The sequence below is a fragment of the Benincasa hispida genome, chromosome 5, assembly GCF_027475165.1.
Source record: "Benincasa hispida cultivar pf3 chromosome 5, pf3_genome.v1.1, whole genome shotgun sequence".
NCBI lineage: Eukaryota > Viridiplantae > Streptophyta > Magnoliopsida > Cucurbitales > Cucurbitaceae > Benincasa > Benincasa hispida.
In genome coordinates this window covers 14,129,463-14,201,551 of record NC_143482.1, presented here as the reverse complement: position 1 = coordinate 14,201,551, position 72,089 = coordinate 14,129,463, and the positions used below count along the sequence as shown (strand labels likewise).

The 72,089-nt window shown below is 33.2% G+C and overlaps 2 protein-coding genes, 1 long non-coding RNA gene and 1 pseudogene across 3 annotated transcripts in view; all 4 read left to right on the top strand.

The window, feature by feature from the left end:
• Nucleotides 1-2,867, top strand: part of LOC120077672 (phragmoplastin DRP1E-like) — an 8,017-nt gene extending 5,150 nt beyond the window's left edge. Inside the window, exons 8-15 of the mRNA XM_039031626.2 lie at nucleotides 1-59; nucleotides 306-500; nucleotides 603-722; nucleotides 800-870; nucleotides 1,206-1,431; nucleotides 1,768-1,818; nucleotides 1,903-2,274; nucleotides 2,391-2,867. The exon at nucleotides 1-59 is cut by the window's left edge and continues 6 nt beyond it. Of these exons, the coding sequence (XP_038887554.2) occupies nucleotides 1-59; nucleotides 306-500; nucleotides 603-722; nucleotides 800-870; nucleotides 1,206-1,431; nucleotides 1,768-1,818; nucleotides 1,903-2,274; nucleotides 2,391-2,516 (1,220 nt within the window). The 3' untranslated portion in view covers nucleotides 2,517-2,867. The remainder of the gene's footprint in view (nucleotides 60-305; nucleotides 501-602; nucleotides 723-799; nucleotides 871-1,205; nucleotides 1,432-1,767; nucleotides 1,819-1,902; nucleotides 2,275-2,390) is intronic.
• A 4,530-nt stretch (nucleotides 2,868-7,397) lies between these two features.
• LOC120077614 (expansin-like B1) lies at nucleotides 7,398-12,797 on the top strand. The gene is made up of 5 exons (XM_039031552.2): nucleotides 7,398-7,676; nucleotides 8,680-8,786; nucleotides 8,909-9,087; nucleotides 11,023-11,155; nucleotides 12,302-12,797. The coding sequence occupies exons 1-5, from the start codon at nucleotides 7,529-7,531 to the stop codon at nucleotides 12,500-12,502; spliced, it is 768 nt and encodes a 255-aa protein (XP_038887480.2). The 5' UTR covers nucleotides 7,398-7,528; the 3' UTR covers nucleotides 12,503-12,797.
• Nucleotides 12,798-36,927: 24,130 nt separating this feature from the next.
• Nucleotides 36,928-38,678, top strand: LOC150035922 (uncharacterized). The gene is made up of 2 exons (XR_016529796.1): nucleotides 36,928-37,399; nucleotides 38,167-38,678. It is a non-coding gene; the product is annotated as an uncharacterized LOC150035922 (long non-coding RNA).
• Nucleotides 38,679-40,717: 2,039 nt separating this feature from the next.
• LOC120078661 (exopolygalacturonase-like) lies at nucleotides 40,718-42,264 on the top strand (annotated as a pseudogene).
• The last annotated feature ends 29,825 nt before the right edge of the window (nucleotides 42,265-72,089 follow it).

The following is a 72,089-nucleotide window of genomic DNA, read 5'->3' as shown; positions in this document are numbered from 1 at the left end:
GGACATTTGGAGTGTTGACAAAGCTTGATTTGATGGATAAAGGAACAAACGCTTTGGAAGTAAGGATCTAGTTCTTTTTATTTGTTCAGCTCTATAATGTAGTGATCACTTGCCCATTAAATGATGCCACTTTATTCATTGGGTTCCTAACTGACGTGATTCATTGACATTGCTCTCTTGATGTTGTTTCAAAACAATTTAAAATAATATCAAGCACCACATGTGTTGATGGATAACTGTGATCGATTCCTCTATTCTTGCATCTCTTTTCTTTCCTCACACTGCCTCAAAATTGCTCTTTGAAGGTTCTTGATGGAAGTTCCTATCGGCTTCAACACCCTTGGGTTGGAGTTGTCAACCGTTCTCAAGCTGATATCAATAAGAATATTGATATGATTACTGCTCGGCGAAGGGAACGTGAATTCTTTGCTTCTAGTGTTGACTACAAACTCCTGGCTGGTACAATGGGGTCAGAGTATCTGGCAAAACTCCTCTCAAAGGTGGAGCTGAGATGCATTTACATGCTTACTCAGTCATTAATTCAGTATTCACTTAATTCCTATTGACATCGTACATAACAATCTCAATTGATATGGTTTCAGCACCTAGAGTCTCTGATAAAAACACGTATGCCTAGCATTGCATCATTAATTAACAAAAGCATTGATGAAATTGAAGCGGAGCTTAATCAGCTTGGGAAGCCTGTTACAATTGATTCTGGGGTAATCATATATTTCTTGTTCAATAACTTGGTTCTAATTTGCTTATCTATTAACTTTGTTTGGTTGACATATTACAGGCTCAGTTGTATACTATCCTAGAGCTTTGCCGTGCATTTGACCTGGTGTTCAAGGAGCATCTACATGGGGGGTATATAATCTATGCTTTTTCTATAGAATTTTCATCAGCAAAAGCTTTTTTATCAAGTGTTGTTTGATATTCAATATGCATTATTTACCAAGAATTTCATTTTTCATCGAAGCGCAGGTTTCTGAATGCAATTATGTGTGGTATTGAGCATGTTTCTCTTATCATTTGCATGAAGTGCTAAATTTTTATAGCTTTCAAGCTTTTGCTTTTCTAGTCAAGTTAATATTACTCATAAAAGGCTCACTTTATATTTGATGTTATTTTCTTCAACTACACAGCTGGACTAGGATCATGTAGTTGTGTTTTTCTCATAACTATTTTTCTTTAAATCTCAGGCGGCCTGGTGGTGATCGGATATTTAGTGTTTTTGATAATCAGCTCCCTCATGCTTTGAGAAGGCTTCCCTTTGACCGCTATCTCTCACTGCAAAATGTGAGGAAAGTGATATCAGAGGCCGATGGATACCAACCTCATCTGATCGCACCTGAGCATGGGTATCGACGCCTTATTGAAGGTGCAATTAATTATTTTAGAGGTCCAGCTGAAGCTTCAGTTGATGCCGTAAGTGCCACCTGTTTTTCTCATGCCATATTTTCCTATTGATAGATTCAATTGATACATTTTGTTGGTTGATAGTGGGAGAATTTTGTTTTATGTGAAATACGGCATGAGAAAATACGTGCTTTTAATGTAATGGTAAACTACATAACGGACTATCAAATAGTACAAGAAAAATGTCCTTTAATTAATGCTGTATAGCGTATTTGTTGTATTCTATCTAATTATACCTTGTGATTGTGTGTACGTATAAAAAGCAGTGGATTATTTTAGTTAATCTAATCAAACATGCATTGGCTTTTAGTCCTATTCTGAAACTTGTCCATCTGGTACCATCAGGTTCATTCCATTTTGAAAGAACTCGTTAGAAGATCAATGGCAGAAACTCAGGTCCGATGCAAGAAATAATACATTCTGATAATGCTAACTTAATAACTGTACGAGCATCTGAGCTAATGTTCTGAAATGGAACAGGAGCTGAAGCGCTTTCCCACTCTACAAGCTGAAGTTGCACGAGCTGCAAACGAAGCGTTAGAGAGATTTCGAGAAGATAGCAAAAAGACAACCTTGCGATTGGTTGACATGGAATCCTCCTATCTAACAGTAGACTTCTTCCGAAAGCTCCCACAGGAAGATGAAAAGGCAGGAACCGCACCAGCTGCAGCTTCCACAGATAGGTATACCGAGGTGCATTTTCACCAGATAGCATCAAATATTTCCTCCTATATCAGGATGGTGTCTGAGACGCTGAGGAACACTATTCCAAAGTCTGTTGTTCATTGTCAAGTTAGAGAAGCAAAGCGATCTATATTAGATTACTTTTATGTGCAGTTGGGACAAATGGAGGTATTGAACTTATAGCTGGCAGTCTAATTTTGTTCACTTGAAAGGACGTTTTTTCAATGTTTCACTTTCACTCGCAATTCACTGAATTTTATGCTACTACCTTGATTCTTTTGTAGGGTAATAAACTTGCAGCTCTTCTGGATGAAGATCCTGAATTGATTGAAAGGAGACAACAATGTGCTAAAAGACTTGAACTACATAAATCCGCAAGGGATGAGATCGACTCGGTCTCATGGTTCTGATAAGTCAGTGGTAAGGATTATATGGTCAACTTTTGCTCCCTTAGTTTGGTGTATATGAGTATAAAGCTGATCTTAACCTGATTTCCCCTCCCATTGATCTTGTTTTTCTTAGATTAGGTCCCTTCCTTTTCCTGGCAAGGCTCTGATTTTTGCTTGATTTGTGCTTGATTTGTGCTTTGCTCTTCCCTTCTTCCCAAGTCTTTTTTGTTTCCCTAAATTTTTTTTTATCAATTCAAGTAATTCGTCGAGTTTTTTTTCATCCGAGTATTGGCGTAGAACGATGTGTGCTATGAAAGAAAGGAAAATCATGGTATCTTTTCTTACCGCTCCCTGAGATTATTCATACTGGAACTTATATTGCCTTTCCTTTTTAGTTGTTTGTGGGTGGCTTTGCTTTTCCATAAGTTTTGATGGGGAAATGTCCAAATGTCATACAACTTTTTAGCCTGGCTGCTGTCAGTGTTTTCCCATCACCACTTGATATAAGGTTTCCTGGTGAAGTTCCTATTCCTAATTAGTTTTTTTTTTTGGGGATGCTGTACTTTGGGACCTATTTTATTTCATTTTGTAAACTACCTTTTTAGTCCCCACATTTGAAGAATAAGTGTGTTTGGTCATTGAGTTGTCCCAAGATTTTTATGAATGGGTTTAAAAGGTCTTTTTTAAGTATTTCTTTTATTATTTTATATAATTATATGGAGGATTTTCAAAAATATTTTATATAATTATATGGAGGATTTTCAAAAATAGAAAAATAAAGGAAATTATTTACACAAATTTAATTTATAGACTTCTATTTGCTATTTCTAGTTTGACTTTTATTTATATGTGAAAATTTCCCTAATTATAATGTATTTTGAAATAAGTTTAAAAAATAAATTTAGATAAGAGGTAGTTTTTATTATTTCTAATTTAAAATAATAAAAGAATGGTTGCAAGGCCCTTTTGAACCTATTTTTAAAAACTTAGGAATTAAAAAGGTAAAACTTAAAAACTTAGGGACCAAAATGCATCTATCTAAAAATGTATTGTTTGAAAACCCAAGGACTGCACACTTATTCTTTAAAATTTAATTTTTTTCTTTTTTATATTATCAAATGTCTAATCTTTTTTTTTTCTTCCCTTTTTTGTTCTTTCAATAAATTTTTTAAGTAGTCCCCACCACTAGTTTAGGGTTAACTTCCACAAGGAACAGAAATTGGTTTCCAAACAAGGCTTCAATAGGAATTTGATTTATACTGTGGCCTTTAAGGTTATATTATTATATTTTGGCCAAGTTTGGTGGAAATTTTCCGACTATTAGTGAGGATTATTTTAAGATTTACTAAAAGTCAAGAATATATGGACGTTAAAGTAACAATATTATTGTATGATATTTAAACCTAATATATGCTTTAATCAGCTGGATTATGTTCATGGTTTTATTAATTGAATTATGTTTAAGTTGAAATTGAACATCAAAGATTTGAACTCCCTTCCCTTTGAACTCCCTTCTCGATAAGGGAAGGGAGTTTTCATTTTGGATATCAGTTTCAACTAAAAAAGATTGACCATAGCAAGTATAGGGTAGAATCGAATAAAATATTTGAGAATGGATTCCATGTCATGAGTAATGATTTTTTTTTTTCCCAATCTTAGCCTTTCTTCTATTGCAAATCCATGTCGGCGCAAAAGTTACTAGCCGTCCTCTCAATTGTCAACCAGCATAATTCCATATGACTTCAAAATAAAAGGGTCAATCTTGGACTTCAGCGTAGTAGGCTGCTAATTTCTACTTCTATTGAAACCTAGAGCTGATCAAAATTCAATGAGTACAATTTTTGCATATATGCAGATAAGTTTCTTGGAAAGTATCTTCCTTTCTTTTACATTTTGTGCACATTGGGATAGTTGAAGGTGAACTCCCTAAATTAAGTCAGAGGTAGGGGATTTGAAGTATATGTTAATTATTGTTCATTTTGGCCATTTTATAGGAGATAATTGTACCAATGACCCAAAATTTAAATGGAATCTTCATCACCTTTTAAAATTGATTTTTTTTATGGACGGTTTCAAATATAGACGTTAGACTCAAAATATTAACAAATATAATATAATGTAAACATAATTACAAATATGGCCAAATTTAAATAGTCTATCAATGATAGACTATATTCTTAGTGGAAGTCTATCAGTGATAGATCATAGGGAAGAGTCTATGAGAGTCTATCATATAAATTTATTGTTGATAGACTTGACTATATCTGTAATTTTTTTAAATGATATTATACACTTGGTTATTATTCATAAAAATGTTACCAATTGCAATTATTTTTTTTAACTTTTTTATGCTAACGCCATATTAGTGTGAAATTACAAAAATGTACCATTATGCACAAGGGTTAGGATCTTGCTATCGCTTCTTACTTCTTGCCTCTCACTCTCGTTTATTTTTTTATGTGTTCCTCTTTCATGATGATTAAATGTCAGTGTTCTTTTCTCATCGGAATTGAGAGTGAGAACTGACAAATGGAAGGAAAAAACAAGGAAAAAAGAAGAGTGAGAGCGAGAAATAAGAACGAGAGAAGCGTGAGCAAGAGCTTAAAACATCAACGAATTAATATGGTAATTCACTCTAATGATGAAAACAGCAAAAGATTTATAACATTAGTTTTTAGGGGTGGGTCAAATCTCATGTAGGTTAATTTTTTTAGGCAATCTGTACGAAAATCCCATTTTATTGGCTTAATTGAACCTCGTACCAAAGTTCGTTTAATGCCTAACTATAATAGCGTTTGTCCAAGTTTAAAATGTATGATTTCTTGTTGTCGAGCACGATGGCATTAGAAACTCGGGAACTTTGCAACATGAGTAGGGTGTAAAGATCATTGCATTCATAGTAACAATATCAAACTCAAATAGGGTAATAATACATTAGCTTGGAATATGATCTAGTGGAAACCAAACTGAATCTCAATACACGATGTGAAAAGGCAAAGAGATGCTCCTATATGAAATTTGACAATATCTTTTCAGTGCAAAACCACCTAACATTTTTCTGTTTTGAGGCAAACCAATTCAATTGGGTATTTTCTTACCAAGAGAAACCATTGAATATATTTATGAATGGTCGAGTTAGGTGAGTCAATGACTCAGTGTTTCGGTTCAATTCTGTCTGTCCTGATCAAATAATTACAAGCATAGGCTAACTTATCCTAAACTCTTCATTTTGCACGCTCTTGATATCAACAGCTTCGGAGATGGTTCCAAAAATGATCTCTTTTCTTTTCCTTTTTTTTTTAATAAAATAAAATAAAATAAAATAAAATGAGTGAAACTGAAAAGCAGCTGAAAGAGAGAGATCTTAATCTTCATTAAGTTCTATTATATTTAATCAGGTAAACTAGAATGGAAATTGGTAATCGTAATGAAATTCTTTTGATGAATTCACATTTACTATTACATTTATCGTTTGATTCTAACGTTAACGATAACGGTTATAGTAAAGGTAAAGGTAATAATAAATATGACAGATTCATAATTCTTATACTATTACAGTAACAATATCTGTAACGATAACAATTAAGGTCGTGGGTTCTATCTAATTTTCAAGTACAATTAGATTAAGCACTTTCTGTTTCTCAATTAGATTGCATGATTTGATTACAAATTTAGAGATGAGCCACACATTTCATTACGATTACGCATTATCGATTGAGCTCACTTTTTACTTTACTATTGATGAATTATGTTTCAATTATGGTAAATGTGGTCTTAAATTATGCCTAATACACGTTTAATCTTTTCAATACTTAATATCTTTTTTTAAGACAATGTTTTTCATGGTTATTCGTAATCTTCACCATTCTTTAGCATTTAGATTGTCAATATTATTGGAGAGAAAACGACGAGCTTTTTTTCCCGTTACAAATAGGTTGAGGGGACTTGATATTATTAAGACAAAATTATAAGAATGTAAAATAATGCTTTATTCTTTCAAAAGTTGCAATATTTTCTTTTACAATTCATAAGCTTTTCAAAACTACCATTAAAAGAGAAATCGGTTAGAATATTGGATAAAAAAAATCGATCTTATGAAATCAGCAAATCAAAGAAAGCGTGTGAAGTAAGCAATTGAGAAATTGACAATGGTCCTCTAATAGTGTGTTAACTACCTTCAGAGAAATATTGAGAGTAGTATATTATTAGAGAGAAAATATCATATTACAAATCGTGGAAGTACCAATAAGAGTAGAGAGTTTGTATATGAGACTTTCTAAACCTTAAGCCTAAAAACATAAATAATGCATAAAAAGAATATAAACTACCCTTGTGCTTAGTCATTCTAACCGTTGATGTGGCAATGACTTAAATGACGTAGAGGTAATTGGAACACTTTCCCTAGAATAAATCCGAAATATCGATTTTTCAAAAATTGTAATAAACTTTTACAAGCTTTAAGGCTAGGTTTGAAACGTTTAGGAAACGTTATCGGTGATATTAGAATTTTTGAAAGAATAAAAGTAATTTTGCAATAAAATTAAGGGCAAAGTTCATATATATAATCTAGCCTAAGAAATATACTTTATTATAGCACTCTTAAAATTAAAGTACAACAAACGTTTTGCATAATGTCAATATAGCAGGGTAATATTATATGCCAACTTTTCTCTTTTGATGATTATAATCACTAACAGCAGAAATAAAAAGGGTGAAAAAAACTAATAATTTAAGATGATAAAGTGGTCTTTGTTTCTTGTCCAACAACACAAAAATGAATTCAAATGGACCATAGTAAAGGGTATATATGGAAAAAGGTAATAGACTAACAGAATTCCACTAAACATTTTAAAAAATACATTCAAATCCTTTTATATAAAAGAATTATACACAAGGAAAGCCAAAGGAAATTGGATAGGAATAGCCCAAATTTCACTATAAATACTTCAAAAACACTGCCCATTTCAATTCATCTTCACATCTTCAATTTAAATTCCTTCTTCAAATAATATTCTTAAAGCTTGTGCTATATTATGGCTCTCTCTTCTTTCTCTCCTCTTTTTGTTTTTGTAATAACTTTGCTTCTCATGCAAAGGCTCTCACAGAGTGCCACGTGTAACGATTGTTTCACCCGCTCTCGAGCTGCCCATTACCCTAATTCGGAGGAACAAGGAACAGACCGTAAGTGCTCGCTCTTAATATCATATTAGCTAAATTCTAAGTTTAGTACCTGAAATTTCATGTTCGTGTTGATTTGATCTTTAAATTTTAAACACCTCTCATAGGTTTATGAACTTTCAATTTTGTGTTTAGTTGATTCGTAAAATTTTTTAAAAGTATTGAGTAGGTCGAGGACCTATTAGACAAGAAATTGAACATTGTGGACTCGAAAGTGAAAGTTTAAGAGGTTAAGATCTATTCGACAAAAAATTGAAAATTCAAAAACCTATTATACATTTTCATTTCATAGTTTAGAAACCAAAAGACACAAAACTTGAGAGTTTAGATCTTATTTAGTAACCTTTTTATTTCTTTAAGTCCCGTTTGGTAACTATTTCGTTTTTTGTTTTTGATTTTTGAAAATTAAGCATATAAATATCTCTTCCGCCTCTAAATCTCTTGTTTTGATTTCTACTTTTTATTCATGTTTTCAAAAACCAAGTCAAAATTTGAAAACTAGAAAAGGTAGTTTTTTTAAAATTAGTGTTTGGAATTTGAAATTTGGCTCAGAATGCAATTTTTGTACTTAAAATTGATACAAACCACGATAAGAAAATGAAAGTAAATAAGTTTAATTTTCAAAAATCAAAAATAACAAACAAATGGTTACTAAACGGGACCAAATTTTATACTTTGAAAATTTGTACCGTCTCTTCCAACTCCCACCATAATTTTCAATTTTCTTACAAAACATCATAGTTTCTAAAAGCAAAAGCATGTTAAAAACTTTTTTAATAACACGCTTTTGCTGGAATTTTGAAACCTCAGTAGAAAAAGAACAACATAACAAAAAAAAATTTAATGGTGAAAGTAATGTTTACCAATTTAATTTTTAAAAAACAAAAAATTAAATAATTATTAACGAGAGCCTTAAAAACTAAACTTTAATGTAATCCATTATATTATTTCCCTCCATACGACACCGTTTGTGCTCTTGTTCAACTTTTTTTTTTTTTTTTCCCAGATGGAGCATGTGGGTATGGATCTTTTGGAGCAACGATCAACGGTGGAGATGTTGCAACTGCCTCTGATCTTTACAGAAATGGCCTTGGTTGTGGAGCTTGTTACCAGGTCAAATATCAAATAATAATTCAATATTATAATAATTTATTTTGGACATTAAACATTAGACAATATTAGATTTTTTATTTTTAATCTTATAAGTAATGTATTGTTTTGGGAATATTGAATAGATAAGGTGCATAGACAGTGAATTGTGCTCAGAGAAAGGAACAATGGTGGTGATAACAGATCAAGGCTCAGGTCCTGGCGATTTCATTATGAGCCAAAGAGCCTATGCTGGATTGGCTCAAACCTCTTACGCTGCTGTTTCTTTGATGGCACTTGGTGTCATTGACATTGAATACAGACGGTTAGTTTTCTCGAGTAATCTCTACATCTCCATCTTAATAATTCCTATTTTATCCTCCGTTGCAACTATTTAGGTTGTAGTAGCGAATTCTTTTGTTTATAGATGTAGATATGAAACATTACGATATAATAGTGAAAATATATTTGAATAGACAGTCGTGTCTTTTGTTTAGTTGCAACTATTCGAGTTAAAATGGTTACATTAGGGATGTTCAAAAAACCCGACGACTCTAAAAAATCGATCAACCCAACCCAATCCGTGCGGTTTGGGTTGGGTTATCAACTCATTTGGGTTGAGTTAGGTTCAAATAAATGAAAATTTTATGGGTTGGGTTGGTTCACTGGTTCATCTAATATAACCCAAACTAACCCGAACCAACCCGAATCTATTATTAACTTTAAAATATAATTTTTTTATTACTTATAATACAATTATTTATACATATATTGATTTTAATTTTATTTAATTTCAATATTTTTTGAATAATTTATTCTTCAACAACTCTAGTTTCTTTACACTTTAGAAAGAAAAATTTCACTATATAAATTGAAATTGAGTTGTTAATCTTAATTCAATATATGAAAATAATTAAATTAGATTTTTACATATTTACGTTTTGCTTTTTTTTAGAATAAAATTTTAAATAAATGACTCGATTAACCCGAACCAACCCAACCCAAATATTTCATGATTGGGTTGGGTTGGGTTGGGTTCATTTTTTAATAAAGATTATTTGGGTTGGAAAAATTTACAACCCGAACAATTGTGTTAGGTCTAAAAAGTTTTTCAACCCAATCCATGAACACTCCTAGGTTACATGATGAAGTGATATATCATTAGGTGTGATATAGATTGTATATATAAAACATCATGATCTAATAAATGGAGATATGTTTAACGAACAATCACGCTTTTTGGCATTTAAAATTTTGTAGATTCTTTTATTTTTTTTTGTTTCTAAAAAGTTTAAACGGTTCTTTTGACTGTATGCAGCAATAGAAAAATGAAAACTCTCACTTTCTACTAGAATAGAATAGAATAGAAAAGAGAGGAAAAGAAAAAAGCTCGTCACTTTCACAAAATGTTGCTCTTGTTTGTTACTTTTTTCTTTTTGGTTTTTGTTAGATGGTAACATCATCTTTTGTTATTCCCTTTTGAAGAAAATAATTTTGAATTTTGGCTTACAAAAAACATAAAAAGATGACTTTTCTCTACCTCTTTTAATTACTAAAGAAACTAGTCAATAAAAATGCCACAAGCTCGCAATTTTTTTTACTATTTGATGTATAAGAGAAACTACGAAGTAGTTAGTAGGAGACACTTAAATTTTTTAATCTACATTCCCAATAATTATTAAGAGACAACTATAGTCAATGAATAATTTTTCTTATAGTAATGATTTCTCTTTTTGTAGAAGAAATTAACACAATAACACAAAATAGAAAAGACAAACATTTGAAGAAATACATTTTTATTAGAAAAGTACAAAGATGAACACTTTTGAAGAAAAACCCTCTCCGAGTCTCCGTCACTCGATCTCCACTCACTTTTTCTTACTTTTTATTTTTTAAAAATTATCTTATTTACCTTATCGACCAAGCACAATTCATATTTACAGACATAAGATCCTTTAAACTCTTCTTGGATTTAAACTATCTTAGACATTTCTACGAAACTTATCCTTATTTGAAGGAATTTTCTGAAGTTCTTAAAGTCGAAGGAAATACTAGGATGCTTCTAGATCATTTCTTTTGAAACATCTCGTCACAAATATTCAACATCTATAAATCTAGAGAGATCTAATTATATTTACGTTACATGCAGATACTCCGAAGTGCTTTCCTAGAATAAGAATTGTTGTTTATTGTAACCCTATTTTTCTTGTTTGAGGGAATTGCTCTTGATTGTAACCCTATTTTCCTGTTTGTGGAACAGAGTGGCTTGCAGCTACCCAAACAAAAACATAACAATAAAGATTGATGAGAATAGCAATGCTCCTCATTACTTAGCCTTTGTCATAAGGTTTCAACAAGGCAAAAATGATATCACCGCAGTTCAACTTTGTGAGGTATATCTTTAATATACTATCATCATCATAGTCTTTATTGCCAAATCATTCTTGTGGCTCTTCAAAATATTAGTAAAAAATTTCAAGTTTGGTCAATTAATCGATTTAATTCTAATCTTTCAATTATTTACGCATTTGTTGTACTAAAAAATCTACTTAAATTAAAAAAAAAAAATTGATAGGACATCGAAATAAAAAATTTGAAACCTACTAAATAAAAAATTGTAAGTTATTATTATTATTTTTAAGTTTAAAGACCTATATTTAATACAATATAATAAATGTTTGACTCAAAGGTTATAATTGTACTTCAACCAAATATGTGTTTGACTCGATTGTTATAATAGCATAATCCATTTAGGACGATTTTTAAATATAGAAAAATAAATCAAAATATTTATAAGATATAGTAAAATTTTAGAACTATCAATGATAGACGCTGATAGACACTGATAGAGCTGATAGAAGTCTATCAGTGTCTATCATTGATAGTTCAAATTTTGCTATATTTTGTAAATATTTTCAATAGTTTTACCATTTGAAATAATTTCCCATCCATTTAATAACCATTTAATTTTATCATATTTTTTAAGGTAACAAACAAAATTGAATTCTTAACCAAATTTTAAATTCGAAAAATTAAGGCCCCGTTTAGTAATCATTTGGTTTTTTATTTTTGTTTTTGAAAATTAAGTCTATATCATCCACATTTCTTACAATGATTTGCATCTTTTAAGTACAATGATGGAATTCTTAGCCAAAGTCTAAAAACAAAAACACCATTTTGAAAATATAGCTTGGTTTTTTAAACTATTGGTGAAAAGTAGATAACAAATGAAGAAATTTAGAGGTAGAAGTAGTGTCCATAGACTTAATTTTCAAAAACAAAAACAAAAAACAAAATGATTACTGAAAATGGTCTAACTTTTTTAAAAACTTAAAAACTTTTAACTTTCAAATCAGTTAACATGCATTATAATAACATGGCTAAAAAGTAATAAATAACAACACAAAAAAGTTCACCGGTACAATGACGGTCTACAAGCTTAACTTTTGACAACATTAACAAACAACACCTAAACTATTTAATCTCAAGTTTCATAAGATCAAACTTATTAAAACCGTAAGCTACCATAAAATTTGCAGACGAAGAACTTTGTGTGCAAGCTATTAGATCGGAGCTATGGTACGGTGTGGACAACAGCATCGCCGCCGAGAGGACCGTTGTCGTTGAGAATGTTGTTGACAAACGACGACGGAGACGAGCAGTGGATTGTCCCCATCAATGATATTCCTCGTGACTGGAAGGCTGGAGATATCTACGACACTGGAGTTCAAGTTAATTAAATTCATCATTCTATTTATATTCTATATATATTTTTCTTCTTCATAGTTTTATTTTTAAATTTTCTTATTAGTTATCTTGATTGGAAATAAATCTCCCATTTGGGCAATTGTGTTTTCTTCCTAGATGAGAATACTCAAAAGGCAATTGTATTTCTTTTTTTTTTTTTTCTTTTGTTTGAAATTGAAATATTTGGCTAAGTTATTAAATCATGTATAATCATTCTATTATATTGGTTGGGGGTCTGTAATTTTTTTAAGCGTGTAATAAATTAAATACTCGAGTTCTTTGAGTGTAGTTTTGATTTGATATAAGAATCTTTGCATCACATTCAATTATTACACAACATACATTTGTAGAATTGGCAATATTGTTTTTTCTTTTAATGTTTTTACTCAATTATTCACAAAATTATAAAGAGAACGTAGAATACGATTGAAGGTCGGAGGAAATAGGGTAGAATGTGTGATAATAGAAGAAAAAGTAGGGTTTGCTTATTTACAAAAGTTAACTATGACATACGCTCTAATGAGGTTTATATAGGTACGACAAACAAAAAGAAAATAAGTAAAAACCTAATCTAACCTTAGGGATAAATAATGATAATAATATAATGCACCTATAAAAAGACGTGTTAGGAATTTTTACTGACGGTGTGTTTGTGGGATTTTGTTGAGAATCTCACGTTGAAAAAATGGGAAGATCTCTAAGATGTATGAGTTACTCCACTTTGTTAATAGAATTTGAGATGAATCCAAATATAGTATAAGAATCAGAATCTTTCAAATCTAAAGGTATTTCGTAAAAAAAAAAAAAAAAAAAAAATCAACCCAAGTTTGCTCCATAAACTATATATTAACATTGTCAATTTGATCCTTGAATTTTCAAAAGAATCTAATAGGTCTATGAATTTTCAATTATGTATCCAATAAATATAATTTTGGATACTATCTAATAGGGTTCTTAAAATCTGAATTTCTTTTCTATCAAGTCTATTCGTCTAATAAGTCTGTGATCTATTGATATTTTTTAAAAGTTTATGGACGTACTAGATATAAAATTGAAGATTTTCTATTCCATGAAACATAAAATTCAATTTAATATTTATTAGACCATTGCTTTTTAACTTTCTCTTAATATGTCAAGAATAGATTGAATACAAAATGTAAAGTTGAGAGATTATTAGATATTTTTAAAATTTGTTGAGCTGTTAGTCACAAAATTGAAAGTTGAGAGAAGGAATACAAGCAAAAGCTAATAAAACTACTAAAACTATATAAACCGATCGAGAAAGATGGAGAGTTGTTTCTGGAGATCAATGTTAGATTCGAACCATATGAAAACTAATTGGTATCGTTCGACTTTAGGTAGCCATGCATACACGCCAAAACTCGAGGGTTTATTGTCGTTTGCAGTGTTATCGTCTTAAATATTAAAACTAAAATTGTAACATTAAAATGACTAAACTACCCTCAACATTTAATCAAATTTAGTTGTTTAAACGTAGTATGATTGTGATTTAGCTTGTTTACCTACAGTTGTAATTGAATGGTTAAATTAAAATGACTAAGCTACTTTCAGTTTTTAATCAAATTTACTCCCAAATGACAAAACGACCCTCGCGCAACATTTCAAAAGATCTTTTGACTATTTGTGTTATCTTCTTCTCCTTCTTCTTGCTTCAGCGTTCGAGTTACACTTTTTAGGGTTTTATCTTTCGATCTCTTTATTATCTATCAATAAGTACACCATTTGCCATTATACTCCAATCATCATTCATTTCACAATTTAGTTCTCCTCCGATTTTCTGTTAATACCTCTTTGTTTAGGGCTACGAATTGTCATTCTATTCCTTACGATTTTCTACAATTTGTATTCTATTTTTTTCATGTCGTTAGGTCCTTACAATTCATAGATTAATAACATTATAAGATCTATGCATTTGTATGGCTAGTAAAACCAACATTATGTATTTACGACCTTCCTTATCATTCTTAAGTTGCTACTTTACCGTATGCTTTATCGATGTGAATTTATTGTTTGTTTTATTGATGAATGTTGTATGTTGATAACTTGTAAAAGTACAAGTTATTTTACCTGTTTTATTTAGAACAATTAAGAAAATTCATAGGAAAATGCATTGGCTTGATAAGAAAATCATGCAATTAATCATATCCTGCGATCATATGCCTTCAAAATTGATAATCCTTGAAAATTATAATTTGGACGTAGGATTCTGTCAACAATGGAGAAAACCGGCAAAAGAAGCAAGTCACATCCGTGAAAGTATAGAACCAAGCCTGACGCCTAATATGGCGTCGGAGTGTTCCACGCGATGAGATGAAACATGTTAAAAATACGACAAATGCATGGGCAGTGGAAGTCAAATAAAAAAGATCAAGTTGGTAGCTGATGTGAAAATTTTGTGGCAGAGCCACCACCTCTGAAGCTTTTCTTTGATGAATTTCGGGTGAAAGCTCAACTTTCTTCTCTCAGAAGGAAAAGAAGGACATCACCACAATTGCAACCGACGTGAAGTATCCACCGCTGGAGCCAAGAACGGAAGAAATTGCAGCCCACGATTTAACATTTTCCACCCTTGTCTTTTTATTCATTATTCTTATCATTAGTATTTTTATTATTCTGTAGAGATTGAAAAACTCTTATTATCAATATGAATGTCATTACATTCTTCTATCTAGCATGAACAACTAAATTCCTAATGGTTTGGGAAGGATAATACTAACATGTTACTAAGTAATACATAAGTAAGCATTCATCTTGTTTAGTGTATGCTTCATGAGCTATTTAAGATCAAATCGAGAGATTGTTCTAAATAGAATCAATCGTTGCTTGAGAAAGTAAGGGATTTTAGAACTCATTAAAGAAGAGAAGAAGTAGCTTTAGAAATAAAAGTTAATCTTCTACATGAAACACTCATCACATGCATCCTAGAGATAGGGTATTGTAACTCAAAGCATTGAGAGTGAAGTTTATAATTTATGAGTAATTTGCATGAATGCGTGGCTTATGCATTTCTTAGAAAATGTTAGTATAAATCTTTCTCAAAACCCTACTTTATTTATTGAAATCTCATCTTTTGATCCCTACAAGCTGCTTCATTTCACATTGTAATTGTCTTCACATATTTACCATTATCCATCATTATCCATCCCATCATCACTCACTCACCCACCATCATTCACGCACTATAGTTGTAATTAGTAAAGTAGATCAAACAAATCCAAATCATTGCATACTTGAGGAACAATTCGCGTTAAAATCGAAATAATTTTTTCATTGCAAGATTAAGTGTGGTCTTCGTGTTCGACCCTGGACTCTCCAAGACTCTGATTGATCTTGCACTTGGATTAAATTAGATAAAACAATGCATTTATAAGTTTAAAAGGCATGGCTTATGATTAATTTTCAACGCATCACACAAAATGTATCGGAAGTGCAATTGCCTTTGTGTCAATGAATTTGACTTTGGAATAACTTAAAGAAGAAAAGAACAAAACAGAGGATAAACAACAACTTAATCGAAGAATTCTTTCTAACATACAAAGAGGAAAGGAAAAAAGAGAACACTTACCCTTCAAGACAAAATGATCTTCACGTATTCATCTCCTAGAATGTCACAAACTCTTCTACGTTTCTCATGAACTCTTCTTCAACGAACACAACAATGCCACAAGAATACTTGGACGTCACCACTGAAATCTTCCTCACTATTCTCAAGGTGAGAATCAAGGCAGAATTGTGGACTTGCTTGTTAACTTTGGTGAGGGAGAAGGGAATTCTTTTGAGAATTTTACAGAGGAAGAAGAACAAATCTTACAAGAAAAAAAACTCAATATGTGTTTTTCTCGTATATCAAAATCATCTATCCCTCTATAATATGTATATGAGAGAGATGAGGAGAGTTATTTCCATAACTCCCTTCACCACGTAAAATAACGGGAGTTATTTTACTTTTAAATTTTAATTACATTAAAATTAATATAATTAGAATAAACCATATATTATATCATATATAATATAGCCTATAGTTTATATTATATCATATTTAATATAAACTAACTTTATATTCTCTCATATAACCTATAGTTTTAATATGAATCATATTCATATTAATTTTAACCTATAGTTTTTATATGAATCTCATTTATATAATTAATATTTGAATCATATTCAAATATTTATCTCTCTCAATAAACTTTATATTATAATGTATCCATATACATTATATTAATTGCACCTCATACAATTAATTCCCTTTAATTAATTTGAATGATTCAAATTAATCCAAAATTAATTGATTCTCATTAAACCCTTATTGAGCTAGTAAGGGGACCTTATAGACCTACAAACTTTGAGAACACAACCACCAATACATGTGAAACAAGAAGACGAACGCATATACTTGTCTATGAATGCTTCAACTTCAAATGCGTCAGCTGAGATGCAACCACCTCTGTATCCACACAGACTGAGGAAAAAGAATGATGAGAGTCAATTTTAGGGCTTCCTAGATGTATTGAAAGAGTTGTGCATCAACATCCCATTAGTCGAGGCGTTGGAGCAAATGCCATCATATGTGAAATTCTTGAAAGACATACTCTCAAAGAAAAGAAAGATAGGAGGATTTGAAATTGTGGCACTAATGCAAGAATGTAGTGCCATCGTTAAAAAAAAAAAAAATATCCCACCAAAGATGAAAGACCTAGAAAGTTTCACCATTCTTTGTTCGATTGGAGGCATTTACGTAGGGAACACCTATGTGGTTTGGGGGAAATATCAATTTAATGCCCCTATTAGTCTTTAAAAGATTGGGGATAGGAGAGCTTATGCCAACAACAGTAACCTTGCAATTGGCAGATTGCTCCTTGGCATATCTGGAATTAAAAATAGAAGATGTGTTAGTAAAAGTTGACAAATTCATCTTGCTTGTTGATTTCATAATATTAGATTATGAGGCTGATATAGATATGCCCATTATCTTGGGCGGACCCTTCTTATCTACAAGACAAACACAAAATGACGTATACAAAGGAGAAATCACAATGCAAATGAATGGGCAGGAAGTGAAATTCAACGTTCTCAAAGCGTTGGAATACCCAAATGAAGTCAACGCATGTCATGCGATTGATCTAGAAGAAGATTGGCCTTATGAACTAGAGTTTGAATTTGAGAATTTCATAGAAAATGCGGAAGATGAATTAAGTACAAAGTAGCCTACAAATCATGTTGTGCAATGAAGGAAATTCAGAGGAACTTCAAACTTCTGAGCTCAGACAACCAAGAAAGCAAGGTAAAACTCTCACTCGGACAACCACCTGTTTTGGAATTGAAGGCTCTTTCAACCCATTATGCATTTCTTAGTGAGAATGACACTCTACTTGCGATCATTTTAGCTATCTTCCTCTATAAAATGAGAATGCTTTTTTGAAAGTCCTGAAGAAGTACATCAAGGCGATTGGATGAACTCTGACTGACATAAGGGGAATCAACCCCTAATACTACATGCATAAGATTTGACTTGAAGAAGGAAAATAAGGATCCATCGAGCATTGACGCATGCTCAACCTTTCGATGAAAGAGGTTGTTAAGAAAGAAATCATTAAATGGATGGACGCATGTGTTATTTTTCCCATTTCGAATAGTAAATGGGAAAACCCTGTCCAATGTGTTCTAAAGAAGGGCATCATTGTAATCCCTAATTAAAACAACGAACTTATCCTCACATGCACTGTTACAGGGTGGAGAATCTGTATGAATCATAGAAAATTGAATGCAGCGACAAAGAAGAATCATTTCCCCTACCTTTTATTGACCAAATGTTGGATAGACTGGCGAGGAACGATTTCTTTTGCCTTTTGGACGGTTATTCAGGCTACAATCAGATCCTAAGCATGTCTGAAGATCAAAAGAAGACAACAATCATTTACCTATATGGGACCTTCGCCTTCCGGCGCACGTCCTTTCGGCTGTGTAACACCCCTAGTACCTTCTAGAGATGTATGATGACAATATTCTCTGACTATCTGGAAGACTTAGTGGAAATATTTGTGGATGACTTTTTAGTGTTTGGAAAGTTGTATGAGTCATATTTGACCAAGCTCGAGAAGGTATCGAGAAGATGCGAGGACACTAATTTGGTTTTAAACTAGGAAAAGTGCCATTTTATAGTTACTGAAGGAATAGTGCTTGGGTATAAGGTGTTTAAATATGACCTAGATATTGAAAAAGAAAAAGTCGAAGCTAAGGAGAAGCTATCACTCCTTACGAATGTGAAAACATTGAGAAGTTTCTTGGAACATGCTAGGTTCTATTGCCGATTTGTTAAAGACTTCTCAAAGATTGCATATCCGTTCAGTATGCTGTTAGAAGTAAACAGACCTTTTGAATTTAATCATAATTGCTTGAAGGCTTTGGAGACATTGAAGCTAACGCTAGTCATCGTGCCTATTCTCATCGAACCAGACTGGTCAATCCATTTTGAACTAATGTGCGATGCGAGCAACTACATGATAGGGGCTGATTTAGTACAACACAAGGACAAAATCCTTCACCCTATTGCATATGCGAGCAAGACTTTTAACAAAGCACAAGAGAATTACATAACAGTTGAAAAGGAGTTGTTTGCAATTGTGTTTTCCGTTGAGAAATTCAGAGCCTATCTGTTGTGATTAAAGGTCATCATTCACACATGTCATTCTACAATTAAATATATGATGACCAAGAAGGATGCACAACCTCACTTAATTAGATGGATTTTGTTGCTTCAAGAGTTTAACCTTAAAATTGTGGACAAAAAAGGATCATAGAACAAGGTGGCAGATCACTTGTCCTGCCTTGAAAACATCGAAGTTGACTGCATGACACCCGATGTCAACACATGCTTCTCTAACGAGGTGGTGTTAAAATGTGATAGCTGCCAACGTACTGGATGCATCTTTGGTAGGAATGAGATGCCAATGACTGCCATACTAGAAGTCGAATTGTTTGATGTCTGGGGTATCGACTTCATGGGCCTATTTCCACCATCTAATGGCTACAATCACATTTTAATAGATGTAGATTATGTTTCAAAATGGGTAGAACCAGTCTCATGTGCTTCCAATGATGCGTCGATCATTTTTAAATTCATCCAAAAGAATATCTTCACTCACTTCGGCATACCACAAGACGTTATAAGTGATGAAGGCACTCACTTCATAAACTGCATCATCAGTAGACTTCTGATCAAATACAACGTCCATCATAAGGTTGTGATGGCTACCACCCATAGACCAATCGGTAGGCTGAAGTATCCAATCGAGAGATCAAGTCGATTCTTGAAAAAGTTATCAATACAATGCATAAAGATTGGACACAAAAATTGGACGAAGCGTTATGGGCTTACCACATAGCATACAAAACGCCTATCGATATGTCTCTATATGTGCTAGTGTTCAACAAAGCTTTCCACCTACTGTTCGAGCTAAAACATGAGGCATATTAGGCCATTAAGAAGCTAAACTTCAATCTTGATGTAGCTGGAGAGGTAAGAAAATTTCGACTTAATGAACTGGATGAGTGAAGACTTACAGGCTTACGAGAACGCCAAAATTTACAAGGAGAGAACAAAGCGTTGGTACGATCAACGCATCAGTAGAAAAGCTTCCTCAGTAGGGCAAAAAGTTCTCTTATTTAATTCTTGTCTTCGTTTATTTCCAGGAAAGTTAAAATCGCGCCTGGGTCCTTTGTGATCAAGGAGATTTTCCTTCATGGATCTGTGGAGTTAACAAACGAAGATGACTCAAACGCATTCAAGGTCAATGGCAAACAATCAAACCCTACTATGGAGGCAATTTTGATCGAAAAAGGGTCTCCATAGACCGTGGAAAGCCTGAATAAAGCAGTTGGATAGTCCTTGTTGCAATAATGACAAACATCTTACTAGGGAAGCATCTTATCTTTTGTTTTTAGTTTATACTGTCACTTTGCTTTTGATTTTCTGCTTTGATATTTGCTTTGGTCGTAAATTTTTGTTTTTTTAATTTTCTTTGCTTAAGTTTTGTGGAAATAGTTGTTTTGCTTGGTTGTGATTGTATTATGGTTAACTTGTTTTAATTTAGGTGCTTGGGAAAGCGATGAGTGATGCGTTAAGTATTAGACACTTTGAGATAAAAAATTCATGCATCTAACATACTCAATGCAGGGAAGGGTACCTCAAGAGTCATTGTTTTCTGACCGTTAGTGGGTAATGAAAGGACGTCAATCATGTGAACCGCATGACACGGTGTCATGTCCTCTTTTTAATAAATGCACCATCATTAGTGTGACGTCAGGCCTTAATTAACACGCCCACTAATGCCTATATAAACCTCAATCCCTTCTGTCTTCTCACTTTTCCAAAACTTAAACCTCTCCCAATTCATCACCCATGTGTTGGGGTGTATGCCCTAAAGCCTCGTAGTTTTATGTTAGTTTAATCAATGGTTGATTAATTTTATATTACTTGTGCAATAATCCATTAACCTAAAATCCAAGGTTATCTGATGTAACTTAAACATGTATGTGGAGACATACAAGTGGATCATGTTTAAGTGATAACCTAAATGATCTGTAGTATATGGATAAAGTTGGGTGCCTTAGCCTGGTAACAGTACTGATATGACCCATATCGTAGTTGTTACAGTTGTTGTAAAGTACTACAAATGATCTGATCCTGATCATTCTTGTGGAGACACGTGAGCGGGGGTATCTTATACAAAAAAGTTTGTATAAAGACCGAACCACAAAATGTTAAGTCTCTCTTTATAACGTCGTTGCTAGAAGAGACTTACATCTTACTAGGATGACCATAGGTGACTTGGCCTTAATCTTGAGTGAGTTGTGAACTTCTGTCTATGAAGGCAATCCTTTGATTTGTATGGGTGAGAGTGGCCAGATTCGCCGACTCAATAAACCTACCATTTTGGGGATTCGTCTGATTAGGGAGTTGGGAACACAACTACACAAGAAGAAATTTACTCATTCCTTATAGTTAGGGTAAGAAGATAAATTGCTCCCTTAAGGACTGATTTTGGGGCTTGAACAATGAGGCGCCTCATCCTCTCTTGGCCTGAGAGGAGTTCAGTCATAGTTGAACTATGAAAAATTGTTCATTAGAGAGATCAGTGGTACTTAAGAAGTTAAATGTAACTACAGGGGTAAAATGGTAATTTGACCAAACTATACTTACAAGCAATATGTGAAGGGTCAACACACTGTTGATTGATTATATCCAACGGACATGTAAATATATCTATAGTGCAAAGAGTTCAACTGTCGGTCTTTAGTGGAGTGACCGACAATTAATGAATGTTGATTAATTTGATTAAAAGAGTTTGATCAATTACTCTCGTAACTGGAGCTTCAATTTATAGGTCTATAAGGTCCCCTCGTTAGCTCAATAAGGACTGATGGGAATCAAACTAATTTTGGTGTGATTTGAATTGTTTAAATTAATTAAAGGGAACTAATTGTATAAGATACAGTTAACTAATGTATATTGATATATTAGATAATATAATGTATGTTGATACATTTTTATGAGAGAAATAAATATTTGAATATGATTCAAATATTAATTATATGAATATGATTCATATAAATACTATATGTTAAAATCTAAAGTGAATATATTCATATTAAATTTATATAGTTTTATGAGAGAAATAAATGTTTGAATATGATTCAAATATTAATTATATGAATACAATTCACATAAAAATTATATGTTAAAATTTAATGTGCATATGATTTATATTAAATTTAATATGCATTGATTCATATTAAATTTATGAAATAAATATTTGAATATGATTCAAATATTTATATGAATACAATTTACGTAAAAACTATATGTTAAAATTTAATGTGAATATGATTTATATTAAATTTATGGGAGAAATAAATATTTGAATATGATTCAAATATTAATTATGTGAATACGATTCATATAGAAACTATAGGTTATAATTAATATGAATTTGATTCATATTAAATTTATATAGTTTCATGAGAGGAGTTGTTATTTGAATGTGATTCAAATATTAAATTTTAACTCTTCTTCTTCTTCTTGTACAATAGAAAGCATGTTTAATTAGTTTTGTCTATCCTATGTTTCCATCCTCTAATTATTGTTCTCTAAAATTGAAATTGGGAAACGGTTTCTTCCGCTGTAGGAAATTTCAATCCCTTCAATTGGTATCAGAGCACGATAGTTTGAGTCCAAAATTTTCATTTTCAAACTTTAATTCAGAGTTTTGGTGGGTGCATAATGCATTTTGAATGTATGGGTTTTGCATATTGGATGATTTCAAAATTGGCCTAGAATTTACTGCTTTAAGGGTGTTTAAAGTTGTAGTTGCCTAGTGTTTTGGTTGTTTAATTTCATGTAATTGTGTCTATAATTGTTCGCGTCATTCGTGATGGAGTTCTGGCTTCGAATCAATGAAATTCTAGAGCAAGAACGGAGCAAATTGAATGAACAAGCGAAGCAAAGTAGGCTTTCTGCCTTACAGTGTCGAAACGGTCTAGCTGCAGCATTGCAATGCTTGCTGCAACATAAGAGTTAGCATTGCAACACTAGCATCAAAGTGTTGGAACGCTCTGGATGGTCAATGCGTGCATTCGGAAGCCTCCAGTTCGCGGGTTTAAGTCTCCTTAGCGGTTTCTTTGTAGTTTTTCTGTTTTTTAATTATTAGTTTGTAATAATTAATTATTAATTATATCTTATATTAATTTAATTAATGTTTAGGATGCCAATTTCGGTCCAATATTGCTATTTTATTTAATTATATATATGATGTATGATTTTAATTATTTATATGTCATATTATATGCCATATAGTATAAATCCCTCCATAGGATAAACATAAAATCATGCATCATTTTAATATAAAAGTTATATTATGTAGTTGCATGATTAAGTTAAGTATGTTCTTGCATCATATTTAATATAAGAGTTGTATTAGATGATTGCATGCATAGTACCATGTCCATGCATCATACTTTATTATAAACGTTATATTAGTATGATGTATAATATAAGTGTTATATTATATGATGGGTAGCCTTCCTTCTTCTTCTTCTTGTATTTTTTTAGATTCTTAGTATGTTAGAATTCTCTCAATTTGGTTGTTGTATTTGTGTTCTTTTCAATCTTTCGTTAATTTTTATTTTTGATTTGTTTTTATGCATATATATAGTTTTTAGTGTGAATATGTATGGATGTGAACATTTTTTTACCTCTGATAGATAGTGATAGAGTTTGATCACTTTCTATAAATGATAGATAAGTATAGAGCTCTATCATTGTTTATTAGTGATATTCTATGATTGAGCTCTATCATTGTCTATCACACACAATGATAGAGCTTTGTTTTGATAGAGAGTAATAGAACTCTATCACTGTATATCACTTATATAAAGTTATTGAGCTATATACATACATCTTTCTTATACAATCTTTTTTTCCTTTTATTGCAGTAATCTATATCATCTTTTTTTTCATTTATGGATCTTTGAATATGTATGGATGTTAACATTTCTCTACCATTGATAGACAATGATAGATCTCTATCATTGTTTATCGGTCATATAAAGTGATAGAGCTCTATCATTGTCTATCAGTTATATAAAGTGATTGAGCTCTATCACTTATAGAAAGTGATAGAACTCTACCACTCTATCACTTTATTATTCTTTATTTTTGAATTGTTGTTGTGCAGATAGATATCTTTTGGTATGACTATGTATGGATGTGAACATTTCTCTACAACTAATAGACAATGATACATATCTATCACTGTCTATAAGTTATACAAAGTGATAGAGCTCTATCACTGATAAACAGTGATAGAGTTATATCACTTTCTATCAGTGATAGACAGTTATATAGTTCTATCACTGTCTATCACTGATAGAAAGTGATAGAACTCTACCACTCTCTACAACGGTGATTGAGCTCTATCAGTGTCTATCAACGATAGACAGTGATAGCACTATCTATCAGTGATACACGATGATAGAGCTTTGCACTTATAGACAGTGATACAAAGTGATAGAACTCTATCACTAATAGACAGTGATAGAGCTCTATCTTTAGTGATATACTGTGACTGAGCTCTATCATTGTCTATTATTGATAGACATTGATAACACTTTATCACTGTCTATCAGTGATAGAGTGAAGGAAATCAAACACGAGGATTTCTATGAGTAGCAGAAGAGATCATTCCAAATTCCATTCGAATGAATATAATCAATTACAGTCTAAATAGAAACTAACAGGTCATGCACAACAAGAAATTACAACATGCTAAACGATGATACAAGGGATAGATGACGCATATCTTTGAAGAACCATTCTTTAAGACACCCTTGATCAATCTCCAAGCATCCAAGAATAGCACACATGAACTAACGACCGGAACAATATGACCACCAGCATGAACTCAACGAACACAGCCTCCACGAACCTAATCGAGTCTTACTCGATCCACGAACTGAGTGAGGACACCACCACAATGGTTACCTTGGTATTCTCGGTGTGAGAATCCAAGAGTTTTGAGCTCTGTATGATCTTGGCTTGAGGAAGAGACTGAAGGTTTACGATCGAGTAGACGATCGAGTAAGTGGGGAGAAATGACACTGTCTATCTATAGATGATGTGCTCAATCGTGTAGCAAATGACAGCCTATCGTATAGACATAGCCACTCGATCGTTTAGCTATGAACAACTGAATGACTATCGTATAGTCAAAGGTAAGCGATCGTTTTGTCTCTTAACAGCTATTGCTTAGTGAAACTCTTTCACTTGATAGCTTGTCCGTGAGTACTTTCCGAATGAAGTAACTTATCAAATTAGGAAAACGATTTTCCTTTTTATCTCAAAGGTTACCATAAAACTACTAATAACCTCTCACTCAATAGGTTATAAGAGAAAAATATTTAATTATCACATTATTAATATATTATAAATAAATATGATAACCAACTTACCATATTATATTTATAACCTATAGTTTTAATATTTCATCTCATGAAAATACAAACCATAGTTCTTTTTCTATTTTATGGTACTTAATGTAAATCATATTTACATTAATTCCTCAACTTGATGTATCTCATACATCACACCAATTATATCATATATAATTGAATTTTCTCTTGTTAATTTGAACACTTCAAACTAACACAAAGAAACGATTCTCAACTTGAACCCATTGAGCTACCAAGGGGACTTTATGGACCTGTAGCTTGAAGCTCCAACGATACATGAATAACTAACTAAACTCTTTAGTCACGGGATCCACCATCCGTTAACTGTCAGGCACTTCACTAAAGACCGATAGCTGCACTCTTCTCACTATATATATATTTATGTGTCTATATCAACCAATCAACAGTGTGGTAACCCTTCACAGATCGCTCGTAAGTACAGTTGGGCCAATTTACCGTTTTGAACCTGTAGTTACATCTAACTCCTTAAGTACCACTGATTCCTCTAATGAACAATAAGTCATAGTCCTACTATGACTAGGTCCTTTGTTCCAAAAATCCGATTGGGACAAAAACTAATGTGACCCTATCCATTTCTAGAATTCACCTTGATATTGACCAACTGCATAAAACCCATCCGAAAGGGGACACTCCTAGGGCGCCACGAGGGAGTGCAAGAAGATCTCACGGTACGAACCAATGAAGAAGACCGCAGGATATATTGACACACACGCCCTTCACCCACTTACTATAAACACCCTCTCTGTCCACCTTGATATTGACTCATGCAAACACCATCTGAAAAGGGACCCAGGGCACCACAGGCCAAGCATGAATCTCATGACTTGAAAATTCAGGGAGAAATGTGAGTGGAATCATTCATATCATATATATCTCTTTCTTCCACTAAGTATTTTATAACCTAGGGTTTAGTTTACTTAGAGAAAACAGGGCTAAGAATTTTAACTAAGTGACTTTTTAGGTTTGCCAAAGAGTAACTCTTACCTTGGAAAGTTGAACAACTTTTGATCATCAGTCATTAAACTCTTTAACGAAGTCTTTGATCAACTGTCACATGCTTGCAGAAAATCTATCTAATTCACCTTTTTAGGTAGGTTCCCAAGTAGGGGTGTTCCATTTTCGTTAGCTTAAATACCCCAGCCTAGACAGAACACACCTTAGACAAAAGGTCCTGTATAGACAAATTTAATACAAATTTAATCTTTTATGCGAATTAATTTAATCCTATTAAACCGATTTAAAAAGATTCAAATTAGGTTGCTAATCCTATTAGAACCTTGAACTTAGGTCTATCTCAATCCAATTTTAAAACCCTTTTAAAACATGAGTTCGCCTAAGTTCACATGAAACTATTTCTTATCGATTTTAGTTTGAATTTCCACACACTTATAACAGAAATAACCAAAACCATCCACAACGTGAAGTAAACACATACAAGGCATTCATAACGCTTACAAATTAGCCTAAGTGTCATGCTCCATGCATTGTTCATTCATTGCTATTTTTATATAACACTTATACAACCAAGAATTGAATCAAGCAAACATGCTTCCATTCACCCTTATACTATAACGCTTATAATATAAAGATGATGCATGAATATGCTTAATGCATGCATGAATATAATTCTTATATTTTTTATGCATGCACATGCTTTCTTGTAATTTCATCATACCAGAAACTATATTATAACACTTATAATATATGATGCATGAATAATTGCATAACCTAAGGTGGGTTTTAAATCAACTGTCGGTCTTTAGTGGAGTACCTGGCAGTTAACAGATGGTGGATTACCTAACTAAAGAGTTTAGTAAGTTATTCACGTACAGTTGAATCTTCGGACTACAGGTCCATAAAGTCCCCTTGGTAGCTCAATGGGATTACGTCCCAATTCCAGAACTATATGATAGAACATGAGATTGCGTCCCAACTTTCGGCCCTAAGTACACCTCAGCAGAATGGTGTATCAGAAAAGAGAAACAGAACTTTGTTGGACATGGTTCGATTTATGATGAGTTATGTTCATCTTCAAGACTCGTTTCGGGGTTTTATAGTGGAGACTTCATGCTACATTCTGAACAACATTCCCTCGAAAAGTGTTTCTGAAACACCTTTTGAGTTATGGAGAGACCATAAAGGTAGTTTATGCATGCAAGTTAAGGACAATCCATTAAAGAGTTTAATGTGACTACTTGAACTTGTTATATTTCAAAGACGAAAGTTATTTTTAAGCAAACTTAATAAATGACTTAGATTATAATCAGTAGCCAGATTGTCTAGGTTAATAAACCCATAGGTAGAACATTTAGTGGGAAGTACTTGAGGCATATGATGCTTCATTTAAACTTTTCGTGTTTCTCCCTTATTGTCTACAACGTGAGATCTATGCTCGGCCTCGTGACACCCTGGGAGTGTCCCCCTAAAGGATGGTGTTTGGGTAGGTCAATATCAAGGTGGATGGAGAGAGTGTTCATAGTAAGTGGGAGCGGGAGGTGCGACAGCATATCCCATGGTCTCTCTTGTTGGATTAAATAAAGTTTCTGCACATCGCCTCGAGGCACCCTTGGAGTGTCCCCCCTATAGGATGGTTGTTTTACACATTTCTTTATTTGATCTCCTGTAAGAGGATAAGGTTACTTAGTCTCTTATCCTAATTTGGTTTTTTCCTATGGTGGGCGCATTAGGGTGGGACTCTGGGGCCGAAAACGAGGGGCTACACTTCCAAAGAATTGTTAAGGGTTAATAGTTCTGGACCGAACAAATGGTGGCTATTAGGTTCAGTTCCAAGAGTTAGTTCTGCCGAATGGTTGAGAATGTCTCTTCCCAGTGAAGGGACATCTGATCATCACATCTGTGACGTTTGTCCTACCTCACTGGGGCATCATTGCAAAATAGAATTCTTATCATTTAAGGGTACTTAGAAACATTTTTGCTATAACTAATTGGTTAAAATGTGGTTTTTCAAAGTCTTATAAAAGTTTATTCATTTTTCAGCAACAGTTTTAAATGGCTACAACCACTATCAGTATACTTAGCATCGAAAAATTGAATAGCCAAAACTATTCGAGTTGGAAACATATGCTCACAATGATACTCATCATCAAGGATCTGAAGTTTGTCCTTACGGAGCACTATCCTCCTATTCCACTTCAGGACGCTACTCGAAATGTTCGTGTGGCGTACGAGCATTAGACACGAGCAAACGAGAAGGCCCGAGCCTATATCTTGGTCAATCTTAGTGACGTGTTGGCCAAGAACCATGAGTCCATGGTCTCAGCACGTGAGATCATGGAGTCCCTTCGGGGAATGTTCGGACAACCGTCTGGACAGTTCAAGCACGAGGCTTTGAAACACATCTTCAGCACTAAAATGGAGGAAGGCACCTCTGTTCGTGAACACATGCTGAATATGATGGTCCACTTTAACGTGGCGGAGATGAATGGGTCTAAAATTGATGAGGGCAGTCAGGTTAGCATTATCCTGCATTCATTGCTGGAGAGCTTCCTCCACTTTGTTAGCAATTTGATTCTTAACAAAGTGGACTATATCTTTACTACTCCCCTCAACGAGTTGCAGACTTACAAATCCTTGCTGAAAAGTAAGAAGAAAAAGGGAGGTAAGGAAAATGTTGTCTCGTCTTCTAAAAGGTTTCGTCGAGGTTCGACCTTAGGGACAAAGTCTGCACCTTCAACTTCTAACTCTAGAAAGGGGAAGAAGAAGAAGGATGGTAAAGGGAAAGGGAAAGCACCTATTAACCCGCCACCTGTCGCTCAGAAGAAGCGTCCACCATTGGTTGAAAAAGAAAGATGTTTCCACTGCAACCAGAACAGACACTGGAAGAGGAATTGTCCTCGCTATCTGAAGGAAAGGAAGGCAACCAAGGCTAAGGCCAAGGCTGACAAAGGTAAATGTAATTTACTTGTGTTAGAAACTTGCTTAGTGGAGAATGATGATTCTGCCTGGATAATTGATTCAGGCGCCACTAATCATGTTTATTCTTCTTTTCAGGGGATTAGATCTTGGCGACAGCTAGAGGCTGGTGAGATGACGTTTCGAGTAGGCACCGAGCACGTCGTCTCAGCTGTGGCAGTGGGAGGCATCTAGTTAACTTTAACGAATAGGTTTATTGTATTAAAATATGTCTTTGTTGTTCTTGAACTAAAAAGGTTATGTAAAGTATCTGTTACAATGCAATTACTCTCTTTCTTTTAAATTGAATAAAATGTTTGTTCACAAGGATGATGTTAAAAAATTTGTACAGCTAAACTGGAAAATAACTTGTATATGCTAAAGACCGTTAGCCTTAAGTTCCCTCAATAACATAGAGATGTTTAAATCTGTCATAACTCAATATAAACGCAAACGAGTTTCTCCAAAAGAAAATGCCCAACTTTCGCACCTTCGATTACGGCACATCAATCTCAATAGGATTGAGAGATTAGTGAAGAATGACTTTCTAAACGAGTTAGAAGAAAATTCTTTACCAATGTGTGAATCTTGCCTTGAGGGTAAGATGACTAAAAGACCTTTTACTAGAAAAGGATATCGAGCCAAATAGCCTCTAGAATTAGTACATTCTGACCTTTGCGGTCCCATGAATGTGCAAACTCGAGGAGGCTATGAGTACCTTATCTGTTTTATTGATGATTATTCTAGATATGGGTATGTTTATCTGATGCAACGAAAGTGTAAATCTTTTGAAAAGTTTAAAGTATTCAAGGCTGATGTTGAGAATGCTTTGGATAGATGGATCAGAACACTTCGATCAGATCGAGGTGGAGAGTTTTTGGATTATGAGTTCCAGGACTATTTGATAGGACATGGAATCGTTTTCCAACTCTCAGCGACGGGTACACCTCAGCAGAATGGTGTAGTGGAGAGGAGAAACAGAACCTTGTTGAACATGGTTCGTTCGATGATGAGTTATGCTTCCTTACCAGACTCGTTTTGGGGTTTCGTAGTGGAGACTGTGGTATACATACTCAACTATGTTCTTTCCTAGAGTGTTGCGAGAACACCTTTAGAAAACTGGAACGAGCGTAAAGCTAGTTTACGTCACTTTCGCATATGGGGTTGCCCAGCACGTGTGCTTGAGGAAAATCCCAAGAACTTGGAATCAGGGTCGAGGTTGTGCCTCTTGTAGGCTACCACAAAGGTACACGAGGGGGTTACTTTTATGATCTGTTCGAAAATAGAGTGTTTGTTTCCATGAACGCTACTTTCCTGGAGGAAGATCATATTAGGGAGCACAGTCCACGTAGTAAAGTCGTGTTAGTGAGGTTTCCAACGAAACTACTAAAACTTCAACAAGAGTTATTGAAGGACCTTCTTCATTAGCCAAAGTTGTTGATGATAGTTCATCTGGTAGGTCGGTTCCACCTCAAGAGTTAAGGGAACCTTGACGCAGTGGGAGGGTTACGAACCCGCCTGATCACTATCTGGGTTTCACGAAAATCCTAGCTATGGTGGCAGATGGCGACGTTGAGGATCCGTTGTCTTATCAAAAGGCAATGGAGGATGTTGACCAGGATGAGTGTGTCAAACCCATGAATCTCGAGATAGAGTCGATGTACTTCAACTCAGTACGAGATCTTGTAGATCAACCTGATGGGGTAAAACCTATAGGTTGTAAATGGATCTACAAGCACAAACGGGGTGCTGATGGGAAGGTGCAAACCTTCAAAGCTCGACTACAAGGAGACTTTCTCACCTATTTCCATGTTAAGGTCGATCGCATCCTCCTATCCATTGCCGCTTATTATAATTATGAGATTTGGCAAATGGACGACAAGATGGCTTTTCTGAATGGCAATCTTGAAGAGACCATTTACATGGTGTAACTCGAAAGATTCATTGCCCAAGGTCAAGAGCAAAAAGTTTTCAAACTGAATCGGTCCATTTATGGGCTGAAACAGGCATCTCAATCTTGGAATATTCGGTTTGAACTGCGATCAAATCGTATGGCTTTAACCAAAATCTTGATGAACCTTGTGTCTATAAGAAGATCGTCAACAATTCAGTAGCTTTCTTAGTGTTGTATGTAGACGATATACTACTTATTGGGAATGATGTAGGTCTACTGACTGCAGTTAAGAACTGGCTACCGACCCAATTCCAAATGAAAAATTTGGAAGAGGCTCAGTTTGTTTTGGGTATACAGATCTTTCAGGATCGCAAAAACAAAGTGCTAGCGCTGTCTCAGGCATCGTATATTGATAAGATCTTACTCAAGTACTCGATGTAGAACTTCAAAAGGGGCCTATTACCATTCAGCATGAAGTCACTTTGTCTAAGGACATGTGTCCTAAGACGCCTTAAGAGGTTGAGGAGATGAGACGGGTCTCATATGCATTTGTCGTTGGCAGTTTGATGTATACGATGCTCTGCACTAGGCCAGACATCTGCTATGCTGTGGGAATAGTCAATAGGTATCAGGCTAACCCAGGCTAAGGTCACTGAACCGCAGTTAAGAAGATTCTCAAGTATCTTCGGAGAACGAGGGACTATATGCTTGTGTATGGATCTAGGGATTTGATCCTTACTGGATACACAGATTCTGACATTCGAACTGATAAGGACTCACTTCAGGGTCAGTTTTACTCTTAACGGAGGAGTTGTGATGTGGGGGAGCACTAAGCAGGGGGCATCGCCGACTCCACGATGGAGGCCGAGTACGTAGCGGCTTGTGAAGCTGCTAAGAAGGCCTTCTAACTCAGGAAGTTCTTGACAGAGCTAGAAGTTGTTCCAGATATGTCTAGGCCCATCACCCTCTATTGTGACAATAGTGGTGCTGTGGCGAACTCCAAAGATCTCATGAATCATAGGCGAGGCAAACACATAGAGCAGAAGTATCATCCGATCCGCGAGATAGGGCATGGATGAGACGTGATTGTCACGAAGATCGCCTCGGAGCAAAACGTTGCTGACCTATTTACGAAGGCTCTCACCGCTATAGTATTCGAGGGTCATCTTCAGAGCATTGGTTTATGGGACCGCCCGCAGCTAGACTTGGGCAAGTGGGAGATTTTATTGTACTGGGTGTTTAACACGATCGTATACACACGCGCTTCTTTCTAAACAATCACATAGGATTTGCTAAACGATTGTCTAGCTATTTTCTAAACGATCGCATACCCGAGCGATTACTAAACGATCGTCTATACGATCGCAACCTATTTACTAAACAATCAAGCATTGTCTATACAATAGGCTGATAGCGGGTAAAAATGCACGTTATTACAGTACTAAGTTATTAAACAATGCAGGTTTGTGTTGATAAAATATATAAAATTGCGTCCAAAAAGCATTAAGTTCATGACATTGCGGTCGCATGCGCTCATCGCATGAAAACAGTTAACTTTGTATTTTTATGCAGAATATGCATTGTCGCAAGATGGAAAATGCGATCATAAGAAATCAATGGTTGAGCGCAGCGTTACCGCAAGGCTTTGCGGTGATTTGTGCTCGCAAATATCTGTTTAAGAAGGATTGCTGCATAGAGCCGGCGCAACTTGGTGGGCGCATCTGGGTGAAAAGCATAATAAATCACGATGAGACAGAAAGCTGATGACGGTCGAATTCGAATTAAGTTGATAAGCCGCTAACGAACTATTGTAGTGAGTACAATCAGCTTTTCGGTGAAAAATATTCGGCGCATCAGATAGAGAATTAATGCCATCCCATCAGTGCAATCATAAGGGAGAAGACGCTTTTCACCCTAAAGCTCTATAAATATCGAAGGCAACCTTCAGTAAAGAAGTTCGGATAGTTAGAGAATTTTCCCTTAGATAGAATAGCCTTGTTCTTAGATTTTCTTTTATTTAAGGCGGAAGTGAGAGAAGCGTGATTGTGTCGAGAGATCGTTCCGGTGAACTTGGAAGAGTGTTGGAAGCGTCGAGTTTAGAGAGAGGGCAAGCTCCTGCGGAAGTAGGAATATCTTTTGAACAGAATATAGTTGACAGTATAAACGCCTTGGGAAGTAAGGGATTGCTACCAGGCTCTCTATCCTTATCTTCCATTGTCATTTTGCACTTAAAATTATCTATTGAAATGGAATTTACTTCTTTATATTTTTTCACTCTCTGTTTATTACTCATGAATAGCTAAATTTGCCGAATGGGTTGAGAAGCACTTAGTTAGCATAACTGGAGATCTTCATTCTATGCGATTATCTTGTATTATGTATGCATCATTCGTCCATTAGAGATACTCGGGAGGGTAGTCTAAGGATAGAATCTAGGCTTGAAAAAGTCAGGTTAGAATCTAGGCTTGGGAGAGTCAGATTAGAACGCATAATCAAGAGATAGGAGCTTAGGAATAAACACTGTTTGCTATTAACGCATCACATGCATCCTAGAGATAGGTTATGATTGTGTGCGGTCACCTTGTCGTTGTGTGCATCTTGCATCATCGCATAGACAAAAAATAGAGACTTAGGAATAAGCTCTATGGACATTATCGCATTCATCACATGCATCCTAGAACTAGGAGCACGACATTTGCATTGGAAAATGATTTGCTGTCACATGAGTGTAGCATGATCGCATAGTTTGACGCATTCCCGAGAAACGCTAGCTAAAGACCTTCTCAACCCGTTCCTCCACATATGCAGTGTATCTACCACATAATCGAACTTTTCTCAAATCTACCGCATACTTTTTATACCGTAAACAACAACCCAAAAACAACTCTTTGATTGATTGGTTACTGCAAAGTCTTCTTAAAAAATTATCACCGCATACCATTTTCCCTAGTCCCTGAGTTCGACCCTGGACTTACCAGGAAACTCAGAGGGATTTATACTTGGATTCCACTGAGAAAACTTGTTGCTCAATGCATTTCCATCACCGCATTTCATTCCATTATTTCATCACACAAAATAACGCATCATAGGCCCGATATTCTCCCACTTGCTTAGTCATGGTATACAATCTTCGTTTCCTCCTTCCCTCTACCAAATCCAACAGAGCCCACACCTCCTGGATTCTCACACCTAGAATACCGAGGATTCTAAGTGGTGGTGTCATCCCCATTGTTGTGTTCATGTGGAGGCCGTTCGTGGGTAGACGACCGTGATTTGGTGAACAATTGCTTGGACTTTCCAGCGAGAGCGAGAGGAGCAGTCCATTGTTCGAGAGCGAGTTTTTGGTGAAGAAGAGTTCTTCAACTGGTACGTGTTCTTGCTCTCTTCTTGTTGTTTAATTGTTAAAAACATGCCGGTAATTTGTTGTATATTGCATAACTGTTTGTTAGATTGTAAATGTGTTAATTTTGTCATAATGAGTTTGGAACGATCCGCTTTCACTTAGGAGTACTCTTGTATAAGGGTTCCTTCATAGAAGTAGTTTGGTGTTTGTTTTAGAACATGGTTATGCTTTTGATCCCCTACCCGATCGTATTTGGGATACTTACTTTGATTAGTCCCTTTAGTATGATTTAAGAGGACATGCTTAAGGTTTTATTTTGTTTGGTGTTTGTTTTAGAACATGGTTGTGTGATTGTGATAACTCTAAAAAAGAGCTATAATTCCTAGCTTAATTTAGGCTCGTAAATGAATTTTTAATGTTAATTATCCTATTTTGTAGATGTTGAGTGCTCAAGGGGTAGAACTGAGCATTTGGAATAAAACGGGGTTAATTTGAAGCAATTTGGAGGTAATTTAAGCATCCGAGCTTCAAAGGAGGAGAAATGACTAAAATTTCCCTGATTGGAGCGTCACAACCCTAGTGCAATGGAGTGCCACCAACGTGCGCGCGCAAGGCAACATCGCACCAGAAGCTCAACTCTACTCCAACTTTAGGGGATTGTGTCGAGAAGAGAGTTGTAACGCTCTCAAGTGCGTTGCAACGCTACATCTAATTTCTATGTAAGTTTTTCTTCAATTTAGGTCAAAAAAGGATTCCGATTTTGATGGAGGCTGAGGAGTAGCTCCTAGTTCTTCCTTTTCCTTTATCTTTTCAGCATCTTTAGGTTAGATTTTCATTTAATTTTGGGTTTTAATCGATAGATCAAATTTTCTTCTTGAATTTGTGTATGAATTTATGAGGTAATTCCTATCTAATTTCTTAGAGTAAGAGTTTCTATGTTTAATTCTTGAGATTTCTTTAATTAGATTTAATGTGCTTCATTCTATGATTTCTTTGAATCTTGATCTAAATTAGATTTGCGTTTATGTGTTGGATTGACAACCTTATCACAAATTCGCCTTGATAGTGGTAGACAACTCATCATATTACGCTGATTATGCGCCCTAATTATTAATTAAAGCATAAACCCTAATTAAACTACAAACCTTAAATCCTAATTGGGTTCGATAAATTAAGACTAAACACATGCACATTAAATTTTAGGGTTCCATTGTATGCTTAATTAACTTGGAAAGCCTAATTAATTAACCAATTTTCTTTGAACCTAATTAAATCAAGCAATCTAAGATTCAAGTCCAACCTATAAAACCTAGATACAAGATTCAACTAATTGTTACATTGTGACTAGAGCATAGACGAATGTAAGGAAAATGCGCGAGTCCTAAATCAATTAACTATAACATACATTCAAGGGTATGAGCATCAATCCATTCAAGAACATACCTTAATAATTAAAATGGATTCAAAGAGGCATAATTACCATATGAAATTTATACAGGATAATCCTCAAAGAAATTATATAGGGTCTAGTCCCAAGAACAAGAAAAGAACTACTTACCTCAACATCTCCATAGACAAAGAAAGAAGAGAGAAGGATCTCCAATCCATAATTACAACCCAAAATCCTAACATCCTAAGCTAAGATGTGAAAAAGGAAGAAAAATCGAGCTAGGGGTTGTCTTCCTCACTTTTTTCTCCATAAAAATTACCTTAAAAATAGAGGGACCTTTTATTGTTGTAGGCTGAACATAGCTAAGTCGTAGAGGAGTGTAGCTACGTTGGCTTTTTCTAGTCGTAGCGTCATGTAGGGTGCTGCTAAGCCTTGCCCTCCAAAACACGTGCGCACGCTAGCCTTGCCATTTCGTCAAAGTCTGGAGTGTTGCAATTTTTTAATGCAGTGTCGCAACGTTGTGTGAAATGCATGCTACTGCCTTCTAGCGTAATTTATTTGGATTTTTTCAATTTTAATTTATTTTGAAAAATTGAAATTAAAATTGGGAGATTTGGTTTTATTTTGTAATTTGGAGAAGAAATTGGAATTAAATAGATTGAATTGAGATAATCGATTTAGAATTTATTTTCCCAAAAAGGATTTGGGATTTCAAATGCAAAAAGATTGTGGATTTGAAACTAAAAAAGGAAATGGAAAAAGAAAGAGTTGTATATATTTATTAGTTGTGGGTAAAGTTAAATAAGAGTTAAAAAGAAGAAAAAAAATTAAATAAAATTTTGCTTTCCCTCCTCCTACGCGCGTGTTACGGAAGAAAAAGAAGAAGAAGAAGTCTTCACGAAGGCATTCAACATCCCTCCCGAGCCCTAGCTGTCCCCTAGCCGCCACCGGATTTTCTTCCAGCCCTAGCCGCTCGCTCCAACGCTGCCATCTCTGTCGAAGTTGCCGAGCCCAGTCGCCAGTCTTCTTCTCCAAGTCGCGCATTTCACCTGCTTCGGTCCCTAACCTCAGACGCCGACTAGCCGCCTGAAGTTTTTCCGTGCCTCTCCCTTTCCGGTCGTTCGGCGAGGAGCCCAGTCATCCCCGTCATTCATCCCAGCCATCTGCAACGCGCCCCGTTGCTAGCTGCTGGTCCGCACCAGTGCTCTGCCACCGTCCCGTGCCGCTGGTCTCCGTCGCTAGAGGTCTTCATCGGATCTGTTCAAGCAACCACTGATTTCTCGTTGGAATTGGTATTTTGAGTAAGTACTTGGTGCTTTGTGGGTTTCCTTGCAAAATCCTGAATACCATTAAATTGCAAGTTAATTGGAGATAAAGCCATTATGTTTGGATTTCTAGATTCAAGTTTGGAAGTCATAAGCTACTGTCCAGCTAAGTTAAAAGGGTGATTTTTGCAGATTAATAGTGGAGGTGGTTTGATTTTGAAGTTTCGAACTGGTTTCGGGTAAACCGCTTGTTGGGTGGAATTATTTAGATTGAGATTTGGATTTCAGATTTTTTTAAATTTAATTTTGTATTTATTATTTTAGGCCTTGTTTTAAGGTCTTGTTTGACAGGAGAAGATAAGTTTGTTTGGGTTTTTTTTTTAATTTAAATTTTGAGGTAAGTAATCACTATTGGAACCATCCTCATGCCTGGCGATAAAAATTAAGGATAGTTATGTTGGTTCTAAGACTTATACGAGCATGTGATATATATGTTTGAAGCATGTTATATGTATGAGTATGATTTAGTTTTTTTTTTTTTACAATATATATTAATAGGATGATTGAACATGGGCCTAAATTCTAAGGTAAGTGGCATTACTACTAGAATGATATGTGTGAAAGTGACGGACGTCTAGGGGAAAGGTAAAAGAGTGAGCCCAAGTAAGAGAAATCTTTAGGTCCAACTATTATAATGTTACCGTTCGTATTGCATTTATTTGACATAAATGCTTAGCCTTACCTAGTGGTCGTGTTACTTACTGAGTATTTTGTACTAATTCTTTTTCATGTTTCTTTTTTAGGAAAAGGTAAAGGCACATTGGTGAATGACAGACAAAATCCGTGATCGAGCCATTAGGACAAGTCATATGCTTCCGCTCAAGTTTCTAGGATTTTATGTTTTAAAATTTCTAGTCTTGAGATTTGAATTCGAAGTTTTGGTATTTGTGTTTTAGACTTTTAAAAACTTTTTCTAGTTTTTTTTTTTTTTTTTTTTTATTATTATTATTATTATTGTTTTAAGGGTATCCTACCAAATGAATTTCAGATATGTAGTTTTAATAAAGTTTATTATTTTATGCAATTTTTTTTTATTTTACTAAGTCATAAAAAAGGATGTCAATTTGAATTGCATGCATGCATGTCTATAGTAACAACCTAGTTTAAGTCCTAGGGAGTCGGGTCGTTACATATTATCATGTAAACTTGTGGCTAAGTTTGTATTATTTTATTTTGTTTTCAATGATAGAGTTGGAAATGTGTATCATCACTTGTAATTTTAGTTTCAAATATAAATTGATTAGTTGACTCTTAATTTTTTTTCAAAAGATTATTATATTTTAAATTTTATAATAGCTTTATATATTAAATTGAATATAATTTTTAATTAATCAAATACTTTTTCGACGTTTTTTATAACGTCCAGTAAATCAGAGTTTTAAAACAAGTAACTTCAAAGTTATAGTGGCATGATATATTAATTTTAACAACACTTGAATATGTTGCAATAGTATTAAAACGTAAATTTTAGAGACACATTTTCAACGTCACTGTATAAAAGAAATAGTTACGAATAATATGTTCCTAAAAGTATGTATTTAGTAATGCCTACGTGTTAGTAAAAGTAGACTTTTAGCAATGCACAATAAATATGTCACTAAAACCTTAAGCTACATGGCTATAACGACATTCTTAATAATGCGGGTCTCCACGTTGCTAATACTTTTAATAGTGCTTTTTGACCATAAACAACGCATTTTGTACATTACTAGAAAGTGATTTTTTTGAAGTGGGTATTTAAATGTTTCATTTAACCATCACTATAGTAATTTAATTTGTAATTAACTTACAGAAACAAATAGTGGGAATTCAACTTCCAATAATAGTATAAACGTTCTTTTAGTAAATAGTGGTAGGGTGGCTCTTGAGTGCTAACCCATCAATTAAATTCAAACTTATATTATTAAATTTTGACGGTTAACAATGACATATGTAATATAGAACATCGAATAAATAAAAATATTATTTTTAGTGGCTAAGAAATAAGACAATATTAATTACATCACATAGCATTCTTATCAATGTCCTAAATAATATTTCACTAATTTTTCAGCAACAAACACATTTTCTCTTAACCAAAATGAGTATGAAATGGTTCAACTAACCTAACAAATATATTATCAACTTCAAAGTTAGAAGTTTGATCTCCCTCATCAATATTGTCGAAAAAACCCCTCCATGTTAAGTTGCTCTTCTCTATCATATTTTCTTGTTTAAGCAGATAATTAGGATGTGTTTGCAATACTTCTACTTTAAACATTTTTCTTAATAATTTCAATAAATAATTTTATATCTCACCTTTTTTCAAAAGTGCTATATATACCAAAATTTTTAAAAGTTATTCTACCAATTGTAATTGTGTTTGTTATATATATATATATATATATATATATATACCAAAATTTGAAAAATGTCAGTTAATCATTATGAAGTTATTTTGGATAATGATCCATCACAACATTATTTCTTTAAATAAATAGTTTATAAGTTAATCCAACTTTGTAAAATACTCTTTATTTGTTAAGATTCTTTATAAGTACACTTTTGACCATCTAAAATTGCTCAATAAGGTATACAAAACATTATTTAACTTATTATTTTCCTCAAAACGGAAATTGATTTTGTTAATTTATTATAATTATCATTATTTTTTGAAGTTATTCCAAATAATATTTACAAGTGTTAAGCGGAACATAGAACTATTTCAATTTCAGGTGAGATTCACATATATATTAATAAAGGGAGTTTTTAAATAAAGAAAAATGAACCAACTTATTTACAAATATAGCATAATATCACAATCTATTATTGATAAACGGCGATAGAAATCTATTAGTGTGTGATAGATGTCTATCACATTCTAATTACCCTATTAATAAACTATTTAAATAAATTTAGAGATATTTGAGCCACACTTCTTGCAAATAGCAATTTAAGTAATAATGTTTTGTTCAAACTTGCTTTAAGCCACTTGTTGCACATTATGAGGTGTGGACGTGCGTGTTGGTCTCATAGTGAGAAATTTAAGGAATGAATTTTATGGGATTGAGAGAAATAGTCATTCAAATGTTGTAGGAATGGCTATTTTTTTTGACAAACAAATGATGATTTATCTTCAACCTTTGATTGAATCTTTGACAAATATAGTAAATAGAAGTTGGAAGAGAATTTTCAACACAATTTCGATTTTCTTCTCCCATATAAAGAGGGTTGAATGAATTTGCATATTCATTCAAATTTCTAAGTTAGCAATTATAAACGAAAAGGAGATTAGAGTAAGTAAAAGGCGTAGAAATGATTGGATTGAGATCAAACATCGTAGCATTATTATCTTTGTTGTTATTGTTTGTATCTACAACTAAAGGTCAATTCATTTTTGATGTTACTAATTATGGTGCCAAACCTAATACTGATATTACTCAGGTAAGTATATGTATAATTAATAAAAAAAATAAATTTATATAGAAATTTTAATTTGATGAAATAATTCAACTTACAGGCCTTAGAAAATGCATGGAAGGAAGCATGTGCATCGACCACTCCAAGTAAATTGTTGATTCCAAAAGGAGTTTACCAATTAAGTGAGTCTAGGCTCATAGGTCCTTGCAAGAGTGTTCCTATTGAGGTTCAAGTCGAAGGGACATTAGAAGCTCCTCTCCATCCAAAAGGAGAGGGATTGGTTATTTTCCGATATATTGATCAACTAACATTGTCAGACACTGGAGTTTTTGATGGTAAAGGAAAAATAGGTTGGGAAAAGAATGATTGCCATAAAAATAAAGAATGTACCAAACTTCCAATGGTAAAATCTCTAATTATATATATATTAACTTATATTTTTCCCCAATTGATATATAATTTAAAAATACATAATTTCAATTGTCTTCAACTCATAGTTTTTTTCCTCTCTTTTTTTTGTTTAAACGTTTCAGAATTTGAAGTTCAGTTTCGTCACCAATTCAATAGTGAAGGACATTACTTCCTTGGATAGTAAGAATTTCCACATCAATCTTTTGGGTTGCAAGAATTTTACTTTTCAACACGTGACAATTATTGCACGGACCATAGCCCCAACACCGATGGGATTCACATAAGTAGCTCAGAAGAGATTACCATTCTCGATTCAAAAATCACAACTAGGGATGATTGTGTGTCTATTGGAGCCAGTAACAAGCATGTAACTATTACTAGTGTAACTTGCGGACCAGAACATGGCATTAGCATAGGAAGCTTAGGCAAGTACACCAAGGAAAAAGATGTGATAGGAGTTACCGTGAAAGCATGCTATAATCAATACTTCAAACGGTGTCAGGATCAAAACATGGCCAGATTCTGCTGTCGCATTCGCAGCCTCTGATATTCATTTCGAAGATATTGAAATGGTTAACGTCAGTAATCCTGTCATTATAGACCAAGAATATTGTCCATATAATCAATGCAACCGAAAGGCATGTATTGAAATTATTCCTCTAATTCATTTAAAACTTGGTTACTTCAAGAAATATTCTTTTTTTTTTCTTTTAAAGAAAAGTGCAAATTTGAGGTATAATCATATCAATACTTTTTTTGGTATGTTTTAGGTTCCATCAAAAATTAAGATCAGCAACGTCAGTATCAAAAATATCAGAGGCACTTCCGCTACTCCGGTCGCAGTCAAACTTCTTTGCAGTAAAAGTATACCATGTGAAGGTGTAGAAGTTGCTGATATTGACCTAACTTACAGTGGAAGTCGAGGACCGATTACATCTCAATGTGCTAATGTCAAGCCCACCATTTCTGGAAAGCAAAACCCACGTATATGTGCTGAACCTGCTCCTGTTGATGCTCCATTAACAGATTAATCTTTTCAACAATGACACAAGTAAGTAAAACCATATGTGAAGTTTATCATATCTCTATTTCACAACATTTTTGTTTTACTTCTAACATTCCATAGGTTTGCTTCATTTAATAATGCATGCTGTTGAGTATGTACCTTTTTCCTCTTTCAGTTTATTTTGAAATACATTTTAATGAGAAGTTCAATCATAAATTTCTACCTTTTCAAATTTTAAAAATTTAAGGTATAATCATATCAATACTTTTTTTTGTATGTTTTAGGCTTAAATTTGAAAAGTTCCGTTTAACTCTATTGAGCTTTAAAATTGTTTCCTAAAATTACACTAAAGAGTTTTTCTCTAAGATGATGAAAATTATTGTTACTACTCATGTGTAAAAATTAATTTCTGATTGATGTTGTAAATGATGCGAAGAATATATCTTCTTTTGTTATTAGCAATGTATTATATGTGGGAACAATGATATTTAGCAACGATATTAATCTATTAGATAGTTGAAATAAAGTTGTACATATTATAATACATGCCTTTGAATTTTGACACGTTAGCTCTCATGAATTAGTTTTTTTAAACAAATTTAAAGTTGAAAATTAAGAAAATTATAATAGGTGGCAAAATTGGTTATTACCAATTTACCAATATGCTATCACACAAATAAATATTTTAAAATTATTATTTTTAATTTTTTTTCTGAAACAATATGAATATTTTTATGTAATTATTTTAAGTATAGTCAATAACTGATATACTATTACTTTTGTCTATCACGGGTAGGCCATAATCATGAATCACTCATAGATCACCATATTTATGTGTAACACTAATTTAAAATTTTTCTTAGTTTGTGAAATTTTCAACTTAATCCAAGTTGAAAATTAGTTTGACCCAACTCAACTCTTATAATTTGCATCAAAGTTGGTTGGGGCCTTTCAGGTTATAAAATTTTCTGAATGCCTTCATCTTAGCACCCTTATCAATTTCTTTGTTTATCATCATATTCTTTTGAGATTTTTTTTCATATTTATCATTGATAGACTATTCGATATTTTCATCGACATTGCTTACGAGACCCTCCTAACATCTACAAAATTAAATTACCCCCCCTTTCCCCTTCACTGTCTACCTCGATACCCCCATAACAAGTGTTCTTTCTTCTTCTTCTTCTTCTTTGTTTTCTTTTTTTGAGAGATACACATGGAGAGATTTGAACAACATTCCCCATGGTCGTTATGAAGTTTGAAATAAAATAAATTACCATTTTTTTAAAGATAAATTTCTAAAATAAGAACCTTTCAAGTTTTAAATATTGAGTTTCGACAATGAAATTTGATATAAAATAAGTTGCCTACTTTCTAAAACGGATTTTTGAAATAAGAACTTTTCTTTTTTAAACGATTTAACTCAGGTTTACTTTTTTTTTTTTTTTTTTTTTTTTAAGTTTTAGAATCAAAGTTTGTTTAATGAATATCTAAATTTGGAGTATAACTTGTTGGGATGTATGCCCTAAAGTCTAGTAGTTTATAAGTTATTTGAAATAATGATTGATTATCTTAGATATTCAATTATACATTAAGGAAAGATTTAAGATTATATTATGTAACTTGAACAATATGTGGTAGACATACAAATGGATCACGTTCAAGTAATAACCTAAATAGTTTGTAGTATATATATAAGGTTGGGTGTCTTATCTTGGTGACATTATAGATACGACCCACTTTGTAAATATTACAAAGATGTAAGTGTTATAAACGATTTAATTCAAGTCGTTCATGTAGAGACATGCGAGTGAGGCTATTCTATACTGGGAGCACGAAATGATTAAACTCTCTTTATAACACTGTTGACTAAAAAGGTTATCATTTCATAGGATGACCATAGGTAACTCGACCTCAATCCTGAGTGAGTTATGAACCCTGTTTATGAGACCGACCCTTTGATTTGTATGAGCGAGAGTGGCCTGACTCGCCGTGTAATGACCCGACCCCCTAGGACTTAAGTTAGGCCATTATTAAATACATAAATGCATGAAACTCAAAACGACACTCGGTTATGGCGAATCAAATACTAATTAAATAAGGTAAGTTCAAAAGACTTTCATTAAATTCAAATACTAAATCAATAGTAGGGTACCCATAAATCATAAAGGATAATAAATAAATATGAAAAAACGATTCTTAAAGTAAGTTTTAAACATCAAAACTAAAAATTAAAAGAAACATGAAAAGAACTCTAAATCTCATAATGCAGAAGCGTAAAAACTAGTCCCAGTGGCTCGATCAAGAATTCCGTTTGTCCATCGCCGGTGCATCTCTACCCTTACCTAAAACAACAACATAAGAAAGAACGAGTCTAAAATACTCAGTAAGTAACCCCACTACTGGGGTCAAACTAGGCATCTATGTCCTCTAGATACCCACCTCAGGTGAAACATATAAACTGCTCTAATTCTCATGGGACACATATACACATGAAACTAGAAGGAGGCTGAGTTCTATCCTACCGTAGTTAAGTATGCCCACTACCTCTGGTGAATCCCGAAGGAAACACAAACTGGTGAATCTGGAAGGAAACATAAACTAGTGAATCCTGAAGGAAACACAAGCTGGTGAATCCCGAAGGAAACACAAAGTCTAATGGGCATCTTACTAAACAGTAAGGACACTTGCACATTCTCAACATCATAATTATCACTATATGAATCTATGACATACATATATACCTCAACATCATGGCTCTACAATATACACATATACCTCAACATCATCCGATCAAATATATCCATATAGAATCACATACCATCTCATACTAGCATTTAAGTGTTTATGTGCACAAATAAATATTTCAAATCTCGTGCCAGAACATACTTTGATCATATTATACTATCAGTCTATCATGCTGTCATTCTGCCATAACATTCATTTATCATGCTAGCATACATCTAATTCCTGGCCCGTGGGAAGTTCCAGTAGTAAGATTACTTACCTTGATATTAGGTCGAACCAAAAAGCAATTGAATCTTTGTGAAATTCTTGAATCCTTAATCAAGCCTAAACATAAACCAAGCTTTAAAATTAATAGTTAAGGTCAAAATTCAAACACCCAAATATTACAAAATATTTCCAGATAACCTTACCTAAGGTGTGGTCCAATTCGAATTCACTTTCCAACCTCCAATTTTAAGCCCAAATAATTAGCAAACCAAACTCTCTTGAATGAAATTCTTGAATCAACCCCTAATCATAATTTGAAATTAGGCTTACATGATTAAAGCTTGAATCAAATACATACTTCACTACCAATGTCTCAAATAAATTATCCATATGTAGCTTCGTAAAAAAAAATCACTTCCAAATGACTTTACCAAAATTTCTCAACAACTGAAATTAATCCACAGGAGGGTCATCAAAGCCTAAAACTTACCAAAACTCGCTAAAACAAATACAACTTCACTGAACAACACCTCAATACCTTCACAAACTTGAATCCAAAGTTGAAACACAATGGGTATCAACCAATTGATGCCAAAAGTAAATGAGTATTCAAGAATCAACCGAAAACAACCCAATTGTAACATTCACAAAATATCATTCACAAAATAACATAGTTCAATGTTAGTAGTATTGTAGTCTTTTTCAATAACATTCTAAAATCAAGTTCTAACATTAAGTTTGAGAAGGTTGAGATTCATATCGAGGAGATTGAGTTTGAGAGTTTAGTTGAGAGATGTTTAAACTGAAGCTTGGAGCACTGTCCATCAATGAAGTCGTTTCGATCTTTTTCTTCTTTTTAGGAGATGCTTTGTTCATTTCCTTTGCCTTTACTGTTTGTTTCTTTTTCTCTTGGGCCTCTCATCGACAATTTACTTTTCATCATCTAATACTTCTGGTCTAAACTTTGTACATTTTCCTTTTCCTGTAGCTTCAGCAACCTAAAATAATAGTAACAAGAAAGAAAGTTAAATGTTAGAATTTAAAAACTACATATCATGATATCATCAACTATTTATATATATGTATCAATAAGTATATGAACATATTTGTGACAAACAAATGGATTTACCATAAATCTCTCACTATATACTGTTGATAGACATGATAGTGATCTATCACTATCTATCATCATTGATAGATAGTGATTGACCACTATCACTCTATTCATCATTATATCAACTCATATGTACAAATTTCTAGTTAGATATGACTGACAACAACAACTCTTGGTTACGTCCTTTTCTTTTGGTTGTTTTCTTTTATTTTCAAGTCTTTTTTCTTTTCATTCTCATTTTCTTCTTTAGTTTCTTCCTCAATAACTTGTTCTTCAACATGCACTTCTTGTTCAACAACATTTTTTCCTTTATCAACAGGCTATAATAAATAAAGTAATAGTATAGCGTTAGACATTGATAGTATTTTATAAATATCATTAACCTTAATTAATTATATTTTCATGTTTTTTTTCATATTTTAGTTTTAATCTTCACTTTTTTTTTTCTTCTTTGTCAGATAGATCAAATTCCTCTTCTTCTTCAAGCTCAACTTCCCGCAATAGATTCAAAATTCTATAATACTTAAGAAGACAACCTATCGCTTTATTTTCTTTCATAGCGTCTATATATTTACCTTATCCTTTTGTTGAACATGATCAGTTTTTTCCATATGTTCACCAGCTTCAAATTCTTTTTCCTGCAAACATGAGAATTAAGGAAGTTATAGAAGTATACCATACACTTATAGAATTCCATCAGTTCAGTGATTGACCTCATTGACTTCTATTATGAATGTCTATCACTGATAGATACTGATAGAATTCTATCAGTGTCTATCACTGTTGAGCAGTGGTTGACCTCATTGACTTCTATCAGGAATGTCTATCACTGATAGAATCCTATCAGTGTATATCAGTGGTAGACATTTCCTGTTAAAAGTCTATCATTTAGATTTCAACTTAGATGTTTACCTTCTGTTGATCATCATCAGTTTTTTCCAGATGCTCTAGAGCTTCAAATTCATTTTGTTGCAATAATACATACAATGTAATGTGTCATTGTTACATAAGAATAAAGAAAGTCAAAGAATTTTCTGTTAGTGATAGGCACTAATAGAATTCTATCAGTGTCTATCATTGATGGGCAGTGATAGATCTAATTGACTTTTATGATAATAGGTAGCTTAACACAGAAAATATGTAGCTTAACAGAGGAAACACATAGCTTAAGAGGCAAAGCAAACCTTTTACTTTCCATCCTCTTCCTCGAACACTATTGTTAATTCTTGTGTCTTTGGGGTTTCCAAAGGTAGAGATTGAATATCGTCAAAATGATCTTGTTTTTGAATCTCTTGTGTTTGTGTATAAGATTCCTAAAACAAAAAACATAAATCAAACACAAAGATAATAAAAAGAATGAGATTTCTATAACAAAAGACACAAAACAAATGGAAGAAAAATGCGTTGATAGGCAGTGAATCACTATCCATCAGTACAAAAACTTGTATACAAACCTTTCCTTCATTCCCAATTTTAATTTACAAGAAAAACAATTTTAGTTTAGTTAGTAAATGTATGTTTACATTTAAAAATAAAATAATACATTGCAAAAGACTTACTTGAGCTATATAATTTGCCACATAATTCATCATTTTGTCAATTTCATAATTTCTTTCAAGAATTTGTAACCTACAAGAAGGAGCTTTGTTTTTTCTATGGTCTCCTCAACCTCTTATTCTTGTTCTTCTTGTGAAAGCTTTTCAATTGGAAGTCTATAGATCAGTCTTTCTATGATGGTTTTTAACATTCTGATGATCTCTTCTTGGCCTTGTTTAAAACTTTTCTGCTCTTTTTCTACCTTCTGTTGACCATTGTTCAGTTCTTCTATTTCCTCCATTATATTTTTCCCATGCTCATTTTTTCCTCCAATTAAATCTCTTCCTTCATTTATTTTTTCTTCTTTTTTCTTTCTCTTTCTATATTTTCCTTCTCATTTTCTTCCAAATCTATCAAATATTTGATGGTGGTTGATTATGATTCTTCTTCTATTGGAACTAATGGAATTACACGAAACTATATGTTTAAACACACGTTAAATCATTAGGTCAAAAACAGGAAAACACTAACAAGTTTTTCTATGATATATGTCTATCTTTGTTTTTGTTCATAGATAGTGGTAGAAGTTTATCACTGTCTATCAATGATAGACTACTATCTGTTTTTTGTTTGAAACCATTGCAAGTAATAAAAACGAGGGTATGAAATTATAGAAAATACTTACATCATTTCTTTGAAAGATATTCTCTTCAAGATTTCTCCAATGATCAGGTTCCAAGCACTGCCATGATATTATTCTTAGACTTTGATTGCAAATTTTTCTTCCAAATCCAATATCTATTGTTGAAAGTTTTGGTATCATCTCAAATGCCCAATAAACTAGTGTCAAAGGAAAACCTTGAAGGCATACAGAATCCTTTTCGGTAGAAGAAGCCTTTTTGAAAAATTGATATGTCAAGTTATATGACAATCTTCCCCAAGGATAGGTTTTAAATTCTTCTTCATTGTCCAATATGTCAACATGTTTCCAATTAACAACATTGTGTCCTTGCCTTGGGATTAAAAAGAACTCTAAGAGAAGGAGGTTTGCCAACTTAACCTTGACACTATCACTTTCAGAATCGTGTAGGAACTTAATGCTCCTCTCAATGTCTTTTCTATCAATCGAATCATCATTCTTAAAGACTATTTTTCTAAGTTCAGAAATTTGCTCTTTTTCTTCTAAATCTATTGATGGTAGTTGAGTACCACTTAAACCTGTGATTAAACAAAACTCTTTTAATCCAAACTCTGCTATATGCCCATTAACGTTAAAAGCCAAGACAGTTGGCTTATTTATGATGCATTGTCATCTTAGAAGGTAGTTTATGCATCGTGGGCATTTTCTCAATTTTTATATTTAAAAGTGTCCGAAAAGACCATTTCTAAAAGTATTTAAATTCCTATCATCTAATTGGTTTTTTATAATTTATATTACATCTAATGAAATGCATACTGTTATCTTTAAATGCTTGTTCTGGTCTTGCATTATCATTTAATGTTCATGTTCTTGTTCCACCTGTTTCAACATACAAGTATCAACAATAAAAAAAATGATATATGTCTATATTCTATCATAAACTATCACTTACTATTATCATTTAATGACTTCTATCACTGTCTATCATCAATAGATAGTGATGGAAGTCTATCAATGTCTATCAATGATAGACAGTGATAGTATCTATCACTGTCTATCATTGTGATAGAAGTCTATCAGTGTCTATCATTAATAGACATTGATGGAAATCCATCATTGTCTATCATTGATAGACACTGATGGAAACCTAAATTCTATCACTGTCTATTGTCTCTTTATATGCTAGAGCTTGACAGTTGTAAGTAGGCTATGAATGATAAAAACACTATCTATAAAAGAAATATCAAAACACCAACTGTAAGTGGCCCCAACTAAACGTATCTAAGAAAACATAATGTATATACATTGGTAGTGGCATGAATAATAGATAATATAAAATATATGAGAAAATGCTCATAGCATTGATAGACATATACCACTATCAATGTCTATCATAGTTTGTTTATATTTTTAGTTTTAGTTTCCCTTGTTTTCCCTTTTGAGTTTTTATGTTCTTTTGTTTATTTGATGATCTTTCTTTTTTAACAGTCTTCCTTTTGATGTTGCTTACCATTTGTACACAAAATTTAGGGTTAATAAATATTACCACTAAACAAGAAACAAGAATCAGACTTAATAACTATAATCACGAAAAGAAAAGAGTTATACCGTTTGATGTTGATGTAGTGGTAGAAGAAGCATCAGAAGGATTAAAAAGAAGAAGAAGAAGAGGACCAAGATGGTGGACGAAAAAGGGACGTAAATGGGGGGGGGGGGGGGGGGGGGGGAAGCAGCTCGATGAACCAAGTCGATTGAAGAAAAGGACCTAAATAGAAAAATGTTGGAAGACGAAACAACTTCGATTGAAGAAACGTCGTGAAGCAGCATGATGGAAAAGAAGCAAGTCAACGTGGACGAAACAACTTTGATTGAAGAAACATCGTGAAGCAGCGTGATGGAAAAGAAGCAAGTCAACGTGGAGCAACATGATGGAAGAAGAAGGAGAAGGAGAAGGAGAAGGAGAAGGAGAAGAAGGAGGAGAAGAAGAAGAAGAATGAGGAGGAGGAGGAATTGGAGGAGAAGATGATAGTTTAGCTACAGATGAGGAGGAGGAGGAGGAGGAGAAGAAGAAGAAGAAGAAGAAGAAGAAGATAGTTTAGCTACAGATTGTAAATAGTTTGGCCCAATTTTTTATATTTAAAAATCCCCCTTTTAAGTTCTCTATTGAACTGAGTCCTAATGTTTTTAAATTATATTGAAGGCTAACTTTATTAAGATAATGCGATATAGATTGCACTGTTTTGAACGTTATTTCTGCCAGCATCTTTGCAAAACATTGTTTGTCATGGAAGTGTTATAAAACTTGTTTATGACATTTCAGGTTTTGGGTAAGTTGAGACACTTGTGTCAAAACAAGCCCTTACTGAAAGTAATGTTCAAAAGATACCTAAGTATTCCTTTGGACTTTCCAAAGTAAATGATGTGTTTGTATGACAAATACTTATTTATTTGGAAAGTTGAAGGGTGCAGACCGTGTTGATGAATTTATTTCAAGTAACACCACGTAATAGTTAACAAGCATTGTTAACCTTTTGTTTCATTTGAACATCAATTTCTAACCATCAAACAAATAAGTTTTCATGGTAATGAGAGAGCTATGAGATAACTTGACCTTTATGACAAGGTTTACCTGAAGTCTTTATTGTCATATAAGATGACAAAATGACAACTTATGAATCTTTTAGTAGTGGAAGAGAACTTATGAATCTTTCAATAGTGGGAGAGCGTGCGGTGACTTAACCTACGCTAAGACTTATTCGAAGTCAAAGCTGTCATACTAGATGACAAGTATTGAAAGAAGTTGACGATAGTTATTAAAGTCATAATTATGAGATGAAATACTGTACTTAGTCTCAATAAGATTTTTCTAGACTTTCATTGATGAGGTTACCTCATAGGATATGCAGAGGTCTACGAAAAGAAAGCTTGAAAGTGTAGTATTTGGAGATATAGTCAAAATAAGACTTTTGACTTTAGGTGAAAACCCATGCTAAAATTGTTGGGTGAAAATAGACTATGAGTCATTTTTTCACCTAAAACTATTGGGTGAAAATAGACAATGAGTCAATTTTCTACCTAGTTTTACGGAAGAGCCTTAGTGCATTCATTATTGCATATGAGATGTGTAAAAATGAATACATTCTTTTATGAAAAGGAGTTCAAAGCGTCTATAAAATTTCAAGAAATTTTTTGATATAGTATCATAATCAATGACTTTAAGTGACGACGATCTTCATGTACAGACAAGAAAATGAACCATGGATATTTATCTGTTCTATATTGATATTTTCTCATTATGAATGAAGTGAAAATCAATATACAAGTTTTGACTGTTCAACAAATTTCAAATAGTTGATCTGAAGTGATTTTGTATATTAAAAGTCCACATACAGATGTTTAGGACATGTTGTTTAATTTATTTCATTCATCTTACATTTACAAAGTAGTTGTTTAATGTTCGATGTGATTGCTAAAGATGGAATGGTAATGTACCAATCTATAACGACATTGATATGTCCAAGGAAAATGTTTCCTAAGACACCTCAAATGTTGAGGGGATATCAATTTTACATGAGTAGGGTTGGAAAAATTCCTTGTGGGGTTGGGTCCTCGCGGGGACTTCCCCGATCTGGGCAGGGAATCCCCGGTTTGATTGGAGATAGGGTCAAACTAGAGAAAATTTTTGGGGTCCCATCCGGAGACGAGGTAGGGACAAGGATGGTATCCCTACCCTGTCCCCGACCCCGACCCCGACCCTGATTAATCCCCGACCCCGATTTGATATATTTATATTTTTATAAATATATATTTATAATATATAAAATAATTTATTTATATATATGTTTATAATATATAGTGTTGGATTGGAGCCCAATATTAAATGTCCAATTTCTAACTCTAAGCTTAAGAAGCCAAGCCCAAACATAAAAAACTAAAAAAAAAAGGCCATAAATTGAATATGGTAGGGGATTCCCCGTGGGGAAACGGGGAATGGGGCCTCGTGGAGATCCCATTCCCCGACGGGGAATCCCCGCCTTTAAATAGTTGGAACGGGGGTAGGGATAGGGGTGAATTTCCCCCACGAGGCCGGGGACGGGGGATCCCCCCGCTCCACCCCAGCCCTGTTGCCAATCCTATACATGAGGCTTCATTAACATTTAATATATAATTGGGTGGTTTAATCGAGGAATTCCATGGTACGACCATTGAGTGTTGAAAATTAAAACTTACGAATAATGAAACTTTAGTGTATATAGTTTAGATTTGATTTTTTATGAGTTACACTATTTCATATTGGATTTAGAGAAATCCATGTTTTATCGTAGATGGTGTTTATTAAACTGAGAGACAGTATTTTGCTTGTGAAGCAATAATTTGCCTATGTTCAAGGTGTCTTGATATATTTGAAAACTATTTCAAATATAACTTAATTTATTCACTTTATGCGATAACGTGATTCAAGGATCATATGTAAGCTCCTAGTGGAAGGAATAACATGGAATGTGAGTACATCTCGTTGGTGAACAAATGGTTCTTATTGACATAATTGTTTGTATTATATAAAAGGATTCTCTAGGCTAAAGTGTGAGAGGATCGCCTAGACTGTCTAGGACTACGAGACATGTTTTTAGTGTGCTAGGACAAGTGGGAGAGCATGTAAGGTATAGTGTATGCCCTAGGATACATGTCTCACCGACTCATATTTCCCCGACTTTAGTGCAAGTGGAAGATTTTTGAGGTGTATGCCCTAAAGCCTCGTAGTTTTATGTTAGTTGAGTCAATGGTTGATTAATTTTATATTACTTGTGCAATAATCCATTAACCTAAGATCCAAGGTTATCTGATATAACTTAAACGTGTATGTGGTGTCATACAAGTAGATTATGTTTAAGTGATAACCTAAATGGTCTATAGTATATGGATAAGGTTGGGTGCCTTATCCTAGTAACAGTACTGATACGACCCATATTGTAGTTGTTATAATTATTGTAAAGTACTACAAATGATCTGATCTTGATCATTCTTGTGGAGACACGTGCGCGAGGGGTATCTTATACAAAAGAGTTTGTATAAAAACCGAACCACGAAATGTTAAGTCTTCTTTTATAACATTGTTGCTAGAAGAGACTTAAATTTTCCCAGGATGACCATAGGTGACTTGACTTTAATCCGAGTGAGTAGTGAACTCCTGCCTACGAGGGTGGTCCTTTGATTTTATGGGTGAGAGTGGCCAGATTCATCAACTCAATAAACTTACCAATTTTGGGATTCGTCGGATTGGGGAGTTGGGAACATAGCTACACAAGAAGAAATTTATTCATTCCTTATAGTTAAGGTAAGAAGATAAATTGCCCCCTTAAAGGCTGATTCTGGGGCTTGAACAATGAGGCGCCTCACCCTCTCCCTTAAAAAGTATTTCTAAAACACCTTACGAGCTATGTAGAGGGTGTAAAGCAATTTACATCACTTCAGAATCTGGGATTGCCCAATACATGTGTTGGTGCAAAATCCTAAGAAACTGGAACGTTGTTCAAAAGTATGCCTATTTATAGGTTACCCCAAAGAAATAAAAGGTGGTTTTTTCTATGATCCTAAGAAAGATAAGGTATTTGTATCGACAAATGAAACTTTCCTAGAGGGTGACCACATAAAGAATCATCAATCCCACAGTAGGTTAGTAGTAGAAGAAATGACCAGAGAAACGATAAATGCATCAACAAGAGTTGTAGATCGCGCAGGTCATCAACAAGAGTTGTCAATGAAATTGGTACTCCACGCCCTTCTCAAGAGTTGAGAATTCCTCCACATAGTGGGAGGTGTAGGATTGTATTAGCAACAGTGGAAGCACAAGGATCATCTAAGTACTCTAATTCACTAATTTTGGCAAAATATAAAGCATACTCTTACAGAAAACAAGTGAGTTTCAAGACATAACTCTTGTAGAACTTCTTCAAAGCTCCTTCTCCAGCTGCTATCTTCTCTAAATCTGATTGCAGATCACCTCAAGAACTTTTCCACTATTCTCTTGGTGCTCTAAGTTGAGTTGTGGGATTCAAAACAAGCTTGAATCAAGAGGTGAAGAAGAAAAGGTCACAACAACAATCTTGGTGAAGAACCCTTTCTTCAACTCGAATTTTCTCTAAAATTCTCTATAGATTACATGCCCGATTTTCACTCCAATTTCTTCACTATATTGCAGATCAACATGCAAAGAAGAGAGTTACATAAGTTGGAGCTCATGCTTGGAGAAGACAAGGTAAAGAAGAATGCTTTTTGTGTGAGCTATTTAGGTGATGGATAATGGAAAACCCAATTTTTCCATTTTAGTGTTTTGTTTTTCTTTTTTTCAATTTTATCTCAAAAATCAAAACTTGATTTTAAAATTCACTTTGATTTTAAAACTGAAAAATAAAATTAATTTCACAAATTAATTTAAAATAAAACTTAATTAAATTTAATATGAAATATTAAATTATTTTTTTACACAAATCCATTTTATATATTTAAATCATATTTAAATATATAAGTTCTCCTATTCCGTTTAATTCTCAAATTAAACATGTAATTATATCTCATATAATTACTAATTCCCTTAATTCTAATTTGAACGTTTCAAATTAACTTATCACGTTATTCTAGAGCTAGTTCATTACGTGCTACTAGGGGGACCTCGCGGACCTACAGATCATGGGCTCCAATGATCCGAGATTAATTGGCTAAACTCATTAAACCAGATTAATCCCCATTCGTAACTAATGGGTCATTCCACTAAATCCCATAGTTGCACTCCTCTCACTATAGATATATTATGTCCACATGATTTAACCATAATCAGCAAGTCGACCCTTCACAAATTGTTCGTAATAATGGTTAGGTCAATATCTGTTTTACCCTCGAGATTACCTCTTATTCCTCAATTCTCTACTGATCCTCTAATGAACAACTGGTTTGTGATCCAATCACTAAACCAAACTCTCTCAGCCTAGTGAGAGGGCGGGGCCCCTTGTTCAAGACCTGGATTCAGTACTTAAGAGAACAACCTTTCTTCTATTTCTAAATTTAGTAGGTGTGAACTCCATCTTGTACCCTATGTCCTCAGACATTTATCCTATCTTACCCCTGAAATGGGAGTCTTATTGAGTCGGCGTTGTTGAGCCAACCCTCAACTATGCAAATCTAAGGGCAATCCCAAATAAACAGGAGTTCATAGTTAGCTCAGGATTAAGATCGAGTTACCTAGGTCATCTAGGTGAAACAGTCAGTCTTAAACAGTAAACATCGTTATAAAGTAAGTGTGACTTATTTCTTGGTCCCGATCTTATACAAACTCATTGCATAGGACGCTCTCACTCTTCATGTCATAACATGTACGAATTAGGACCACATCGTATGTAGCACTTTACAACTCTTTATAACAACTACAGAGTAGGCCGCATCCAATGGTGTTACCAGAATAAGGTACCCAACCTTATTCATGTACCATAGATCATTTTGACTATTTATTCGAACCTGATCCACTCTTATGTCTCCACATAAAGTTCAAGTACTCATACAATAGTCATGGGTCTTAGTTTATTGGATTTAGACTTTCATACAATTTATGAAATCAATAATAAGTATATTGACTATAGAAAATCTTTATCATTTTACAAACGGCGAGTTTTAGGACATAAAACTCAACAGGAGGGTTGTGCAACAGCCTAATCGGTACATAGGTTTAATTGAAACTTAAGTCATTATTCCTGTTGATGGCTTAGAGGATCCATTAACTTTTAAACAAGCAATGGAAGATGTGGATAAAGACCAATGGGTTAAAGTCATGGATCTTAGTCTATTGGATTTAATCTTTATAAGTACAATTTATAGATTCAATAGCAACTTTATTGAAGTAATTTTGAAAAACATCTTTATTGATAATAGAATATGTGTAACTCTACATACTGCGAGTTTTAGGACATACAACCCAACACGTTTAACTATCGAATTAAATGAAATTAGAGAATTAGATAATATTTAAATATGATTTAAATATTAATTTCATGAATAGAGATTCATGATAATGGAATTCGCGTTTAATTAATTTAATATTTGATATTAAATTAATAAATTAATTAAATTGTTTAATTAATTATTACTTTTATTTAAAAAAATTAATTAACTGAATTAATATTTGTAAAATTAATAAACTTCCAGTTTAATTATAGAATTAAAGATTGGAATTTCACATTAATTTATAAAAGAATTTCAAAATTAAAGAGAAAATAGTTTTTGGAAAAACCCACTAATATATGGGATTTCCCCACTTTGAATAACAGTTCAATTCCCACTCGAATCCATTTAATTCAGCCAAATAGTTTTTGTCTTCAAATCATGCAATGTGATTGCATGAAGAGGCTGAATAAAATTCGACAAATTTGAGCTGAGAAAGAGGCCATGCAAGTGTTTTCTTCTTGAAAACTACTGAAGAAGAGTTCTTCATATGGTGGCCATAAAACCAGACTTCTCCTCTCAAATTCTTTCCTAATCTTAACTCATTTTAAGTCCCGCAACTCAATCTAAGGTTCTAGAGGATAATAGAGAAGATCTTTTGGTGGTTCACAACTTGTAGCTGAGGAGATTGGAGCTAATTTTGTGAATCAAAGGAGTTCTTCAAAGGTATTTCTGAAACCCTCTTCGTATTACATGAACATGCTTAATTTGTTGCTAAAATTAAAGAATTAGAGTGCTTAATGATCTTAAATTCTTCTGTTGTTTGCTTGCTACTTCCTACATTAATGAGGCATATCTAAGGGGAGGATTGTAAATATTATGATAATAGATACCTATTAGATGCTTATGCTTAGTGTCCATTGACCATGTGTCATACCCATTTTCTAAGTATTGTCTATGTGTCTCAAGATTACACACTATTACTGTGCATGTAATCCAACTCCTACTTACCAAATTTTCTATAAATATTGGTATTTGGTGGGTTTTGTAAGACACACATATTGGTAATAAATCCAAAAGGCTTGGAGAAAATTTTCATATTTTCCCATTTCCTATAATTTTGTTTATTTAATTTAATTATTTAGTTATTTTATTTTATTTTAAATATATATTATTATTATATTATATTTTCTCCATATCTGGGTTCCCATCGTGCTCCTCAAATTCACAATAGTTTTTAGAATAATGATGATATATTAATAATGAAGGAGCAAATTAAAATTAATTTCAATAAATAATTGTTTGATTATAAAAAGAAACAATAAGTAATCAATTATAATTATTGAAAAATAAATTTTTTTACCAACTTTATTTAGTTTACTAATTAAATATATTTAAGATATTTTTAGCAAATTAATTAATAATTTATATAAATAATTAATTATATTAATTTAATAAATCTTTATTTGTAAAAATAACTTTAAGTAAATATTTTAATATATTATTATTGGTTTATTAAAATAATTATTTATATTAAATTAATTTTAATTAGTTAATTAACTATATTCAAAATAAAAGTATATATAAAATGAAAAACAAAAGAAAAGGGAAAAAGAGAAAAGATACATTTTTGGAAGAGATAAGAAAATGCATGAGAGTGACTTATTTTTAGACAAAGTAGTGAAAATTGTAAACAAACATGAATTTAACACATCTATATCAACTTCCATCTAGAAGATCCCAAACGATCTTATTTAATGCTTGTACTAATGAGGTGGAGGATTTGAACCACGGATCTTTTAATCCTCAGTATACATATTGATGTCAATTGAGCTAAGTTCTTTTTGACAGAAATTCTCACTTTTATTTCATTGTATTTGCTTTGTGCATACCTATCAAGAGTGGGAAATGTCTTTTATGTGGTCGTACTCTCTCTGGGATCATAGACTTGTCCTGTCATAGACCTTATTTAGGAGAAAATTTATAGTACTATGATAATAATAATAAAAAAATTCTATACTACCTTCATTCATTGGTTCCCGCAATAATAGCATTTAATAATTAGATGGGGTCCATGAAATAAGTAAATAATAAATTAATACATTATTTAATGATGTGTCAAATAATGAATGGAATGAATTGGTAATGCGATAGTACTATATTTTTTTTCTTTTACCTTATTTTATCGAGATTTAAGTTTTATTTCAAGTTAGCCTATAGGTTTCATGATTTTCATTTTCATATTGATCTTTCATTAAATACTCATGAAGGGAATTGATTTTCCTACACGGAAGCGAGTAATCACTTATGTCATTGAAATCGTTTTACAGAACATAATAAACATGAAAACAACGGAAACTTATAAAGGATAAACCATACACCTTTAAGCATGTTGATACAAATAATAGAGAGGAAAAGGGAAGAAATTAAACTTACCCTTGAAGATCTAGTCTTCTTGCTTCCTCTTCATAGAAAAATCACAAACTGAGAAATTCTTCTTTGTCACGAACAATCCCAAAAACACGATAATAAGAAAATTTTTTGGATACTACCACAGTAGGTCTTCCTTGTTATTCTCAAGGAGAGAACAAAAGACAGGGTGGTGAGCTTGCCTACGAAGTTTTGGTGAGGGAATAGAGTTCTTTGAGAGAACTTGTGTTTCACAGAGGAAATTGATGAAAATTGAGTGCAGAACACTTGTACAACAAAACTTAAACAAACGTCATCTTTCCTCCCCGGCAAAAACCACCACATACATGAGAGAATATTAGTGAGGGAGTTATAACTCCCTCCACCAATCCAATAAAATAACTTCAAAGGAATTATTGATTTTAAATTCAAAATTCAAAATCAATTTTAATTTTAATTTAATTATATTAATTAATTAATATATAACCTATAGTTTATTATAATATATATAATATAACCTATAGTTTATTGTTCTCTCATATAACTATAGTATTAATATGAATCATATCCATACTATTTTTAACCTGTAGTTTCTATATGAATCATATTCATATAAATAATTTTTTAATTGTATTCAAATATTTATTTCTCTTATAAAACTATATAAATTTAATATGAATCGAATTCAAATTAATTTTAACAAATAGTTTTTATATGAATCTCATTCATATAATAAATAATTGAATCATATCAAATACTTATCTCTCTCATTAAACTAAATAATGTATCAACATACATTATATTAATTGTATCTTATAAAAATAATTTCCTTTAATTAATTTGAACAACTCAAATTAAACAAAAATTAATTTGATTCTCATTAGTCCATATTGAACTCACAAGAGGACCTTTTGGACCTACAGATTGAAGCTCTAATGATACGAGATTAGTTGATTAAACTCTTTAACTAAATTAATCAACATTCATTAACTTCCAGTCACCCCACTAAATACCAATAGCTGCACTCTTTGCATTGTGGATATATTTCTATGTTAATTGGATATAATCAGTCAATGGTGCATTGACACTTTAAAAATTACTCGTAAGTACAACTGAGTAAAAAATTATCGTTTTACCCCTGTATTTACATCTAACTTCTTAAATGCCACTAATCCCTTTAATAAACAATTAGTCATGGTCCCACTATGACTAGACCCCTCTCTGGTCTGTGAGAGGGCGAGAGCTCTCATTGTTCAAGACCTGGAATCAGCCCTTAGGGGAGCAATTCATCTACTTACCCTAAGTAAGAAAATGGGTGAATTTCATCTTGTGTAGTTGAGTTCGCAGCTCCCCACTCAAACGAATCCCCAAAATGGTAGAGATATTGAGTTGAAAAATCTGGCTACTCTCACCCATATAAATCAAAGGATTGCCTTCATAGGCAGGAGTTCGCAGCTCATGTAAGATTAAGGTCAAGTTACCTATGGTTATCCTAGAGAAATGTAAGTCTCTTCTAGTAACGGTGTTAGAAAGAGAGACTAATCATTTTGTTGTCAGGTCTTATACAAGCTCTTTGTATAGGATACCCCCGCTCACATGTCTCCACATTAATTGTAACAATTACAAAACGAGTCCTATCTATAGTGTCACCAGGATAGAGTACCCAACCTTATCCATCTACTACAGATCGTTTAGATTATATTTAAACATGATCCACCTGTATGTCTTCACATACATTTTTAAGTTACATAAAATAACCTAGGATTTTAGATTATTGGATTGAGTTAGTACACATAAAATAATAATTATTTTATTAATAACATTTTATAAACTACGAGAATATGAGAGAGATTTAGGACACTAATCCAATAATCTCCCACTTGTCTTAAAGCTAAGGGAGAGGAGTGTACAAGAGTGTACAGTAGAAATAAAATACACAATACAATAAACCAGGGCCTACACTATACCCAGTGACATCTCCCACTTGTCCTAGACAATATGTCACATATCTCATAGACCCAAACTTTTTAGATGACCCTTGAACACTTTAGTCGTGAGAGCCTTCGTAAACAGATTAGAAACGTTGTGCTCCTAAGCTATCTTCCTGGCTATCACATTGTAGGTGCTGACATTCAACATGCGGAAGCAATTGGGATCTTTAAGACTCTAATTCCATCAATTTAGTAAAGAAACATGCAAGTTCAAAACTTAGAATTAGGGTTTTGAATTTATATCTTTGCTGAACTCTTCAATTACTGAAATCCAACTTGAATATTCATACCAAAATTTTGTAGACCACTACTTGATCTTTCCTACTATTCTCTAGGACCTAGATTGGGTGGTGGAACCTAAAATGAGACTGAATTAGAGGGAATTTTTGGTGAAGTTCTCTGGTTTTTTTGGTCTATAGAAATTGAAGAAAAATTTCTTCAATTCTCAAATTTGCATGAGTCTTTTCTGAACTAAAAAAATAATATCAAATAACTTCATGCAAATTCAATTTAACAAGAGACTGACACCAAGGTGTTTAGATAATGGGTTAAGTGGGAAAATCTATTAAACCCTTAAAATTTTATTTGATTTTTGTTAATCAAATTTCAATTTTGAAATCAAAATTTCAAAATTTTAAAAAGTATTAATTCAATATTTAATATTTAAATAAAATTAATTAATTCTAAACAAAATTACTTCTAAAATTAATTCTAAATAATTTAATTAAAAAATTAAATTAAATTAATTTAATATCAAATATTAAATTAATAAAACACCTATTCCATACATGAATCCCTATTATGTAATTAATATTTAAATCATATTTTAATATTATCTAATTCTCCAATTTCATTTAATTCAATAATTAGACGTATAATTATATCGTATATAATTACTAATTCCTTTAATTTAAATTTGAACGTTTTAAATTTACTCATCACGCTATTCTAAGGTTCAATCCATTTGTGAGCTAGTAGGGAGACCTAATGAACCTAATGATCAAGGGCACCAACGATCTGAGATTAACTGGCTAAACTCTTTATCCTAATTAACCAACATTCGTTAACTACTGAGTCACTCCACTAAAGTCTAGTAGTTGCACTCCCCTAACTGTAGACTTATTTCTATCCACTTGACATAACCATAATCAGTAATTTGACCCTTCACACGTTATTCATAATATCGGCTGGGTTAAAAGCTATTTCCCCCCCTTGAGATTACATCTTGTTCCTTAAGTCCCATTAATCCTCTAATAAACAATTGGTTTGTGATCTAATCACCAAACTGTCCCTCTCGGGCTAATAAGAGGGTGTAACCCCTTATTCAAGACTTGAAGTCAACACTAAAGGGAACATGCTTTCTACTATCCTTAAAAGTGGGTAGGAGTGAATTCCATCTTGCACTTTATGTCCCTAGCTATCTACCTCATCTTACTCCTGAAATGAGAGGCTTATTAAAAAGGCATTGTTGAGTTAACCCTCAGCATGTAAATCTAAGGATAATCCTGAATAAACAGGAGTTCATAGTTAGCTCAGGATTAAGGTCAAGTTACTTAGGTCATCTCTATGAAATAGTTAGTCTTAAATATTAAACAACGTTATAAAGTAAGAGTGACTTATTTCTCGATTCTGTCTTATACAAACTCTTTGCATAGGACGCCTCCACTCACATTTCTCCACATGAATGATTTAGGATCACATCATTTGTACTAAATACAAAGTGGGCCGCATCCAATAGTGTTTTTAGAATAAGGTATTCAGCCTTATCCGTATATTATAGACTATTTTGGCTATCTACTCAAACTTGATCAACTCTAATGTCTCTACATAAAGTCCAAGTACTCATATAATAGCCATGGATATTTAGTTTATTGGATTTAGTTTTTACAAGTGTAATTTACATATTCGATAACAGTTTTATTGAACAAACCTCAATAACTTCTTTATTGCAAAATCGAATATGTTTAATTTTAAAACATACAATTCAACACACATCACCTTATTGCACAATGTCTTGGATCAAGTGATATTTCCTTTCAATGTGTTTGCCTCTTTTATGACTCCTAGGTTCCTTTGAATTTTCCACAACACCACTATTATCACAATAAAGTGTGATCGACATAGACATATTTGGAACGACTTCCAAATATGTAAGGAACATCCTTAGCCAAACAACTTCCTTAGCAGCTTCGCAAGCAATTATGTATTCAGCTTTCATAGTGGAGTCTGTGATGCATCCTTGCTCGATGCTTCACTAGACTATAGCTCCTCCGTTAAGAGTAAACACAGACCTTGATGTTGATGTCCTTGAATCTCTATCAGTCTGAAAGTCAAAATCCGTGTATCTTGTAAGGATCAAATCCTTAGCTCCATACACAAGCATATAGTCATTCTTTCTCCATGGATACTTGATGATTATTTTGATCATTGTCCAGTGATCTAATCCTGGATTGGATAATCCCTACTGCATAGTAAATGTTAGATCTAGTACATAACATTGCATACATAAGGCTGCTAACAACCGATGCATAGGGAATCTGTCTCATTTCCTCAATCTCATGAGTAGTTTTAAGACATTGTTCCTTAGACAAAAAAATTCCATACCTAAAAGGTAATAAACTCTTCTTGGAATTGTGCATCGAATATCTGACAAGTATCTTGTCAATATACAATGTCTGAGACAGGGCCAGCATTTTATTCTTACAATCCCTGATAATTTAGATCCCTAGAACAAACTACGCCTCACTCCAATCTTTAATTTGGAAGTAGGAGGCTAACCATTTCTTAACATCTGTCAGTAAGCCTACATCATTCCCAATGAGTAGGATCTCATCCACATACAACACAATGAAAGGTACTGAACTGTTGATGATTTTCTCATAGACATAAGACTCATCAACATTCTGAGCAAAGCCATAAGATTTGATCGTAGTATCAAATCTTATATTCTAAGATCAAGATACTTATTTTAACCTATCAAATCTTATAGTCCAAGATTGAAATTGTAGTATCAACATTCTGAGCAAAGCCATAAGATTTGGTGCTCTAAATCTCGTAGGGTCCTGTAGTTTGTAATTGTAATGTATAAGCATTTTATTTATGTAATAAAATATGTGATATTTTATTTCAAAATTAGTTGCATTAACTACAAAGCAATAAACTAACATTCAAGGTTATCTTGTAGTTTAAACATGCATGTAGAGATATACAGGTGGATCATGTTTAAGTGATAACCTAAATGGTCTGTAGTAGATGGTTAAGGTTGGATACCTTATCTTGGTGACACTACGAGTATGGCCCACTTTGTAGATATTACAATTATTTTAAAGTGCTACAAATGATCTAATCCTAATCATTCATGTGGAGATATTTGAGCGGGGATATTCTATACAAAAGAGTTTATATAAGACCGGACCATGAAATGTTTAGTCTCATTATACAACACTGTTAATAATAGGGACTTACATTTCACCAGAATGACTATAGGTAACATTATATGAATCTTGAGTGAGTTGTGAACTCTTGCCTATGAGGTCGGTCCTTTGATTTGTATGGGTGAGAGTGGCCAGATCGCCGACTTAATAAGCCTACCATTTTAGGGATTCGTCTGATTGGGGAGCTGGGAACACAACTACACAGAAAGGAATTCACTCCTTCCCCAATGTTGGGGCAAGTAGATAAATTGTTCCCTTAAAGATTGATTCTAGGGCTTGAACAATGTGGTGCCACACCCTTTCCTGGCCCGAGAAGAGCTTTGTCATAGTTGGACTATGATTTATTATTCATTAGAGAGATCAATGGTACTTAAGAAGTTAGATGTAACTATAGGGGCAAAACGATAATTTTAGCCAAGCTGTACTTACGAGTAATTTGTGAAGGGTTATCGTCTATGAAGCACAGATACTTCATGTGAGGCAAAGAATCAGTATCAAACACGTATCAGATACCGATACTTCCAGACACTTCCTAGTTACGTATCTGACACGCGATTTGACGTATTTATACTTTCAGATACTTTCTAGATATGTATCTGACATGCGATTTGACGTATCTATTTTTATACGTACATTTTTTCTTAAGAAAAAAGACAAGTAACTCATCTAATCTTTCCCAATCTAAAATTAGGAAACCTATTTAAAAAGCTCACAACTCACGTCTAAAACTTAAAAAAAAAATAATAAATTAATGGACCAAACCCTAGACTAGAATCATCTAATCTCCATCTTCACATTTGAATCCCCACAAAGTCCACAAAAATATAAACCATTTGGATATCTTCAACAATAAGTTCTTCATACTTCTCTCTCTAATCTTCTTCTTCTTCTTCTTTGCAACATGAGTCACTTTTCTATTGCATTTTATTAATTATTGTACTTCAATATCTTAAATGTTGCTTTTTTGTATTGTATTTCTGTGTTTATATTCTATTCTGTGCTATTGTTATTAACTTGTATGCTAAATCTATCTATATCCTAAACTTTTTTAAAGAAAAAAATGTATCTTCAACGTATCAGTATCCTCGTTTTTTAGAAATATATATATTAAAAATATATATAAAAAAAAGATGCATCATTAGATGTATCCGTATCTTAGTTTTTTAGAAATTGACGAATCGTCGTATCCAATCGTATCAGTATCGTATAGCCGTATTTGTGTCTGTGTTTTATAGGTTATCGTACTGTTGATTGGTTATATCCAATGGACACTAAAATATATTTGTAGTGCGAAGAGTGCAACCGTCAGTATTTAGTGGAGTGTCGTTAGTTAACGGATGGTGAATAATTTAATTGAAGAGTTTAATTAATTATTCACGTATTGTTGAAGCTTCAAGCCACAGGTCCATGAGATTCCATCGATAGCTCAACGAGATTTAGTGAGAATCAGTTTTTGGATTAATTTGAATTATTCAAATTATATGTTATATATGATATAACATATTAAAATTAAATTATTTAATTTAATTAATTTTAAATTATATTAAAGGGAGGGAAATGGCTTCCCTCCCCTTAATTCTCTCCACATCACGTAAGTAGGAGGTTGGTTCCTGATTATTCTTCTTCTTCTTCCTGAAAAAGAGAGAAAAAGGATGAACATATAGAAGAGTTCTATGAAAAACCAAAAATTTTTTCTCTCCTCTCAATCTCCCTTTCCCTCACTAAAATAGTCAGAGTCCACTCTCCTGTGTTCTTACTTGAGAATATCTAGGTTGCGTTCATGATAGTATCTGGTTGGAGATCGAGGTTTCCTATTGAAGAAACGTTCTTCAAAAGGTAAGGATTTTCTAACCCAATTTAATTTTCTGCAATTTTGTTATTAGCATGTTGTAATTATTTGTTGTATCTCAATAAAATTATGACTTCTGTAAAAATGGGATTTGGGATGATCCACTTCCGCTCAATGATTTCCTCATCTAGGATCCTTCATGGGTTACCTTTGTATCCTTAAGTACCAGTACTCCTCTAATGAACAACCTGTTTATGGTCCAACCATTAAATGGCGCTCAGGCTAGTAAGAGGGTAGGGCCTTTTGTTCAAGTATCAGAGACACCACCTAAGGGAACGCTCATCTACTTACCCTAAAGTCGGGAAGGAGAGAAATCCATCTTATATTATTATGTTCGCAGCTCCACACTTGGTCTTGTCCACAAAATGGTAGGCTTATTCAGTTAGCAAACTGGCCACTCTCATCCATACAAATCAAAGGACAATCCCTCGTGAGCAGGAGTTTATAATACACTCAGGATTAAGATTAAGTTTCCTAGGTCATTCTATTGAAATAGAAACCTAACTATTCAACGGTGTTACATCTAGTGGTCACTATTTCGTGGTCCGATCTTATGAAAACTCATTGCATAGGATGCCTTCACTCGCATGTCACCTACACGAACGTGTTAGATCATTGCATTTGTATCAAATACAAAGTGGGTTGTATTCATAGTGTCACTAGGATAAGGTACGCAGCCTTATCCCTATACTATAGACACTTTAGGTTGTATCTTAAACATTGATTCCTGTATGTCTCCACATACAGTTCAAGACTCATCAAACAGCCTCGGATGTTAGTTTATTATATCTAAGGTTATTAAGACAAAATATAATACAACACAATCAATAACACTTATTAAAATAATATCGATAACTCTTTATTGATGACGATCAATTATTTACATTTATTATCTACGAGTTTTAAGGTATAAAACCCAACCGAGGCAATCTCAACTCTTGATATGAATGTGATTGACTAGATAAACCAACATCAATAACTCTTGTTGATGGACTAGCCTCTTAAACAACCTTTGTTGAAGTCTCAATAGTATCATTAGAAATTTCACTTAATACTATTTTGCTTCATGGTTTGTGGTCCCTCGTGTGATCTTTTTCCAGAAAGGTAACATTTTTCGATACAAACACCTTAATCTTATTTGGATCAAAGAAGTATCCATCTCTCGTTTTCTTGGGGTAACCTACAAATAGGCATACTCTTGAACGAGGTTCAAACTTCTTTGGGTTTGTCATTAACAGATATGCTGAATATCCCCAAATTCTGAAGTGGTGTAACTACCTTTACAACCTCTCCAAAGCTCATAAGGTGTTTCAGAAACACTCTTTGAGGGAATGTTGTTTAAGACATAAATAGTAGTCTCTACTGCATATCCTTAAAACGATTCAAGAAGTTGAGCATAACTCATCATAGACCGAACTATGTCTAATAAGGTTCTATTTCTCCTTTTCGATACATTATCCTACTGAGGTGTACTAGGGGCTGAGAGTTGGAACATTATTCCATGTTCTATCATATAGTCCTAGAATCTTAAGTCTATATACTCTCCAACATGATTCGATTGAAGTGTTTTTATCTTTTTACCTAACAAGTTTTCAACCTCAGTCTTATACTTCTTGAACTTTTCAAGGGCTTCAGACTTGTATTGCATTAGGTAAAAATACTCATATCTTGAATATCATCTATGAAAGAGATGAAATATTCATATCCTACTCTTGCTTTTACATTTGTTGGACCATAAGGATCTGCTCATATCTTGCTCAGAGCAAGATATGAAAAATTTCATTTTTTTAAAGTGTACCTAGTACACTTTAATATTAATTTTAAAGTGTACTAGGGGCTGAGAGCGTCATATCTTGCTCCAAGGTCTCTTTGGCTCTATAACCTTTTCTAGTAAAATTTCATTTTTTCCATTTTGCCTTGAAAGCATGACTCACATACAGGTAAAGAGTTTTCTTCTAAACCATTTAGAAGTCCACTTTAAATCTCTCAATCCTATTGAGATTAGTGTAACCTAACCTTAGTAAAGGTGAGCATTTTCTTTAGGAGAAAATTTTGGCCTTTTAGTAGTTGTTACCGTTCTGAACATTTCAATATTAAGGACAACCTTTGTAACTAACAACCTTAGTACATACATGTTAGTTTCCATTGAAGCAAATCCTATCTGCATTCTATTCTTGAAAATAAACACTTTATTTTCTAAGAAAGAAAGAGAATATCTTTGTTCAATGAAACAAGAAACAAAGATTAAATTCCTTTTAATATTAAGAACAACATATATGTTATCTAATAACATATATTGTTTTTTGTTTAAAAATAACTTGAGTCTACCTACGACAACAACTGAAACAAACTCTCTAGTACCAACTCGAAGAGTCATCTCTCCAGCTTCCAATTGTCTCCAAGTATTAAAACTCTAAGTGGAAGAACAGACGTGATTAGTGGCCCCTAAATCAATTATCCAAGCAGAATCATCATTCTCCACTAAGCACGTTTCCAAGAGAAGCAAATTAGATTTATTGTCAATGGATTTTTTTCCTTTTAAGGAGAGCAATGGGATCAGCTTCAAACTACTTATAATAAACTCCAAAATTTATCTCAAAGGTCAAACCTCTCTGAAAAACTTTACTTGAGTTGGCAACATTTGCCTCCTCTATCAGTCTCTTGACATTCAATATGGACTAAAGTTCATTTAGAGCGCTAACATTACTGGTTTCGTCCAAGACAATCCCATCCTACTTGAATTGTGAGGACTCTCACTCAAACAATTCTTGCACTGATTGCATGATCTGAAGTGCAGTGACTATGCTCTCAGATCTTTTGGCTAAAACATCAGGTATGATCGCCAAAATGTAAACTCAGGACTTATCATTGATCTTTGCCCATTTTTCGTATGCATCACAAACACTTCATGTTGCATCAGAGGTTGGGATTGAAGGACATTCTTCAATCAAGACAAAATTAAGGTCATTAACCACGAAAATAGTTTTAAATGAATCTTTCCATATTGTATAATTAGTATTGGTCAAATTTAAAGAGGCTAATAATGAAAGAACTGAACTTGACATAATGCTGAAAAAAAAATCTACATTAGATTTTAGCACAACTCTTATAAATCCAACCATTTAGCAAAAATTTAAAGAACCCCATTTAACATCTAAATTTTGCAATGATGCTTCACTGAACTGAGACACTCTCAACCAATTATTACACCAGAATAACTTTTATTTCTATAATAATTAGTCTCCATTTATTTGGTCAAGAAATCATTAACTTGCTTAGCAATTTTCTGTAAGTATAACTCTTTATTTTAGACCCTAGAGTTCCACCCCAATGAGGCAACCGAAGGGAAAAACCTATTGGAGCAAAAAGTAAAGTGGTCCTATCCATTTTTGGAGTTTGCCCTGATATTGACCTAATGCACAAACCATCCGAAGGGGGACATTCCTACGGCGCCTTGAGGCCATGCAAGAAGGTTTCACAATGCAAACTAATGAAGGAGGCAGTAGGACATGTTGACACACATCCTTCTCCCATTTACTAGAAATATTTTCTCTATTCACCTTGATATTGATCCATGCAAACATCACACAAAGGGGGATGCTCCCAAGACACCCAAGGCCAAGTATGAGTCTCACGATGTAAACGATAAGGGAGAACGTGAGTGAAAAATTGATATATCATATATATCTACTTCCTCCTACTAAGTATTTTAAAACCTAAGGTTTATTACTTAGGTAAATCCGACTAATTAATTTATTTAAGTGATTGTTAAATTTGTCCAATATAACTCTTATATTGGATAGTTTAACAATAAATGATTTTATTCATTAAACACTTTAATAAACGAAATCATTTGTTGCATGTATATAACATATTTGCCTAATTCACCTTCCAGGTCAGTTCCCAGGTAGAGTTGATCCGTTTCTGTCAGCTTAAATACCCCAGCCTAGACAGAACCTTCCTTACACAAAGGTCCTTTATAGAAAACTATGTTATAAATTTAATATTTTATTAATTCAATTTAATCCTATTAAAAAGAAAATAAAAGATTAATTTTATTTCTAATCACATTAGAAATATGTTTAACATAGGTCTAGATGTAATCAATTTAAAATCATTTAAAATTAATTTAACCTATGTTTGCATGCAACTTTTGATTATAGATTTTAATTCTAATTTCATTAACCTATAACATTTATAAGGATTATGGAAACAATTAAAACCTAAGTCATGCATCTAATGACATACATAAAAATATAACAATTGTATTTCTAAAGTAATGTCATGCTTCATGCATTTCCATTTTTATTAATAATATGACACTTATATTATATAATAATAAAAATAAATAACACATCCATCACATAATATAACACTTATATTATACATCATACATCATATAAATATAACTTCTACAATTTAGTATGATGCATGACATGTTTTTATGCATGCAATCATATAATATAATTCTTATATTAAATATGATGGATAAGCATGCTTAACTAAATCATGCAACTATATAATATAACACTTTATTTAAATATAATGCATGATTTTATGTTTATCCTATGGTGGGACTTTAATCTATATGCCATATAATATGCTATATAAATAATCATTCATACATCACATGTATAATAATATAAATAAGCAACAATGAACCAAAATTAACATCCTAAACAATTACTTAAATTAATATAATAATTATATTAATTTAATTAAATAAAAATAAGTAAATTAATTAATTACAAATTAATTATGAAAATTAAAAATAAATTTGAAAATGGCCTAAAACTGCAAGGAAAAACTACCTTACTCCTTGAACTTACGAACGCAACCACTTTGACGTGCGCACAAACGGATTCGGAGCATTGCAAAGCTGCAATTGAAGTGTTGCGTCGCTAGCTTTTGTGTTGTCGTAGCATACCCCTGCATTACATGAAGCGTCATGACGCTCTACTTCAGTGTTGCAATGCTATAGTCGAGCATAGTGATGTTGGACATTCTGCCTTACAGCATCAGGCACAACATCGCAACATTGTGCTCTACGCACTAGGGTAGAATACTTCCTCTGCTTCAATCTCAAGCCGATCATGCTCCAATGGCCACCGAACACTTCAGCAACTCAAACACAACGAGTGACACGAACTTACAGACTCAGTAGTAGAATTTAAACGTCCAATTACCAGGTAGTTACAACTTTAAACACTTTAAAGTAGTAAATCTAGTCAATTTTGAAATATCCATGTGTAACCCAACATACATTCATAATGCAGTGTTTAAATCCCACAAAAACTCTGAAATTAAGTTAGAAAATTAAATTCAAACACGATATGACTCTAATACCAATTGAAGGGAATCGATTTTCCGTAGCAAAAGTAAGCGATCGCTTATCACTCTGAAATCATTTTACATAACTTAATAAAATAGAGAAATAATGAAAACTTACTGTCCATAGCAAAATCACGAACTGAGAAATTCCTCTTCGTCACGAACAATCCCACAAACATAGCAATATGAAAATTTCTTGGAAACTATCACAACAGGTCTTCCTTGTTATTCTCAAGAAGAGAACCAAAAGCAGAGTGGTGGGCTTGCATATGAAGTTTTGGTGAGGGAATAGTTCTTTGGAGAGCTTGTGTTTCATAGAGGAAATTGATGAAGAGTGCAAAACACTTATGCAACAAAACTCAAAGAAACGTGTATCTTTCCTTCCCCGGCAAAAACTACCACACACATAAGAGAATACTAGTGAGGGAGTTATTTTTAACTCTATCCACCTATCCAATAAAATAACTTTAAAGGAGTTATTGATATTAAATTCAAAATAAATTTTAATTTTAATTTAATTATATTAACTAATTAATATAATTAAACTATATATTATATCTCATATAATATATGACTTATAGTTTCATATATCACATATAATATAATCTATAGTATATTATTCTCTCATATAACTATGGCATTAATATGAATAATATCCATAT

Bases quoted from the DNA above. Each gene is read 5' to 3' on its own strand.
- LOC120077614 (XM_039031552.2), top strand. From the start codon at position 7,529: ATGGCTCTCTCTTCTTTCTCTCCTCTTTTTGTTTTTGTAATAACTTTG. The intron at 7,677-8,679 runs GTAAGTGCTCGC...TTTTTTTCCCAG, and splicing joins GGAGGAACAAGGAACAGACC to ATGGAGCATGTGGGTATGGA. The intron at 8,787-8,908 runs GTCAAATATCAA...AATATTGAATAG, and splicing joins GTTGTGGAGCTTGTTACCAG to ATAAGGTGCATAGACAGTGA.